The 72,089-nt window shown below is 42.4% G+C and overlaps 2 protein-coding genes across 2 annotated transcripts in view; one reads left to right on the top strand and one right to left on the bottom strand.

Annotated features, from left to right (window-relative positions):
- Window positions 1-1,624, top strand: part of XB5762393.S (provisional ortholog of tripartite motif containing 25 S homeolog) — a 3,191-nt gene extending 1,567 nt beyond the window's left edge. Inside the window, exon 1 of the mRNA XM_018238253.2 lies at window positions 1-1,624. This exon is cut by the window's left edge and continues 1,567 nt beyond it. Within this exon, the coding sequence (XP_018093742.1) occupies window positions 1-798 (798 nt within the window). The 3' untranslated portion in view covers window positions 799-1,624.
- A 15,321-nt stretch (window positions 1,625-16,945) lies between these two features.
- LOC108702649 (neurotensin receptor type 1) lies at window positions 16,946-60,870 on the bottom strand. The gene is made up of 4 exons (XM_018238256.2): window positions 59,390-60,870; window positions 31,266-31,467; window positions 18,777-18,867; window positions 16,946-17,576 (listed from the first exon to the last, which is right to left on the bottom strand). Exons 1-4 carry the CDS (start codon window positions 60,086-60,088, stop codon window positions 17,324-17,326), a joined length of 1,245 nt encoding a protein of 414 aa, XP_018093745.1. The 5' UTR covers window positions 60,089-60,870; the 3' UTR covers window positions 16,946-17,323.
- Between the last annotated feature and the right edge of the window lie 11,219 nt (window positions 60,871-72,089).

The raw sequence follows: 72,089 nt of genomic DNA, 5'->3' as shown, positions 1-72,089 counted from the left end.
GGGGATGCTTCAGATATAGTAAAGAAAGAAATGGTTCCCATATTAGTTACACCCCAGTCGAATGACACTGGGGCAGAAGGCTCAGGGCTTTGTGCCTATTCGACTAAAAAGAGAAAAATACCTCAACTTGTCAACAACAAAAAAGAACAATCTATCTGTCACAAATCTCTGCAATCTTCTGATAGTCTCCCCAAAATGTCACAGTTGACAGGTAACCCAAGGACTTCCGTATCTGATTCTGCCATAGACACAAGGTCAATCTCGGTGTTTGGGCAGAAGCCTACATACCTGGTACTGGATACAAACACTGTTGGAAATGATGTATCTGTATCAGGAGACAGAAAAATGGTGAGCTACTCACGTAGAGCCCAGTGTCGCCCACAAACCAGAATGAGATTTCAAATTCCTCAAGCTTTAAGCACAAGGAGTTTCAAGTCAGGGCGACATTACTGGGAAGTGGAGGGCAGTGAATCAGGAGGCTGGATGGTAGGGGTGGCTTATCCCAGTATAGAGAGGGGAGGTAAACAGTCCACGATTGGCAATAACAAGAAGTCCTGGTGTTTGTACAAGCTGGATGATTTCTATACAGTGATACATGACAGCAAAGGATATCATTTATCTGATGTCCTTTCCTGCAGAAGAATCGGAATCTCACTGGACTATGATGCTGGTAGTGTGTCCTTTTATGAACTGAGTGAACCAGTCAGACACTTACACACCTTCAAAGCCACCTTCACTGAGCCCCTTCATGCTGCATTCTGTGTCTGGATTGGCACTTGGGTGAGAATCATTAATTAAGCTATTTACCCTGCCCAGGAGATAACCCATTCTGAGAGTTGCCTTTAGCCCTGCATTGCAGATATTTGGACATGTACAGGTCTTTTGGGGGAGTCTTCAATTTTTTTGCACAGCTTGACTAGGCAGCAGGAGTTGTCTGGGAATAAGGGTATGTGACCTATGTGCAACAGGATGTTCAATCTGGGGAGGTTGAGGCCTCTGTGTGATTCCAGAAAAAAGATGGGATCTTGTGTCATATTTATGTGGGCAGGTTCCCCTAGCAATAACTGTCCATCCAATGAGCTTGGCTAAATTATAGTTCTGCCCCATTAGAGTTATATTTATTACTTAATACACTACAGAGTCAGACCTAGGTCCTGTCTCTTCTATATCCCTGTAGGGCACACCATCTCCTCTTAGCCATTTAATGCTGCCCCAGCTCCCTTAGGGCTCTTACGCGCGTTTTTACCTGCGCTCCCCTGCGCCTGTGTGAGTACAGCCCCATTTGAAATAATGAAATGCGTCTATTCCTGCGCTCCCCTACGGCTGAACGCCGAAAAACGGAACGCAGGGGAGTGCAGGTAAAAACGCACGTGAGTAAGAGCCCTTACAGTGCAGATTCTTTAAATCAGTAAAGGGTAGCCTCTGTGTACAAATAGATATATACAGAGACCTCTTTGTACATGATAGATGGACTTGATGCGTTAGTGATATCAAAGATCTTAGCTAAATCCATGTAACCGGGATAGTATTATCCACTCTAGGCACAGACATTTTTCATGTTAACATTTTTTGTATGTTATGAGTTAGTGTGAAGAGGAAATTGAATTAAAAAGGTATTACAAAATCCAGGACTGGATCATTATCACCCTAATGACACAGGGTTATTTGAAATCTCAGTGCTCCCAATTTAAAGGGATACTGTCATAGGAAAAATGTTTTTTTCAAAGCACATAAGTCAATAGTGCTGCTCCAGCAGAATTCTGCACTGAAATTCGTTTCTCAAAAGAGCAAACAGATTTTTTTATATTTAATTTTGAAATCTGACATGGGGCTAGACATATTGTCAGTTTCCCAGCTGTCCCCAATCATCTTACTCTGATAAACTTTAGTCACTCCCCTGGCCGGGACAGTTTTCTGCTGATAGGAGCACCAGCCTGGGGTTTCAGGTAAGTATATACAATTTGGTACCACCCAAGTGGGAGAAAACTCACTAGTGAATCACAGATCCCAAAAAGGATGAGCTCCTCTGGCTTTTGCCAGAATCCACAGCATAGACTGCGAGTCTGAGTGTATAACAAAGCTGGAGTTTCCGGGGAAAGCACTTTGCACACTGAGTAAGTGAAAATAACCTTCTTGTGTCCAATCTATAAGAAAAAAAAGCATTTAATTTCCAGATTTCCATGTGCCACCCTCACAGGTGCTGGGGTTTCTGGGACTTGGATATAGGGATGTAACTGTTACAGGTCAAGTGGAAGGTACTGTGAAGGACAGCCATATTTACTTGGGTCGTCCACCTGTTTAGATTTATACTCACACACTCCCAGTCTAAATCTGAGAACCAAGGTAAGAGGTGGTTACAGAAAATAAAATACTGGACTTCCTATATTTATTCCTATTAATAAAATTGGCATCAAACATCATTTTTACCAAACAGGAGGCACCCATACATAGCTGTGATTAAACATTTTATGAGCTGGTGCAGTGTTTTCCTAACAGGAGCACTTAGCCCAGGGAACAAACCTAGCAGGGTGCCTAACATTTTGCCAACCCCACCAAGTTAATAGGGTTTTACTTATCCTTTAAAAGAAATAAGAATAAGGATTCCTGTTTGGTCGCTAGCTATTGTTCTACAGGCACTTTTATTGCATAAGATATGATTATACTATTTCTTATATAGTATTTGTACAGAGAATGTTTCATCTCTCAGATCAGTCAAAGCCATGCTGGTAGTGTTGCCACCCAGCCGGTATTTTACCGGCCTAGCCGGTAAAACACCTAGGAAGGCCGGGGCCGGTATTACAAATTTACTGGCAATGTAGCTGCCGGTAAATTTGTAATAGCCTTAAAAAGACCCCTCGGCCTGCCCCCAATCCCCTGTAAAAACGTAGCTTTTGTGGCCGTCTTGAAGTGTCGGCGCCGTGGCCACGCCCCTTTACACACCCTTTTGACGTCACACCCGCCCCTATGGTTCCCGCCCCCCCACCAGGCCGGTAAAACAATTCTGAAAAGGTGGCAACCCTACATGCTGGTAAACACAGTCCCATTCCCTGACACACACAGTTACATTATCTACTAGTAGGGTTTTGAAATATAAATCAAGGGAGTACTGTTTCCCAGGCCCTCCATCTCCCGGGGTCGGACTGGGCCGGCAGGACACTGGGAATAATACAATTTTTAAGGAAACTTACATATAAAGCAATGAAAAAGTAAAGCAGTATGATAGGGAGTGAAGGGAAGGGGTGGCCTATGCCAGTATAAAGAGGGGTGGGGGGTCTTCCTGGGTTGGGTATAACAAAAAGTTATGGGGTTTGTACAGAAGGTGCAACACAACCTATTCAGTAAGACATGTAAAGGAACTTACTACCCTGGAGGAGAATCAGGATCTTACTAGAGTCTAATAAGACTAGACTGAGACTGCATACCTCCCAACCGACCCGTTTTAGGCGGGACAGTCCCGCTTTTGTCCCCCTGTCCCGGAATGTGGCCTTAAATGTCCCGCTACACTGTGGGCTCTGCCGCTTCCTGGTGCTTTTTTACCGAAGTCTCGCAAGAAGAGACTTTGTCGTGAAGAGCTGTGCACGTCTAGGGTGAATGATATTTGTGTGGATGCCCCCTACTGGGGCGCCCCCTACTGTCAGTGTTATGGTTTCCCCTACATGGGGAGAAAGGCTGCGCATTGTAGTGTGTGAGGGTAACGTGAAGCTGAGCCCTATCTCTGGGGTGTATGTTCTCCCCCCAATATTGGGAGGTAATGGTACAGCCGCCAGTGCACTTGATGTAATGAGGCAAGAGCCAGTTTGCGGAGGTATTTCTACTACGTGTCCCACAGTAAAGTGAAGCATTCTCATTCCCCACTGTATTTGTATGTACCCCCCCATATGGAGAGAAAGTGGTGTGTTCCCCGCAGTATGTGTGTGGGGTGAATTTGGGGAAGTCCATCTCAATAAGGGGTTACGGCTTATTTACAATTTGTAAAATGAACATGGTAATTAGGGGGTGTGGCCACAAAATGGGCGTGGACACAAAATAGCCGCTCTACGAGCATCACGACTTTTTGTCCCTCTTTTGATTTACAAAATGTTGGGAGGTATGAGACTGGACATCTGTCCTTCTCCTTATGAGCTGAGAACTGGGATCAGGGAGGGAGGTAAGTGGCAGTGCAGGGAGTGGGTCTGGGCTGGCGGGGCCTAAAAGAGCCGGGGGCCCAGTCCGTGTTTTTTCTCAGTGTCCCGCCGGCCAAGTCCGACCCTGCTTACACACCTTCACTGTCAAATTCAATGAGCCCCTTCATTCTGCATTCTGTGCATGGCAGGATTATAGCTGGGGTACAAATCATTAGTTAGGGCAATGTTGGAGAGGAAACTGGGAGACAGTGAAAGGGGTTGTTCACCTTCCAAACACGTTTTTCAATTCAGTTGTTTTCAGGTTGTTTTGGTTTCCGTGTTTAACTTTTGACATACTTTCAAACTTTTTTTTGTTCTAAAAAATGGTTTTTTTTCCATTTAATATTGATGTGTCTGGTGTTTGTCTGGCAGCTCAGTGATCCAGGGGCAGATTCTGAATTGTTACAATTTACTACATTAATTGAATGGAGAGTGGGTGGTAGAGTTGGGTAATTTGCTATAGAGCATAAAGGATGCACCAAGGAGGTGATACTTAAAAGAACAGTGAAGTTTAGTAGAAACCTGACATTCTGCATTAGAATGTATGACTGGGACAAAGACTTACTTACATTGTCACTCTGCTCTGTACTTACCTTTGAATATCTGGAGGTTTCATTGCATGTTTATTTTTACTTGCAGTTTGCAGCTTTAGCTCTAGAGGGAACACTGGCTTCATGAATACTCACTTGCAGTCCTATGTGTTTCTTTTCAGAGGGAGGAGAATAGCCCATCAGCAGTTAGCAGGCATAATAAAAACTTATGTATAAGAGTCAGTGCTGCCAGACAGTAGTGGGAAAGAGGCCCCTTAGTGGGGCCGAATGAATTTAGGCTGGGGCCCCCTCCCCCTGGTTGTACGTGTTTAGGCACTCATCACTCCTACCCCTCCCACCCCCCTTGTGGCTAGAACAATGGGCTAGTAAGTCTCGGCGGGAAAAAGGGGGGCGGGAGGAGGGAGCTGAGGGGAGTGCCGTGGGGGTGGTTTAGGGGTTAAAAGGAGAAGCAGAGCAGGAGAGCGGGCATTAACTGTTGTTTTTTGTCTCCCACCCTCCCACCCTAGGAGAAGATGGAAGAGAAATATGGTACTCCAGGGTTCTTGGAACCGATCGCCTTAGAGGGGTCAGGAAGGAATTTTTCATCAGGATGCAAATTGGCTATAGGCTCCTGAGTTTTTTGCCTTCCTCTGGAATGCCATTATCTGTGTAGGTCAAAGATAGTTTTTCCCCTGACGCAGCTGCGGTTCCACATTGGGCGTCAGCACGGCTCCGGAAATGGTGAGATTTACAGTGCAGGCCTACCTTTGGAGAGTCACTAGCGTGGATCAGACTGAGACTGCACGGTCTTGTCTGAGTTCAGCTGAGAGGCTGGGTTAGCGCCACTATTGCACATGATAGGGAGCAAGAGGATGGGTAACCGTAGGTCACAGAGTGCGTTTTGCCCTGAATCTCTGCTCCCTGTAAGTCGGTAAAGGTATGGGCGGAGGCCCAGAGGAAATGATAGGAGCCGCAGCTGTGGGTCAGGGGTGCCTAGTCCTTTTGTGAATTTGTAAATAAAGAACGTGACCTCCACAGATTTTGCCACTATTCACGTGTTTGTGTTTTTATTTAATTGAAATGTTATGATTCAGTTAAGGTAAAGTTAAAAGAAGGGAGTAGGGGGATCCTTAGCCTATAGAATCAAAGGGGTGATTTGTGTAACAAAGGGGTGATTTATGCCAAGGCTAATGCATGTGCTCCCTAATGTTTGGTTGGTAGAAACAAGCTGCCTGCAGAACTTACTTCATTTAATACAGTACATTTTCCTTGCAGTGCTTCCTTCTTGTGGACCCAATCCAGCTTAAAGCAGAAGGAAAGGCTTGCAGCACTTGGGGGTGCCAAATGTTAGGCACCCCAAAGTGATTGTATCAACTTAGCTGAAACCCCGGGCCAGTGCTCCTATCAGCAGAAAACTGCACTGGCACCATGGAACGGTCCACTTCCGTCTTCAAATTTCCCAGGGCAAACACATGCACAGTTGAAAGAAGTAGTCGACTTTTTAGCTAAAGTTAGGCTTTTCGTTGCACAGCCGCATGAAGAAGGAGGAAGAAGATAGCTGATAGGAGCACCGGCCGGGGGTTTCAGGTAAGTCGATATAATCACTTGCGGGTGCCTAATATTTGGCACCCCCAAGTGCTGCAAGCCTTTCCTTCTCCTTTAATTCAGACAGAAGTTATTCAGAATATATATTACTCATCTTTTTATAGGTTTATGTGGTCCTCACAGGGGTCCAAAAACAATTGCCTGAAGTTAAGCATAGCTCTGTGATCTGATGGGCTGGTAAATAGTTGAAGTTGTTCTTTTCCTGCTGATCAACAAACAGCCCAGTAAATTAAAGTGCATTGTTATTGGCCAGAGCAATTTAATGAACCAGTAGACAGTAAAGCAAGATGGAGACAATAGTGCCAGATTGAGACAGTAGAGCAAGATGGAGACAGTAGGTGATACGGAGAAAGTAGGACAAGATGGGGAAAGTTGAACTATATGGCAACAATAAGACACAATGGAGACAATGGGGCAAATGGATAAAGTAGGAGAAGATGGAGACAGAAAGTAGCTCAAGATAAAGACATTATGGTAAATGGAGACAGAAAACACGATGGAGACAGTAGGGCAGATGGAGACAGTAGGATTAGATAGAAATAGTAAGGCAAGATGGAGACACTAGGGCAAGAAGGAGACAGGGCAAGATGGATACAGTTGGACAAGACTTAGACAGTAAGACAGGGTGGAGATAGTATGGTAAGGACATAAGGGCAATATGGAGAAAGTAGGGCAAGACAGAGAAAGAAGGGCAAATTGGGCCAGAAGGGCAAGATGAAGACAGCAGGGTATATGGAGAAAGTAGGAGAAGATGAAGATGGTAGAACAGCATCGACACAGTAGGAAACAGCTGGACAAGGTGGAGACAGTTGGGCAGGATGGGGATTATATGGAGACAGTAAAACAAGTAGGCTATAGTTGAACAAAATGGAGACAATAGGGCAAGATGGAGACAGAAGAACAATATGGAAACAGAAGCAAAAGATGACTACAGCAGAGCAGCTCAACCATTAGCACTTAATGACAGCAGATGCTGCCGTTTAGTAACTGAGCTAAGTAATCAATGATTGGACAGTTCCAGTGTTTAACTAGGGCCAAAGCAGACAGCAGCCGAATGCTATAGAAATTCTGGCTTTGTGTGATGTTACATGTGTGACAAGAGTATGAATGGCCAGAGTGCAACCCTCCAGCTGTTGATGGATTACAACTTCCAGCCATTATACACTGAGGTGCAACAACAACTGTGAGGGTGAAGAGGATGAAGATCCCTGATAGAATTCATAGGAATATCTTCTTGTATCTATGGATACTTCCAGCCGTACAGGCCCGGATTTGGGGAAAGGCCAACTAGGCCCGGGCCTAGGGCAGCAGTATTTCAGGGGGGCGGCATGCTGCCCAACCACACCCACATTGGTACAAAAACACTGGGAATGCGCTGGAGATAAAATCATTTTTTAAATTTCCTATGCGCCAATCCCCATTGATGATGAAAATTTGCATGAATAAAGGAGAGGGGACAGGGGTGACAAACGGCAGTGGGCCTAGGGGCGCCCACTATGTAAATCCGGCCCTGCAGCCGTCTCCCATGTTGGCTTAGCAACCAGATAGACTCAGGACTGATGGTGTTGCACCTGTGACTGTGTGGCAGACAATGTGTTTGTAGGGGGGATAGTAGCGCAGTGCAGCCCTTATATTTCTCAACCTCCATCTCTGCATCAGTAAAAATAAATATGGCGGATTATCTTTCTTTTTTTTATCTAGCTAGGCTCCACCCCCTGGACTTTATTGCTCTGTCCCTGGTGTTACCAGCCACCCCCCTTGGCATCACGTTTAAGGCTGGGCACCCTGTTATGCTTGGGGTCCAGGATCAAGCTTGTTCCCAACTCTAAAAGCAGTTCAGCCCATTAACTATTCTTAGTGGCGCTGGGGATGGCACATGCAGGGTTCAAGGCAGGACAAATGGGAATTTTTGGCACACAGAGATGCAGATAATTAAATGAGACAAAGAAGCAATGGTGAATCCCATGTGCAGATCCAAAAATATGACATGGCCTATAGAGCTCAGCTGTTTGGGGAGAACAATTTGCTTAGAAAGCAATAATAACACATCTTGTGCTATCTAATGGCTTTGCTGTCAGATTCCTGGTGCATTTAGAGTGGGAGGGGTTAATTGCAGCATATTAGAAGGCAGAAGCCCCAAGCAGGTATAGAGAGGAAAGCGATTGTTCTGCCACTTTCACACGGTTCCCTTCACCCAAAGTCAAAGCAATAGACAGTGGCAGGGAGTTGTGGATTCCCAGGGGCAGCGTGAGAACTATAACTCAAATGAACACACAAACACAAAGCATTGGCTTAACCCCTTTCGTCTCGCTTGACTCTTTTATCTATTCATCTGTTTTGCTAAATGAGCAATCATGCAGAACATAGCCAACAATTTTTCCCCAAGAGCTTGCGGTTTCCTTCATGTATTTCTGTTGCCTTGTTTCCTCTGTCTTGAGTACAGCTTCATTTTTCTCCCCTACTTAACTCTATCACAGGCCTCTCCAGCCAACAGTACTCCTGCAAATGGAACCTTTCTGGTAAGGGTAGGACTACATGGACGCTTTTGACGCGATCCGATGCGCTGTGACAAAACGCTGGCTTCAAATCGCTTACGATCTGTCGGATGCAGACGCTGCATCTGCATGCATCAATGCCGCGACACCATCCGACATTTTCATTGCTTACCTTATTTCCGTTGCATGCTATTTGAAGCCGGCGTTTTGTTGCAGCACGTCGGATCGCGTCGAAAACATCCATGTAGTCCTACCCTTAAGGACACCGATTCAATTGGACAGGTTTCAAATTTTTCATTATGAGACAATGAAATTGGTCAGTGGACAGGACGGTCAGATAATAATTGTTAAATGAACATTCACTGCGTGTGGCACATTTGGCTTAAAAGCAAAAGTAAACAAAGGAACATGCAGCCATCAGTTAATATAGGTTCGATCTCGTAGCCAAAGTGACAACGGTACCACAAAATTCTCCTTATATATTGTTATCCATTGATGGATGGACTGTTAATTAAACAATCAGTTTGGGGGGTTGGTGACAAAATCTGCCTGTGTATGTCCAAGCTGCAAGAGTGTAAATGAAAATAATAGGTGCTGAGCTTTTATTTACAAATGATCAGTTAAGGTAAGAACACAAAGGACATTTTAGTCACCTGTATGTACAGTAAATAATACCTCTCCTCCCAGAGGAGAACACCTGCAGGAGGATCATTTATATACACCAGAACTGGGTCAACAGGCAGAACCACTGCCAATAAGGATTAAATACCACCTACAATAATGTAAAAATCTAGGCTGAATTTTCTCTTTAATACACTCTTTCTGCACTTGTTCCATTTCTGTTGATACCATGGGGAGACTCTAGCCACCAGGGGCAAATACAGTTCCCAGTAGGAGCACTTTGTGTTAACATTATGACATTAAAATACCTGGGGCAAAATTGTAAAATCATCACCTTTTCACCCCCCATCCCAGTGGACCCTGTGCAGTGAAGTTTTGGATTAATAGCACCCGGGAAAACTGTACTGCTCCAGGTATTGTATATGCCTGGGCACAATGGAAGTGACAGCTGCAAGGTGACATTGGCGCAGGCCATTAAGCAATATTTATTCTCTGATGAGATTTCAGCAACCGGTCTGGAAATAACTTCATAAAGACATCATATATAATAAATACGTCTCATAAGAGCATGTGATTGGTCTCATTATTACCATGCAGCACATGGAGCGACTATACCACCTCTTATACCAGAAACCTGTGCCCCCATTCTGTATATTAGAATAGTCATTAATATTCATAGAATAATCCCCATCTCATATTATGTGACCTGCTGCTAAATCCCTGCTCATCACACCATACATTCTATTAGTATTTATTAGTTGGTGGCTTCTACCATACTGTTTCAATTACACAGTACAGTTTCATTGCAGTGGGTAACAGAAGCCTCTTGTGGGCACAGAAATGCTGGCAGTCAAGTGGAACACACCAGCAGTGAAAGAGCTACAGATAGAGCACGCCTGCAGTGGAAAAGGTTACAGGTAGAGCACACTAGCAGTAAAAGAGTTACAAGTGAAGTACACCAGCAGCGAAAGAGTTACAAGTAGAGCACACTAGCAGTAAAAGTGTTACAGGTCAAGTACACCAGCAGTGAAAGAGTTATAGGTAGAGCCCACTAGCAGTAAAAGAGTTACAGGTGGAACACACCTGCAGAGAAGGAGTTAGGTGGAACACACTCACAGTGAAAGGGTTACAGGTAGAGCACACACGTTGTGGAAGGGTTACAGGTGGAGCTCATATGCAGTGAAAGAGCACACCAGCAGAGAAAGGGTAGTTTTCTGTGCAATCCTATGCGCTGCAACAAAACACCGGCGTCAAATCTCATGCAACGAAAGTAAGGGAAGTAATGGAAATGTCGGATGAAGTCGCAGCGTCTGCATCCGACAGTCGTGTTGCATCGGATCAACGCTGCGACACCATCTGACGATGCATTCACTTACCTTATTTCTGTCGCATGAGATTTGACGCTGGCGTTTTGTTGATGGCGCAGATCGCGCCGAAAACATCTATGTAGTCCAACCCAAAGAGTTACAGGTGGAGCACATATGCAGTGAAAGAGTACACCAGCAGAGAAAGAGTTACAGGTGGAGCACATATGCAGTGAAAGAGTACACCAGCAGAGAAAGAGTTACAGGTGGAGCACATATGCAGTGAAAGAGTACACCAGCAGAGAAAGAGTTACAGGTGGAGCACATATGCAGTGAAAGAGTACACCAGCAGAGAAAGAGTTACAGGTGGAGCACATATGCAGTGAAAGAGTACACCAGCAGAGAAAGAGTTACAGGTGGAGCACATATGCAGTGAAAGAGTACACCAGCAGAGAAAGAGTTACAGGTGGAGCACATATGCAGTGAAAGAGTACACCAGCAGAGAAAGAGTTACAGGTGGAGCACATATGCAGTGAAAGAGCACACCAGCAGAGAAAGAGTTACAGGTGGAGCACATATGCAGTGAAAGAGTACACCAGCAGAGAAATAGTTACAGGTGGAGCACATATGCAGTGAAAGAGTACACCAGCAGAGAAAGAGTTACAGGTGGAGCACATATGCAGTGAAAGAGTACACCAGCAGAGAAAGAGTTACAGGTGGAGCACATATGCAGTGAAAGAGCACACCAGCAGAGAAAGAGTTACAGGTGGAGCACATATGCAGTGAAAGAGTACACCAGCAGAGAAAGAGTTACAGGTGGAGCACATATGCAGTGAAAGAGCACACCAGCAGAGAAAGAGTTACAGGTGGAGCACATATGCAGTGAAAGAGCACACCAGCAGAGAAAGAGTTACAGGTGGAGCACATATGCAGTGAAAGAGTACACCAGCAGAGAAAGAGTTACAGGTGGAGCACATATGCAGTGAAAGAGCACACCAGCAGAGAAAGAGTTACAGGTGGAGCACATATGCAGCAGACCCAATGCCCCCCCCCCCCACTCACGCTCTGCACTTAAAACATCAGCATTGGAGTGGGTCAAAGGGGGGCAATGAGTGCAATAGTGCTCTCTGCACTAGCAGAGCTGAATTTCGGATGAGAACCCAGAAATTCAGCTCTTAAAGAGGCAGCTTTTTGCCACCCTGCTGCTTGAGGCAATGTTCTCACCTGTACACCTGCAGTGAAAGAGTTACAGGTGGAGAACACTAGCAGTGAAAGAGTTAACAGCTGTAGTACACACTCAGTGAAAGAGTTACAGGTGGAGCACACTAGCAGTGAATGAACATACTAACAGTGAAAGTTACAGGTGGAGCGCACTAGCAGTGAAAGAGCTAACAAGCTTAGCATACACGCAGTGAAATAGTTACAATACACAATAAGCACATTAGCGGTTTCACTGTAATAAGTGCCAGTCTGTTGGATGCAGCAGCTCCGGTGCCCAATGAAGCACAGCGTATAAAGTTGGACATTTAATTAGTGGAACCAGATACATGTTGGTAAGCGGCACAGAAACAAAGTAAAGTTTCAGAAGTAACCGCAGCCACCAGGCAATTAAGTACGAGCAGCTTTGTGTGACTAAATAGCACAGGAACAATAACAAGAGTCTCAACAATTAATGCAGATGCCAATCAGGAACATCAAAATTCTAAACACCAGGCAGAGACATTTTATAAATGGGAAGGTACATCATGCAGCAGATAATACACAGGGCATTTTCCAGCGGGCACTCTCTCTGTACAGAAGAGGATTCTGTATGTTTCCTTCACATAATGAAATATTAAAATACAATCTTTCATATTAATTGAACCATCTCTGCATGATTATACTTGTCATGGCTCAACAGATCAACAGAGAAGAGAGGGGGGGAGAATGGGGGAGACATTTGGAAGGAGAAAAAAGGATGGGGGGGAAGGAACAGAGGGAGAGATGAGAGAAGAATAGGGGATATATTTTAACTAGAAACTAAAGTATGATCCTATTGCATCCTTAAGAAAAAGAATCTGCTCCAGATGGCCTTCCCTAGTGGTTAGGAGACCTGGGGCATCTGTCAGCAAAACTGTATTAATAATAATTGTTAATACTAGAACTGGATCTCTGCGTTTAGAAAGAAAGATCTGAGAATACAGAAATAATCTTCGAACAGGGGTATGGTGCCAGAGGACTTCTGCAACTAGTAGTACCTCTTCCACTTTGGGCTCCTTTTAACGACTGGCATTGGGCACTAGCCCAGCAAACTGTGCCCCTCCTTGGAGGAATGCTGGAAAATGGGTGGCACCAACTTACCTAAAGATGCATCTTCCTCTTCAACATACAGAAGAAAGACACCAACAACACCCAATGACTCTCACTACTGGCAGATGCTGAGGCTTCCAGATGAAAAATTGCCCCATTGGGGGCCTTCTGTGGAATCCAAAGGCAACTGTGGGGACTCCCTATCAGTTGATTTTTCCGGCTCTAACTATGGAGACAATTGCCTAGAATATGACTTGACATACAAGAACTACTTGTAACAGTAGAGTCAATAATCAGAAGAACTCATTAAATTAGAGGAAAAGAAATTCCACATTAAGAAGGTAGGAGTGTTGTTACTGTGTGAGGTGGAAAGTTGCATTGGTAGATACATTAGATAGCTTCAAGGAAGGGTTGGATGCCTTTTTTGCAAGGGAGAAAGTACCAGGCTGCTGATATTTAATACCTGTTGGCTGGCACGTTTTCGCCTGCCATTTTTAAATAGGAAATGGCTTCAGATTTATTTGCTATTTTATCTACGTCTGGCCCGGCGACAAGCTACAGCAATGGATGTTTGTTTTTAACCTCAGCAACTGCAACCGGTTACTATGTTACTGTTTCCCAGGGAGCAACAAGGAACAAAAAGTAACTGTGTGTGTAATTCCGTTTAATACAACATTTCTGTTAGTGGGAAACCTTCCTGTTATGCCCCCTCTGCACCCCAGCTGAATAAAAGTGGGATGTGGCAGTAATTCCGACTCTAGTCTTTTCCCAGCAAAACATTTTTGCCATATAGTCATCTGAGGACCATCCCCTTAAATCTGCCGCCCTTGGCACTGGGCATGGAGTGCCTATATGATAACATGGTAACAGGGTCAGCAATGTACCTAACTCTGTTACCCATAATTCAGTTTTAATGTTCCTTTAAAATCCGTACCCCAGTTGGGCTGACTCAGGAGTGTGCTCTCACTGACAATATTCCTGGTGGAAAACATTGTACACTTGGATTCTGCCAACCATCTGGCATCTTATAATATGAGAATCTGTTCCTCTCCCGTCTTAGACATCATGCGAAATGTAATTAAGTCACAAAGTAGGACACAGCGGTGCCTTAATCATAATTGATACAAATACCAAGTATTAACTTCCATTGAGCAGCTGTTTGGGGAGGTTTATCACATGGGCCTGCTGGTAGAATGACCAAATGGATAATCTGTGGGGCATACTTTTGCTCTTGTAGTGCTATTATATTTCCTAATATTTAACTTTAATTTAATCAGCAGCCTCCCTTCTGCCTTGGTTGTGGATATGGCTGGTAAGAATGCATACAGAATCCTTTTATGAGATTCCTGTATGATATTTCTTTTGCTACCAGCCAAGTTTCCTTGCAACTGCGGGAACCATACAATATATTTAGGGGAGCTCCGCTGCTGGGCAGGAGCCTGAAATGCAGGTAAATGCAGGTAAAGGAGCTCTAACGGAAAGATTCTGTATACATGTTAGACAAGGAGAAAGCTGTAAGTTGTCTATCTGGCAGTAATGTCTGGTACCAGTAGTATCAGGGTTCAGAAACAGATTTCCCACAGTGAGGGAGGAGATTTATTTATTGGGCAACATAAATAGGTACATATATTACTCACACATGTGCGTGTGTGTATAGATACATATATATATATATTATACAATAGGATATATAACGTCTGAACATTCTGAGTTATATACAGAAGAACAACAGATAGATAAAGTGCAAATATTGTCAGCATTCGACAGGGACATTTCCCCTACCCCCACAAATTCCCTAGATTTGCCCTGGTGAAGCCATTTTTCATTTGCAGTGGAAGTATTACCTGTTCCTGACAGATGTTCTAATGAGACCAGGCAGCCATATCTCAGAGCTAGCAGAACATAAAATGGCAGCCAATTTCTGTGTAGCATTCGGCACAAGATAAAGGAGGTTGGGTTGGAAGTCATTTTATCTGCAGATAAAAGTGTGTAGGATGGCAGCTATTTTTTGTGTGTGATGTGGGACAAAATAAATGAGAAGGGGGTGGCAGCCATTTTATGTGTAATGTGGAACAAGATGATTGAGAAGGGGGTGACAGCCATTTTGTGTGTAATGTGGAACAAGATGAATGAGAAGGGGATGGCAGCCATTTTGTGTGTAATGTGGAACAAGATTAATGAGAAGGGGATGGCAGCTATTTTCTGTGTGATGTGGAACAAGAGTACTGAGAAGGGGATGGCAGCCATTTTGTGTATAATGTGGAACAAGATGAATGAGGCAAACAGGCAGAACGCCATTAAGGGTAGGCAGACATGACTTCCGGTTGTCGAAGAAAAGAGCCGGTCTGAAACGGCAATGAACAATCTCACGGGGTGCAGGCAAGCAGATGGCAACCGGGAAACAAATTCATTCAAGGTGGAACCCAAAGTAGGTTAAAACTTCGTCTTTATTAATCCAAATAAAACAATTTGTACACGAGGGCAGGGAGAGTAGCTTGACGCGTTTCGTGACCAATACGTCACTTCATCAGAAGCTTCTGATGAAGTGACGTATTGGTCACGAAACGCGTCAAGCTACTCTCCCTGCCCTCGTGTACAAATTGTTTTATTTGGATTAATAAAGACGAAGTTTTAACCTACTTTGGGTTCCACCTTGAATGAATTTGTTTCCCGGTTGCCATCTGCTTGCCTGCACCCCAACAAGATGAATGAGGTAGGGTTGGAAGCTATTTTGTGTGTAATATGGAACAAGATGAAGGAGACTAGGACAGCAGCCATTTTATCTACAGAATGTGGCATTAGATAAAAGGAGTTGAAGTTGTGACCATTTTATGTGTGTCTGAACTGGATCTTACCAGGAAACATTTTGTCAGTTTAAGAAAAAGGCTCATCTGGGAAATACAGTGACTGAGCTATGGAAATGGAGGAGATTGTGATGACAGCCATTTTGAATTTGATACAGTAGAAATGGCTCAGAGTTCAGCTTCAGAGGTAGAATCAGATAACTGGGAGGGGCATTGTGTTTTACTCAATAGCTTCTCAGTATCACTACACAAAATAATTTAGGAGGGAACACTCACTGTTAGGCTTCAGGAGGTGGTGGTGGGCGGTTTGGGGTAGACACATATGTACTACACATCAGACTCCACTGGTGGTCAGAGTACCTGGATATATTAAAAGAGTGGGCGTCTGACAAACACATATAAACAAGTTTGATGTTCACAACAGTGATCACAGAGTATGCAACACATACAGGGGGCAAATGGAATATACACAGAGCCTTCACACCCAATGACAAATTATGTATTACTTTATATATGCCACAGGGTCAGTTTATTTGCATTTCCATGTATAAATCAAGAGGATTTCCACCTCAACTACTTCTAAACTTACACCAATAGTAGTATTAATACTAAATACAGTGCTATTTATCTGCTCCAGGATTTGACAAGGTGCAAGGTTTTTTTTTGGCACAATACCATAACAGAAATATTAGAATCTGTCCATCTTATCTCAGATGAACAATCCTCCTCATTCCATTCATCTTCCAAAGACCAAACTTCAAGTCACAGGTAATTACTATGGTTTGTGCTAATAACCTCATGGCTTCTTTATGGCACATTTGTCTCAAAGGATTGGCGGAAAGTATACAAATGAGTTATTTCACGGCTGAGCAACCATTGTTAATCAATATCACAATTGTCCAGAGTGAAAGAAGACAGTGTTTCCACTAATCTGTTGTCTGTATCACAAGATATTGGCATATTTATAGACTTTTCGATTTCATCAATGGTGAACTCAACTTCAGAGAAGAGCAATGTTCAAAAGATCAAAATGCCATTGTTCCTTTCTGGAATTTTAAGTAAATTTTTCCTTTTTTTGTTCTTTCCGGTCCTGTCACTAGCTAAACAAATCCATAATAAATAATATTAGCTAGAGTTTCTTATCAACAAGGGTCTGCATGGAATAAACTGGTGCAATATCTGTCTGCTCGAAAAGAAATGATTTCCTGCCAGGAAATCTTAAATAAAAATACCCATAAATATAGATTGACCTGAATTCATCAATGACAGCCTGCTGGGATTAAGACGACAGTGGTTCTTGAACAACAATTATATCCTGCATATATAAAGCAGTAGATACAATATGAACGTTGACTTTGAGAGGAACCCTTGATGGCGAATGGTTGGTATAGTTTGAAGAAAACTGTTGATCACAATCCTTATGGAATAGTAGTTTGGATGTCTCTCTGATGACCTGGATAAAGAGGACTAAGATGTGTAGCTTTGCCTGTTGACTTCCATCCTTATGGAACCTCAATATGGGGTCTCTCTGGTGATCTGGGTGGAGAATGTGTGGTTGGTGCTGGAGATACTGTTGGATTTGCGGGTGAAGGTAGGTCGCTTCTTCTTCCTTCTCCAGGGTGGGCAAAAAAAACCGAGCGTAGAGACGAAGATCTGACGAAAATTGGCGGACACCAGATTGTAGAGGATGGGATTTACAGTGGAGCTGACATAGAACAGCACGTTGGTCATCATGTAGAAGTAATGGTAGAAATCGTGGAGTTCACTGTTGATGAAAAAGAAAAGTCACAACCAAATCACAAAGAAGGGTGAGATCTCAATAGATAACCTGACAAACTCTTGATTGGGAAACCAGACTTATCAGGAAAATGAGTGAGGTTCCTACAATCATACATTCGCTGTGGGTGATTCATTCCACAGTAGCCAATGGTGGCTACAAAGGTGCCTACAAAGGTGCCTGTAAAACTGCACTTGACACAACCAACCAATGGTCTTATTAGGGCACAACTGATGCAATATCACCTTCAACCACAAGATGGTGCTTAATATGTGTTCCACTTGGTACACTTAACACTCTAGCTCAGAAGTTCCAAACCAGTGGCTTGTGAGCAACGTGTTGTACTTTGACCCCCTTGGATGTTGCTGCTTCCCATGGCCTCAAAGCAGGTGCTTATTTTTAAATTATTGGCTTCTAGGCAAGTTATGGTTGTATAAAAACCAGGCATACTACCAAAATGAGCCTTCTGTAAGTTGCCAGTCCACATAGGGCTACCAAATGGCCTTATTTTGTACCCCCAGGAATATTTTTCATACTTGTGTTGCTCCCCAACTCCTTTTACATATAAATGTTACTCACAGGCAAAAAAGTTTGGGGACCCCTGCTCTAGCTGTTTGCACTGCATGTCAACAATGACTGTTTAATAATGAAATTATACTGACAAATTTGTTGATAGACTACATGGTCCCAATTAACCCTGAATTCCCAGTATAGCCCATTTTCACAAGGTGGACAGAATCCAAGGACTGTAATTAATGCAAAACAAGTCTGGATGCCTGGGGGAAGATTTCGCCTTCTGCTTATACTTAAGGGCAGTACATCTGTTCATAGAAGCACGAAAGTGTTCTGCTCAATAATTCACAGGGCAGCTGGGCAGTAGAGAGGCATAAGTGCCGTGTCTCTACTCTCACTTTCAGGGGAATCAGACAGGTCAGGTGCAATGATTTAATTTATTGCACAGTTATTCCCCTTTTTTTTGGGTCTGAATGTGGAAGGAATCCAGACTGATATAATGTTGCAGTGGTATAAGTAGCCAGGGAAAGCCGAGCAAGCAATGATTTCAACATTTTAGTGGAGATTGCAAAAGAAGTTGCCTCTATCCCTTCCTGATATATGTGCAACAGAAAACTGTTCCCCCACACAACAACTTAGAATAGAAGGGCAGAGTTTTTTTCTGCTCATACTTACTCCGTCCACATCTCTTCTGGAACATAACAGAACATCAGGCGGCGCACGTGGTATGGCAACCAGCACACGACAAAGGCGATCACAACCACTCCTGGGAAATGGGGAAAACAGCAGGGCAAAAATAAATGTGGGAAAAGAATAGGGATTTAGGCATCACTAATAAAAGGATGAACTGACAATGATACAAATATGTACTCCAGTATGGAAATCTGTTGCATGTACCCCTCCTACCATCAATAAACAGCAATTAGTGAGGGAGCAGAACTCCCACCAATATCTGACATGTGTAATGAGACGGAAAGTGAACAGGATCATTATTCAGTGCCAGCGACACAAACATTAATATTTACAATACCCCCACCGTGGTGTAACTTTCTGTTGTTGGGCCTGGGGGAAAGTGAAAATTTCTCTGAAAATCAGTTAATGCTGGGCTGGAATCTAATGATCTGGATGTGGGACTGGGATATAGAGAGCAGCCAAGGACCGGCTAGAGAATTCTTATTTATTCATAGGAGTCTGTCCTCTCCTTTTCCCTCATAACCATGTATAATAACAGCTGACGAGGGACTGCAAATCAACTCTTTTTATCGCCGATTTAAATGAGCAAATTGCAAGACAGTTATCAGATTACAGCTGAGCAGATACAGGTCAGGACTTTCCCCTAGGATCCTTGAAACGATTGAGATTTTATTGAGAGGTATTTGCTATGTACTCAATGGCACATCATGTACATGGATGTTGCGGACTGCACTGGTTTCCATGCCACCATGCATGTAAATAATTGAGCTCTTCCTCATGCAGATCATTTTTCACACCAGTTGCTACACTGCCAATTTGCATAGAAATAATCCTTAAATCGTTTTGCAGCCGGCAATGTTAAATTCAATGAGTCAAACTATTCAGATTTATTGACTTCTAGACCTGATTAATCAAAAATGCAAGGGGATCAGATGGGCCAGACCACCTTCAAGTGACATTAAAGCAAACACTAGGATTCATCTGTCCCCTGTGAGTGGCTCTTAATAGCAGGTTAGTGTGTCTGGGAAAGAAATGTTCCATGCAATCAGGGCCTATGCCACCTTAAAGGCAAACTATACCCCCAAAATGAACACTTAAGCAACAGATAGTTTATGTCATATTAAGTGGCATATTAAAGAAACTGGTCTATATATTTGAGTAAATCTTGCCCTTTTACATCTCTTGCCTTGAACCACCATTTTGTGATGGTCTGTGTGCTGCCTCAGAGATCACCTGACCAGAAATACTGCAGCTCTAACTGTAACAGGAAGAAATGTTGAAGCAAAAGACAGAACTCTGTCTGTTAATTGGCTCATGTGACCTAACAAGTATGGTTTGTTGGTATGTTTGTGTGCATAGTGAATCGTACGATCCCCGGGGGCGGCCCTTATTTTTTAAAATGGCAATTTTCTATTCATGATTACCCAATGGCACATTGAGAAAAGTATATTCTTTTTAAAATGGTATGCATGAAGCAGGGTAGAGTTTTGCGCGGGTCCATTTTTTGGGACCTGACCCGTACCCGCAACCTGCAATCGGGACCCGCAACCCGCATTCTTACCCGCTTGGACCCGCAACCCGACCCTACCTGCAAGTACCTTATCCGCAATCCAGACCGCGACCCGCTGACCATCAAGAATCAGGAAGTGCTGTCATTGTAAACCGGAAGTGACATCATCGGAAGTAGACGTGATCAGAAAAAAAAGGAGTAAAACAGGAAGTTCTGTCATTGTAAACCACGTGACCAGAAGAAAGGAGTGAATATCGATATTGAGAAGTCCCGCGGCCCGACCCGCAACCCGCAGAACCGCCGACCTGCGGGTATACCCGCACCTGGAACTTCTAAACGCAACCCGCAGGGTACCGCAAGTTTTTGCGGGTAAGCCGCGGGTACCCACGGGTACCCAACCCGCTGCAGGATTCTAAAGCAAGGTTTTACACATGAGCTGTTTTATGCAATATCTATTTATAGAGACCTACATTGTTTGGGGTTATAGTTTTCCTTTAAGGACTGGCTAAGAATCTTGAGGCTGCTCTAGGCAATTAGGACATGGAAAAGTTGGGTTTAGGGTGTATGACCATGATCCCCGTTAATCTAGTACAACTACTTCCCTCACCAGCCCATAGACAGGGCACGTAATTGATTCTAATCCAATAATCAGGTCATCTTTGTACTTTACAAGGCAGAATATTGGGTAGAATGATGGACACGAGATTGGATAGTGCAGAGGGTCACAGTGAAGTCTGTAGGTGGTAGATAATAAAGATTGTTTGAAGGAATGATAACTCAGTTAGTTTAATTCTCCGTCTCTGTGTTGTGCTTTGAGAGGCAGACATCATTTGGCATGGATCCTATTATCATGTTAACGAGACATGGCGACGCAAGTTAATGAGGAACGTTGAGTGGGCCAAGCTAGTCCGTTAACTTTGCCTGCTTCTGATAAATTGCCCACATTGCCCTCGGCGTCTGCCCAAAAGATCAAAGAGTGATTCCTTGTCCCAGGCCCAAGCAATGGAACTTGATTATTATGTCAGTTTCGCTCAGCTTATTCAGTTTGAGCCCTTAGCCATTAATAACTAGTGCTTCATGAGCCAGGGCCAGCAGCGGGCAGGGAGAGGAGGCCGTGCATTGAAGGAATTCACTGAGATGCCAAGAAGGCGGCAAATTTAACCCACAGATTAATTATACCTGGGGTGTGGATTACATTCTGCTTCCTAGGTACAGGTAACATTATAGCCCCAGCATTTCTAACACAGCAACCACTCTTCAGTTTGCACTGGGTGGGCAATACATTTCCTTTCTGACTTCAAACTGGCAACTGAATCAGTCCCTGGATCAAGCTTTTTATTAAGACTATTATATTCACCAATTGCTTTGTATTTCATTAAAAGACATCCAACCCTTTCCAGAAAGTATCTACTATATTCACCAGTACAACTGCACTACCTCATTTTCACTTCACTTACTGTGATATTGGTGCAACTCACTAACATCCTGTGAAGGGTAAATCTACTTTGTTTACAACCTTTGCCCGTTTTCAAGATGCAAGATTTCAAGATTCAAGAGAGCTCTATTGTCAAACCAATGTTATACTAGCACACAGGTCCAGGCTCATAAGAAGTAAAAACAAATATGCCTAATTGAATACAACTACTGTATGTAAGTGCCATTGTGCATGTAAAGTTCAAATTTTACCAGGATACGGACAACAGAACAAAGACTGGTGCAAGTTTAGTGGGTGCAAAAAGTGCCCAAGGCACACAATAATCCCATATCTCCTTTTCCATCTCCTGCAATCCTCATCCCTCTCTCCACACAATTGGTCCCCCAATCAATAGCACCCCAACTGCTGCTCCTGAGGCACATGACTCTTTTGCTTACCCCTAGTTCCAGCCCTGAGATATGCCATTTCATTGGTGTCATCAGAACCTACCAAATCTCAAAGGGTAAATAAATCCAACTTCCCTCCAGTATGCTCTCTTTCCTGCAGTCAATCCTCTGGAGTTGAGGGGGCAAGTCTGAGCCTTTGATTCTTTGTATCTCATGCTCCTGAAATTGTTCTCCGAGCCATGTTCAGTAGAAATGTGGTGTTACTTTGCAATTATGCCTATTCCAATTGGGGGAGGTAAGTTTCGCAGTGGCTGCTTGCCCCACTGTCTCCATCTTGCCATACTGTTACCATTTTGTTCTCCTTTTCTCCACTCTTCTGTCTCCATCTTACCTACTTTCTCCATCTTATGCTAATGTCTCAGTCATACCCTACTATCTCCATCATTTTCTGCTACTGTCTTTATCTAGAACTACTGTCAGCATCCTACTCTACTGTTGCCATTTAATCCCACTGTGACCATTGTCACTGCCTATTCTGACCACCTTGTCCTACTTTTGGCAGTTTGCTCTTCTGTTGCCCTCTTGCCCTATTGTCTCCATGTTACTTTACTGTCACCATTTGCCCTACTGTCTCAAGCTTGTAGTGTTGTTCCTCTTCCATTACTGATACCATTTTCTTTTCTGTCTTCATCTTGCTCTACTGCAGGTGTCTTGCCTTCTTTCTCCATGTTTTCTTGTGCTGTAGTCTTGCCCTACTATTTCCATTTTGTTTCCTTATCAACATCTTGCCCTATACTCTTAACTTGTCCTTCCTTTTCCATTTTTGCCTGCTGTCCCTTTTGTCTCTATCTTGCAAAACTGTTTCCATCATGCCCTATTGTCTTTGTCTTGCCCTACTGTCAGCATTTTACCCTACTGTCTCCTTCTAGCCCCACTATCTTCATCTTGTACTACTTTCTCCATTTTGCCCTACTGTCTCCATCTAGCCATACTGTCTGAATCTATTTCAACTCTCTATCTTTTCCCTACCGTTTCCATCTTGCTCAACTGACTCCATTTCGCCCTACTGTCTCCATCTAGTTGTACAGTCTTCATCTAGTCGTACAGTCTCTATCTCTTCTTACTCTCTATTATTTTTTTATCGGTCTTCATCTAGTCCTATGGTCTTCATCTAGTCCTACACTCCCCACTCATATGTGTTCCCATTACTGCACAAAGAACTGTATTAAAAGTATTTAGTACACTCATACATTTGAGTACTTGTTTGTATAATGTATTTGAGCACATGGCCTGTTGTTCCTTTTGTAAGACTATAGACATTCCTGGCTGGATTAGTCATGCCTGAATAAAGATTTAAGTTTCCTGTTGAGAATATTGTGTGTTATCTTGTCTTGTTGAAATAAAACACATTCCTATTTGCCTGGGTCCAATACAATATTAACCAGATTCAGCAATGTGTGCAGAGACTAGAACTGAGGAGTGCGAGGAAATGAACCACCAGGCGAGATTGTTTCTTAATTTCCTTTCAATTTATTTTCTAAATCATTAATCATACCAGGGCCCTTGATAGGCAGCTGTCTGCTTTCAATTCTCACTGGGGACTTGCTTATTTTTACTTTCCAATTAATCTAAAGCTAATACTACAGGTGCCGTACATCTTGCTCATACATGCGTGAGTGTTCCACAATATTCATAAATATTTATTACAATTTCTAAACCCTTGGAGGATACAAGGCATTTGAAATAAACCTGGCGTTTAATCCACAGGTCTGAAAGGGACCAGCATTCCTGGGAAACAATGTTGCACACCATCTTCTAAAATGTTGCACACTGTGATCAAAAGACCTGGAGGAGACGTATATGTGGAGAGAGAGAGAGAGAGAGAGAGAGAGAGAGAGAGAGACACCTCAGGGGAAATATTCTTATTAGAATTTACAGGTGTTTTGTGCTCTGATATTGATGCTTTATAAAACAATTAGCTATAACAGCTCAAAGTGCAAAAAGGTGGCATCAAATGTCATGTTTTACCCACAATGCACCATCCTATCCAAAAATTCCAATTGTCTATACTGATTTGCAAAAGGGAGAGAAAAGACATTTTTGAGCACACTTACTATTCACTGGGCAGTGCTATTGGTGCAACCAGGTTCTGCCCTAGGTTTGATTCCAGACAGAGCAGTATCTGCAAGCAGTGTGTATGTTCTTCTTGAGTTTCATCCAACACTGCAAAAACATACGGGCACATACATTGGCCCTAGTGAATGTGATAGGGCCTTTTGATTATTAGCTCCACGGGAACTGATGTGGAATGTGTTGATGCTATATAAATGCATGATAATAGGCTGCTATATTGGAGTGCCGGTGAGTACAATTTGGACCCCAGAGCTGTGCCTCCTGTCAATGAGCCTTATATTGTCTTAGGATGGTGACTGTGCATTGATTCTCTTTTCAGCACTGTGCAGCATGGTGTCTACTTGCTCTCTGCATAACTTGGCCAACTTTTACTTACACCACCATCATCACACTAGGGATTGTAGTAAGAATATAAATGGGAGGTTCCACATGCCTCTCTTATTAGTCACCAACACAATTTCCACAGTGATACTTGCCACACACAATCTTCTGCAAGCACTGACACCAGAACCTGAAGCACTAGAGCCGGGTACATCCAGTTGCCTACCTTCGCTGTCTCCTCCTTGAGTCAGGGATGCCGTAATCTTCAACAGACTTTTAGCACTGGGGTTCACCTAGCATGGATGTATTAGGCCCTATCTACCCTAATCCTTCTCTTCTTGTGTCCCTATCTGGGCAAGATACCACCAGGACACTGTTCCTTCTCTCTCTTCATTGGAGCTCAGCTATTCATCTACACATTTACCGAACTCTAACTATTAAGAAAATTAAAATTTAATATAAGATTCAGCATACTGAAATAAGAAATGTTGTAAATACAAACAATTAAATATTCTGCATCGTTTCTGAAATAATCTTCACTATCCCTCTCTCAGCTTCTGTTTCTCTTCATTCTGTCTTAATTCAGGAGTTGGGTGTCAGATATTCATTGACAGTTACATCCAATATATCTCATAGGGGGGCTTCCTTTCCTAGCAGATGTATTAGAGTTCATTCAAATAACTAATTCCAGTACTAACAAAAAAAAAAACAAAATAACTGCCTTTTGCACAAATTCTACATATAGAGAGACAAAATGTCTGGTGATTTTAATAGAGTGAGCTCTAACACATCTTCTAGGCAAAAGGAGCCCCCCTGTAAGATATATTGGATCTGTCAATGAATATCTGACACCCAACTCCTGCATGAAGCAAGAATAAAGAGAAACAGATGCTGATAGAGGAATAGTGAAGATGAAATTGATTATTTCAGTAGCAAAATAGAATTTTTAATTGATTGTATTTAGAAAGTTTCGTATTTTAGTATGCTGAAGCTTACAGTACATTAAATATTCATTTTCGAGATAGTTCTCCTTTAACCAAGCTACCCTTACACTCTCTATTAATTCTCCTCAGTACCTCTCTAGCATCATATCCTTGATCTTCTTATCAGCCAATGTGGAGGAGGAGTCTTGCCCCAATCTCTCTCTTATATAAACACTCCCTGGAAAGTTCCCCTACCCAACAATGCTACCTGGGTAAGAGTTATATAACATATCTTATCCTACAACTTCCAATAGCAGTGGTTAAATGTCCCCTGCACCCATTTGTTTTTTAGAGACTGTAATGATGAAATTGAGGCAATCGATATACGTAATGTCACGCAAGAAAACCCATAAATTATCTGAGAGGTTTACCAGCCAGGATGAAGTTGAAAAGTGGCTCCATGTCCCATTAAGAAGAAAAATTGGTTCCGTGTCACCTTTCAGTCTCCGCTTGGGGCTGAATATTTGGGTTGTTCCTACAGAAAGCGAAACTGCACCAATGCATTGAGACATCAGAGACTCTAAGCCATATACAATGCACTTCCATATGTGCTCGCTGCACAGAGGTGACTCAGAGACTTGTCTCCATAGAAAGCAAATCCTCTCTGCTCAATCCCTGGGTAGGATTAGCCTCTAGCTTGCAATGGAGATAGTGGAATGGGGAAGCTGGTGTGAAGCTTAATACCGGATAAAAGCACCAGAAGATCTCAAAAGACTAATCTTAATGAACATTCTGCTCAGGAGAAGATAGCAAAACCATAATACCAGCACCAATCCCTTCCCATGATATGGACTAGAATTTTACTTGTCCCCCTGTCAGAGTCTGTCTAACGAACATTGTACTAAACACCCTGCCCTATAAGGGACCAATAAAACTGTTTGGGGCCCATCTGACCAACATCTGGCTGGAAATTGTTCAGATATGTATTGGGGAAAATCCTTTTGGCCAAGAAAATGGTACAGCACAAACCTTACCTTAAGATGAAAATGGTAGAGTAAGATAGAGACAGTATGACTAGATGGAGACAGTATGGCAAATGAATTTAGTGGGATAACAGGGAGACAGCAGGGAAAGGTGTGTAATGTAGGACAAGATAAAGACAGCAGGGCAAGATGGAGACAGTAGGGCAAAATGAAGAAAGTAGGGCAAGATGGAGACAGTAGGCAATATAGAGTCAATAAGGCAAGATGGAGACAGTAGGGCAGGATGGAGACTTTAGAGCAAGATGGAGACAGTAGGACAAGATGAGACAATAGGTGAAGATTTGCAGGGAAGGATAAGAGGGAGACAGCAGGGCACAGTGAGCATAGTGTGAGCAGCAGGCCCATGGGTGCTAGAGCTTAGACTTACATATTTCCCAGTTTACTATTTGTATCATTAATTAATTAGCTCTTTTATAAAAGGAATTAAAATCACTGCAGTACCCTCCAGATCTGGAAGCAGTTTTAGGCAACAGAACAAATGTTCTGGATTCATTGAGTTTAGAGGAAAAAAATTTTAATAAAAATATATTGAGGTTTTCCAGCAAATGTAAAGACAATTTATCTCAGTGCAACAAACTGAACCTAATCCTGACAGATAATGAGAGAAAATCCTTGAGGTTTATGGATATTTATTATTCGCTCAGTGATTTTATTCACCGTCTGAGACCCCCCACCCGTTTGCTCCCTGCACTTTCTTCTTCTCACTCACTGCCGACACAAAGCCTGGTGTTTGTGTAAGTAGGGCTTGGGACAAGAAACAATTTGGAGGCCAGAAAGGATTTAAAGGAAAACTATTGCAGTGTGTAATTTCAATGTTTTTCCTTGCTCTGGGTCACCTGACCTTTAAGAAATGGAGATGATATGAACAAAGTTTAAAGCCTGACAGCCATTTATTTCCCCCTCAATCACTGTGTAAGTGATTTTTCTGCTTGCCAGAGTGAATTTAAGTTATTCATTCACCTACACTTGGTTCCACCTGATCAAACAAATTGCACTTGGGATTTCTGCAGGGACGTGCATTAAGCTAAGATGGAGAATAAAATGAATAAACATCATTAAATGAAGTAAAAATATCACAGGAACAATTTTTATGCAAACACAGCGCTCTGAAAATGTCACTCAGGCCGATGTTACTGACGTCACGGATCCCATATAGTGCCATGCTATAGTTAGACTGCAACTTTAGAAAGCAACTTTAACCCTTCAGCTGCACGACTGTCTATAAAGGTGGTTTGTCTGAGGACAAAACAGATGTCACCGGCCCCTTTACATATATAAAGAAGTCACAGATATGGAAACACTGATTTAACATTTTACGGTTCTTATGTTGTTCTAATCATTATCTTGTTCCCTCTCAATATTTTGTCCCACTTTGCACATCTCGTCTTACTGTCTCTAATTTTCCCTCACGTCACAATCTTTTCCTAATGTCTCTTTTTTTCTTTTTCTACTGTGTCCTTCCTTCACTGTCTTGTACTGTTGTTTCCATTTTACCCTACAGTCACAATCTTGTCCTACTGTCCCTGTCTTAACCTACTGCCAACATCAAGCCCTTCTGTTTCTATCTTTTCTTCTTTCTCCATCTTGTCTTACAGTCGCTATATTGCCCTACTGTCTCTATTTTACCCTACAGTCTCCATTTGTCCTACTGTCTTCCTCTTTCCCTTACTGTCTCTGTATCATCATACTGTTGCCATTGTGTCCAATCATCTCCATCTTGCTCTAATGTTTTCATCTTGTCCTAATGTCTTCACCTTGCTTGACTATCTCCATCTTGTTCTATCACCTTTATCTTGTTCTACCGTGTTAATCTTGTCCTACTGTCTTCATCTTGCTTGCCTATCTCTGTCTTGTCCTACTGTCTCCATCTTGTCCTACTGTCTGCATCTTGCCCTTCTGTCTCTGTATCATTCTTCCATTGCCATCTTGTCCTATCATTTCTATCTTAATGTTTCCATCTTATCCTACTTAATCTTGTCCTAGTGTCTCCATCTTGCCCTTCTGTCTTTGTATCATCCTTAATGTTTTCATCTTGTCCTATCATCTTTATCTTGCTGTACTGTTTTCTTCTTGTCCTACTGTCTTCATCTTGCTTGACTATCTCCATCTTGTCCTATCATCTTTATCTTGCTATGTTCATCTTTTCCTACTGTCATCTCCATCTTGCTTTACTGTCTCCATCTTGCTTTACAGTCTCAATCTTGTTCTCTTGTCTCCCTCTTGCTTATCATTGCCATCTTGCTCTACTGTCTCCAGTTTGTCCTACTTTCATCTTTTCCTAGTGTCTCCATCTTGCCCTACTGTCGCTATATCATCCTACTGTTGATATCTTGTCCTATCATCTTCATCTTGCTCTACTATATCCATCTTGTTCTTCTATCTCCATCTTGTCCTACTGTCATAGTTTCCTAGTGTCTCCATATTGCCCTACTGTCTCTATATCATCCTGCAGTTGATGCCTTGTCCTATCATCTTCTTACCTTGTATTATCATCTTTATCTTGCTTTACTATCTTGTTCTACTGTCTCCATCTTGTCCTGCTGATACCCTGTGTATTCACTCATTTCTAACAGATTACAGTTCAGAAACAAGATATTGAATTATTTTCTGGTTCTGGAAACAATACACGTTTTTTGTTTCTGTTCTTGTTGAGAAAATCAATAGTATTTCCATGCTTGACAGAATCTCTCTTTAAAAGTTATTGCTAAACAAACAAACAAACAAGCATTCTACTATCGTTCATGATAATATGGAGGCTGGAGTAGCTGCTTTGTTGCCCCTTGTTATTAATTTAGCCGATGAAGCAGCAGTGAGGTCCCATGGCTCATTTAAGTTCAAATATGCAGAAAAATTCAGAGCAGAAAATACTTATATATTAATATATTATATTATATATTATTATAAAAATAATTTTTTTTATAATAATATGCATGATAAAATAATAAAGAATATAATAATTAGAGATCACTGTGAATTTTAAAAACTGGGAAAACTTTGAAAGTCTAGAATGCTCATCTACTGTTGCAACTCCCAGCATGCCACATAGAGCAGGGATACAATACTTCCAGCAGTGTTAGGATCCCCAATTCTCTCTCTCTTAAAATTTATTGTGGTTTAAAAAAATAATTATAGTGTGTTTGCTTAGCAGTCAGGCCCACTGACCCTGAGACATAAAACTATTTGGTGTGTTGATGCCTCTAAGACATTGTTATGTTTAAAGTGGATTAATTCATTGTACTGGATAAAAACTGTGTTCCATGCTGCCCCCAAAGGATTAAACATGCCAGCCTCTGAGCTGCAAACACCTTAATGAATTTATAATGCAATTTCTACTGATGCGGATCAAAGCTGACGGCACACCTCGTATGGAGCTATGTAGGGGGCAAGTAGACAAAAATGGTATATAGGAAAGTATACACATTTTTTAAAAAAAACAGAAGTACAACTCAGCTGCAATACTTACTGATACCTGGAAGTTCAACTAATCTGCAGTACTTACTACTATCTAGCTCCACCACAGTACAATCCAGCAGCAGCACTTACTGAGATCTAGCTCTGCTGCACCACAACTCAGCTGTTATTGATATCTAGCTCTGCTGCTTTACAATTCAGCTGCAGCACTGACACTCTACAACTCGGCTGCTGTGCGACTATAGCTCTGATGTTGACTTGTTATAAAGCAAAGCAGACCTGCTGGAAAGTGTCAGGAACAACATTTCTATGAATATAATTGCAAACTCACTTTGAGTAAAATAATCATGTTTATATTATGCAAATATCACTCTCTTATTATTCCAGGTAGGTGACCTATAATCCAGAATGCTCAGGACATAGGGTATTCTGGACAAGGAGTCTTTCTGTTTTTAATATGGATTCATTAGATCTTAGTTGGGATCAAGTACAAAGAACTGTTTCATTATTACAGAGAAAAAGGAAATCATTTAAATTTGAATTGTTATATTAAAATGGAGTCTATGTAAGATATTTAGTCTATTATAAAGAGGGTGAAGACAAAGGCGCTGAGCTTTCAGGTTTGGGGTTGCCTGATGTGTTATAATGGCTCTGGGGACTATTAGCTCTCTCTGCAAGGAAACAGAGAAATGAGACGGAATGAATTTTTCTCTTGTTGTCTGGAGAGAAATGATTTTGTGTTTTTCCTGTGGTCTAGCTGCATTTCCTCCGGAGGAAATAAATCACATCTACCTGTTTATTAATCCGCCACTTTCCTTTATGTTAAACTAAATTATTTACTGCAGTGTATAAAGGAATATCATATTTTGCCTGGGAGAGGGAATTAAACAATGCAGGTATGGGACCTGTTATGCTGAATACTTGGGACCTGGGATTTACAGATAAGGGATCTTTCTGTAGTTTGGATCTCCATACTTTAGGTCTACCAAAAAATGAAATAAACCCAATAGGATTGTTTTTCCCTCCTATAAGGATTAATTATATCTTAGTTGGGCTCAAGTACAATGCATTGTTTTTTAATTTTGAACTATTTAATTAAGATGGAGTGTATGTGAGATGGCCTTGCTGTAAGTTGGAGTTTTCTGGATAACGGATCCCATACCTGTGTTATACTTTGCTTGAGAGAGGGAATACAGGAATATTATACTTTGCATTGGAGATGGAAAGAATAAATGAATATTATACTTTGCCTGGATGTTCCCCAAAACACACAGAGGGAGAGAATAAAGAAAGAAGTATATTTACATACTCAGGACTCGGACACCATGTTTCAGTGACTGAATGCGGCTGGGTTCTATTGACATATTCAGGACCGTCTGCTGGCCCCCGATGGTGCACACTTGGTTTTCCTGGTGGGCTTGCTTCACCATGATGATCAGTTGGTTGGCAATGATGGTGTTCAGCACGGAAATGACCAACATCGGGAAAACAAAAGAGAGGAAGGCATTGACCTGAGACAGAAAAAAAGAGGGGTCTTTTACTATGTCAAAGTGACCCCAAAATTCATCATCAAGAGGCCCAAACAAAGAACACTCTGCTCCACTTGTGTTTCAGCATTAAATGAATATGAAGATATGGGGTCTCAAACATATATGGAGATATGAAGGAGAGTCGCATGATTATGGAGGCATTAAGAGGGAAGCCAACTGCAGGCCCAGATTTGTGGGAAGGTCACAAAGGCCTGGTCCTAGGATGGCACAAAATTAGGGGTTGTATGTCGCCCTGCACATCTGCCTCTGGAGCACTGGACGAGCAGGAGTCCCTAGTGGAGGGGTTGAACTTGATGGACTTTGTCTTTTTTCAACCCAATTTAACTATGTAACTATGTAACTATGTAAAGAACAAAGTAGCGGGTGGGCACGCATGTGCGTATAGGAGACAAGTAGCATTGGGCTGCCAGATGGGTGTTGCTTGGTTGCTGGTTTGCCAGGTGGGTGGGTGGATGGTGTGGGTGCAGCTTGACTAACGGCTCCCAGTTTCGAAATCCAGCTCTGGCCAACTGAGTATGGCAGTGTTGGAGAGGGAAGCCAAGTTTATAAGGATATAAAGGAATCAAATAAACTGAAATGGAGGTATAAAAGTGGGAAGACAACTGAATAAGATGTATGATAGTGGGAACCAACTGAACACAAAGGTACCAGGCTGAGAAGCCAACTGATTATGGAGATTTGGGAAAGCCAATGGATGTAGAAATGGTATGGAGAGGGTAGAATCATGTCACAACTCAATTTGGAATAAACGGGCCTGAAGATTAGCATTAATACAATGCAAACAATGCCTTGTTGTTCCTGCCTACAGACAGTTCACGGTATGTTTTTCCAAAAACGATAATAACAATATGTTTTTAAAGAGCAGGGGAATCCAATGCATCACCCTGTATTCATTTATAAACTACATCTCTCAACATTTCCTGCAGTCATCTTAGCCACACACTGTAAGTTACTGTCTCTGCATTTTGGGGGGTTTGATTCAATGGTAAAATATGTTTAACTTGCACAGCAACAAATCCATCTAATGTCATTTATTAGACCCTTTCTTTGTGCAGGCTACATTTCTCAGAACAGAACAAGGCCGTAATGAGAATTCTATGTTCTGCTCCAACAACAATCTGAGTTATGATTAGTGATGTGGGAACCCGAGCTGTCGCTTCAGCAATTCATTAATTATACCGGACACTTTTCAGGGGTCGTTTTAGAGTCACAGACTTGCAGGTAGCGAAGGAAGGGCCATTTACTGCTAATTGCTGCAGGGCTAATTGGCAAAATGAAATATAATTAGGTGAGATAGAAGCTCATCTTGCTGCCTGTCCTTGGGCTGCACATTCCATTATTCTCTCTACACCTCAGCCAAGGGCTGCAATGTATTCTCTATGCTGAATAATAATAAGGTGAATATTAATATTATTTAGGACTACATTTCTCTTCCTGCTTATCAGTTCATATAGGCACATTACTACTGTGCAGACAGTATTACTGCGTAAGTGGGAGTCACAATACTACTTACTCTGCAGAGGTGAAAAATGAAATAGCACCCAATAAATATTGTATGGTGGTGGGAGCCAAACTGACAGATCTTTGTGGGACCCAGTGTTTTATATAAAGTAAGAATGGTCACCTTATAGCCCTTAAGTTCTTGTTCTATTAAATCTCCTTTTGCTGTAAAGTGGATATATCAACACAGTGTTGGACTGGCCCACCGGGATACCAGGAAAACTCCTGGTGGGCCCAGGTGTCGGGGCCCTTGAGCTGCTAAACATTTGGCCTATTTCATGGCTATTTCCTATTTCTTTGAGAACAAAGAGGTTAAATATATGGAATAATAGATTATAGTATGTAAAGAATAGAGACTAGGAGAATAGAGGTTGAGTGAGGAGAAGAATAATAATAGTACTGAGAGTGGGCCCCTGGTCTATGGTTCTTTGGTGGGCCCCTGGTCTAAGGTTTTAGGGTGGGCCCCTGGTGTCCCAGTCCGACACTGTATCAACAACAGCTAAAGGGCTGCAGTTTGGGCAACACTGAAAATACTGGTACCAATTTTCCCTACTTGCAATAATTCCGTACTATATCCATCTTGTTCTCAGTGTCGGACTGGGATGCCAGGGGGCCACCAGATTCCTTAGACTGTGGGCCCACTTTCCAAACCCTTATTGCTCCTCTACTCAATCAACATTTTTATTCTCCCAGTCTTTTCTATCTGCTTAGTATAGTCTTCCATTATTAAGTCTGTTTTCTCATAAAGAAATAGGGAATGACCATGAAATAGACTAAATGGTTAGAAGCAAGAGGGCCCACTGATGCCTGGGTCCACTGGGAGTTTTCCTGGTATTCCGGTGGGCCAGTCGGACACTGCTTATCCAGCTGTCTTTATCTTGCGCTATATGTTTCATCGTAGCCACTATACCTACTTTTTCTCTTAAATGACAAGTGATGCCCTAAAGACTCCACTACACATGTTGCATACATACAGGGGACAAAATCTGAAATTTTCTGCCTTAACCCCATGCAGCAGCACAATAGCAACCCTCCATCCAGATAACAGGATTACACTTGAAAGGACTGGCACTCTAAATGGACCCCACCCAATCAGAGGTCAGATTATAATAGCCCACCTGTAAAAGGGTAAAGATATGCTACATTTTGTCTCCATGAGCATTACAGCTTGTGGAGACTCAGTACCCCCTGCATATGCAGAGGCACAATAAATTTCAGGTTATTTGTATAATTTAATTAACGTTGTGCCCTGGGATATTTGGTTTCATTCCTTCAGTCTGTGTTGCCAATCTGCATATAGTTTCCCGTGCTGAATGTCAGAACTCCAGTGCCTAGGGCAAGGTAATATGTAAGGTGAAGTGGCAGAATTTAGATTATATTGGGTGCCAGGTTTTTGTGGGTGAAAGCTAATTTAATATGGGTACAAAGCTCCTATGCAATTATGAGATCCATTGGTATAATAACATGCTAAAGGCTGGCACTGATCATTATCAACCAAGGATTTGTTGGCAGTTATTATTTATATTGGGAGAGGGAGCTGAGCTCTATGCCCTCCTACTGATTATGCCCAGTGGCCAGTAATTCATCATGTGATGGTAGGGCAGGAAGGGCATTTGTCTTTGGCCACCAACTGTTTATATTTGTAACTGAATAGTTATTCATCCCCATAATACAAATCAAGAACATCGAAGCAGGTAATACATGCAGAATCCTCCTGCGTGGAACCTGTGGGCATGACAGTTACTCCTCTGTAACTATAACATCAAAGAGCACTGAACATCAGGTGACACATTTCAATGGTAAAATAAGGCTTCTCGGTGCAAGGCAATACAGTCTAGTTGTGCTTTATGACAATAGAAGAAGATGCCTGTATACATTGTCTTATTTTGTGTCAGCTGAAGTATACGACAAAGTTATAAACAGTTTTCCCAATTAACCATGCGTACTGTAGTTTCCTGGGAATGGGGTGGTGGGAATAAGCAAAAGGGTTTGTTAAAGGGTTTGTTTGTTTAAGGTCCTGTTCACTTTGAGGCAACAGAGAAGGGAGGTGTTCAGTTAGGAATGGAGTTGTTAACTAGAATATATGCACATAATGTAACTGTATAATATATAGGCACAGATATACCCCCATCTTTCCTCCAACCACTGTCACAGTGTAACCCCCATATCATATATGCACATAATGTAACTGTATAATATATAAGCACAGATATACCCCCATCTTTCCTCCAACCACTGTCACAGTGTAACCCCCATATCATATATGCACATAATGTAACTGTATAATATATAGGCACAGATATACCCCCATCTTTCCTCCAACCACTGTCACAGTGTAACCCCCATATCATATATGCACATAATGTAACTGTATAATATATAGGCACAGATATACCCCCATCTTTCCCCCAACCACTGTCACAGTGTAACCCCCATATCATATATGCACATAATGTAACTGTATAATATATAGGCACAGATATACCCCCATCTTTCCCCCAACCACTGTCACAGTGTAACCCCCATATCATATATGCACATAATATAACTGTATAATATATAGGCACAGATATACCCCCATCTTTCCTCCAACCACTGTCACAGTGTAACCCCCATATCATATATGCACATAATGTAACTGTATAATATATAGGCACAGATATACCCCCATCTTTCCTCCAACCACTGTCACAGTGTAACCCCCATATCATATATGCACATAATGTAACTGTATAATATATAGACACAGATATACCCCCATCTTTCCTCTAACCACTGTCACAGTGTAACCCCCATATCATATATGCACATAATGTAACTGTATAATATATAGGCACAGATATACCCCCATCTTTCCTCCAACCACTGTCACAGTGTAACCCCCATATCATATATGCACATAATGTAACTGTATAATATATAGGCACAGATATACCCCCATCTTTCCTCCAACCACTGTCACAGTGTAACCCCCATATCATATATGCACATAATGTAACTGTATAATATATAGGCACAGATATACCCCCATCTTTCCCCCAACCACTGTCACAGTGTAACCCCCATATCATATATGCACATAATGTAACTGTATATTATATAGGCACAGATATACCCCCATCTTTCCCCCAACCACTGTCACAGTGTAACCCCCATATCATATATGCACATAATGTAACTGTATAATATATAGGCACAGATATACCCCCATCTTTCCTCCAACCACTGTCACAGTGTAACCCCCATATCATATATGCACATAATGTAACTGTATAATATATAGGCACAGATATACCCCCATCTTTCCCCCAACCACTGTCACAGTGTAACCCCCATATCATATATGCACATAATGTAACTGTATAATATATAGGCACAGATATACCCCCATCTTTCCCCCAACCACTGTCACAGTGTAACCCCCATATCATATATGCACATAATGTAACTGTATAATATATAGGCACAGATATACCCCCATCTTTCCTCCAACCACTGTCACAGTGTAACCCCCATATCATATATGCACATAATGTAACTGTATAATATATAGGCACAGATATATACCATGTAAGTGCCTAAGAGACAAATGGAAACAGAAGGAGACTGCCCCAGAGCCAGTTCTACATCCATGTTCCTGCTTTATAACAAACACACTAAGTGGGTTCATGCTGTGACTGTCGGGGCACATTACACGCTGTATGCTCAGCTCATTGGCTCATGCTGTCAGTAGAACACAAACACCCAGATCTCTCATTCCTGACACCGAACAGAACAGATGTAACACAATCTTGGCACAGAATACCCTGTGGCATTTTAGACAGATGCTTTCTAGTCCACCCAGGGAGCTGGATTTATAGGGATATTAAATTGAAGTATTTTGTACCTGCAAAATCCCATGCCACTATGAATAGTCCAGGCAGCAGTGCAGACCTATATTAATGGGATGGAGTCAGATGACAGCAGTGCAGGGGTGATTATGTGGGTCAGTGTGTGTCCCGGGGTGAAAGCAATCATTTTTGGAGTTATTTAATTTCCAATTTTGGCTTTAAGGCTCGGAAGGTCTGGCTGGAACAAGACATTCTGCACTTGGCTGTTGGGGCTCCACAGGGATGGGGGCATTTCCAGTTGAAGCTTTTGGAATTAGCTATAAGCACATCTCAGATGAAAATCTAATTTTAATAACATTCTCACCGATCATAAGGGCATTCTCTTTATACACTGACAATAAGGTGGCAGAACATCAAGTAAAGAGCTCTCCAGACTCAGACTGTGATTCAGACATGGCTGTAAGAGTCACACAGGAGCCAAAGGAAAATGAAAGGGCTGGAAGGAAGAAAAGTTTCCCTTTAATCTATACAAATTGCTTGTTGTTATATGTCACATATCAGTGAAATTCAGAGCAATAGACTTTCTTTAAGGGGGAGATCTGCAGCTTCCTCGTTGGCCTGGGGACCCCCAGGGGGGCTATTTATTTACTGGAAGTCCAGCCTGTCAGATAATATCGACTGGACTGCCGGTAGGGGCTGCGGGGGTTAAAGTTGCACATAGCAGACATACAGATTTTTATTTTTTGGTCGAATGATAGATTCTAAAATCCAAAAGTCAAACAGTTCATTTTTCTGCCCGATTCAATCTTCCACCCCCTGGTGGGGTTTATGCTGGGTAATCCATCAGTGTCAGGTATAAAATATATACAGGAATGGGACCTATTATCCAGAATGCTCAGGACCTGGGGTTTTCCAAACAACGGATCTTTCTGTAATTTGGATCTTCATACCTAAAGTCTACTAGAAAATCATGTTAACGTTAAATAAACCAAATAAACTATTTTTTTTCCTATAAGGGTCAATTGTGTCTTAGTTTGGATTATGTACCAGGTTCGGTTTTATTATCACCGGGAAAAAGGAAATCATTTAAAAAAATTTGGATTATTTGATTATAATGGAGTCTATGGGAGACGGCCTTTCTGTAATTCAGAGCCTTCTGGATAATGGGTTTCCAATAACGGATTCTATACCTGTACTGTTATTCATAGAATGCACCCCCATGCCCTGAGTCAGTTCCAATGGGAAACAGTACCAATAACAAATATCTAAACCTTCCCATGTATCTGCGTTTAAAGGGCAACTAAAGGAGAGAAACATTGTAATATTTTATTACATTGTAATATTTCAGTATACACATCATACAATGCTAAAAGACCTGGCCTTTGGCATACAGTGTATACGATCCTTACCCTGAGCGTAATGCCTCTCTAGTGGTATTGACACAGACATTGGAACCCCTCAGCTGTAAACAGACAACAAATTCCTCAACTCCCTTTGGATTACATTGGATTAAATTTGCCACATGTCCACGTCTCCCAGTGTCTGTCCCAGACTCTTTACTATGGGCATTTTATTATGGTGGGACCCAGGACAAATACACTTTGTGGAACAATTTAACCAATGGCCCCTCAGATGAAAAAGCTGTAGATTGGCATTTGGCGGGAGTTTCCCCTGCTGTCACCCTTTTGCCCAGCTTTCTCCATCTTGTCATCTTGTTTATTTCTTGCCCTACTGTTTTATCTTTGTCTGTTATATCTTTCTACTGTTTTATCTCCATCTTGCCCTATCGTTTTCGCCTTTATCTATATGTTGTTGCTCTTTGCCCTACTATCACCATATTGTTCTAGTCTCCACCTTTCCCCAATGTCACTAACTTCTCCACTGTCTTCACCTTGCACTCTTGTCACAATCTTGTTCTACTGCCTCCATTTTCTCCTTCTGTTCCCATCTTGTACATCATGTTATATTGTGACCATCTTGTCCTATTGTGTTCATCTTGCCCTACTGTGTCCACCTGGTCCTACTGTCTCCATCTTGTCCTACTCTCTCCATTTTCACTTACTGTTTCCATCTTGTCCTACTGTGTCCATCTGGTCTTACTTTGTCCATCTTGCGTTACAGTCCTCACCTTATCTCCACATTGCCCATCTATTTCTGTTGTGCCCTGTGGTCTCCATCTTGCCCTATCCACCTAATGTTTCCATCTTGCTCCACTGTCTCCATTTTCTCCTACTGTCTCCTTCTTGTCCTACTGACTCCATCTTACTCAACTATCCCATCTTCTCCTACTGTCACCATCTTGCTCTTCTGTCACAATCTTCGCCAACTGTGTCCACCTTATGCTACTGTCTCAATCTTTCCATACTGTTTGCATCTTGCCCTACTGTCTCCAACATGCCCTACAGTCTCCATCATGCCCTATGGATCACCACAAATTGGTTGACCATCAAAGATCACTACAGTGAACTGGTTCTTAAACTATAGATCTAGAGCCTTTTGGGGGGCTTGAAGAAACTTTTAGACACTTAGGGTAAATTGTTTTCTCCAAAATGTTTCTGAGTTTGAAGGTCAGTCAAGATTGGATGTGGGTCAATGGATCAATATTGGATCTATGGCTGATACTCCAATGTTCTTGTATATTGATAAGGCTAAGGAGACTTCAAATTAAAACTTGAACCATGAAGGTCAACATCTACTTTCCTACCTAATATTCTTTAAGTAATCAGACGTCCACAGAAATAGATATCGATTTATTTGTTATATCTGTGCCTTGAAATAAGTAAAATCAAATGAATGGGAGGAGAACAAAGGTTTCAGCTGATTTGGCCATCAACAAGGAACATGGATTCTGTCCAAGGTCATTGACTCCAGAGCAGATACCATGAAATAACTGAGGATTTTAAGTATGTTCCATTATATTTACTTTATTGACTGGCTCCTCATTTAGGAAAACAGCTATGTAAATATTAGAATTTTCCCTTCATTTTATATGTCACTTCCCCCCCAATAGAGTAATGCCTAGCTTATACATCTGGCTTGGTAAATGGTGTTATCAATGGGTTAAAGAGCCTCCTTAAACATATATATACCTCCATCTTTCCTCCAACCATGCACATAATATAACTGTATAATATATAAAGGCACAGATATACCCCCATCTTTCCCCAACCACTGTCACAGTGTAACCCCCATATCATATATGCACATAATATAACTGTATAATATATAGGCACAGATATACCCCCATCTTTCCCCAACCACTGTCACAGTGTAACCCCCATATCATATATGCACATAATGTAACTGTATAATATATAGGCACAGATATACCCCCATCTTTCCCCCAACCACTGTCACAGTGTAACCCCCATATCATATATGCACATAATGTAACTGTATAATATATAGGCACAGATATACCCCCATCTTTCCCCCAACCACTGTCACAGTGTAACCCCCATATCATATATGTACATAATGTAACTGTATAATATATAGGCACAGATATACCCCCATCTTTCCTCCAACCACTGTTACAGTGTAACCCCCATATCATATATGCACATAATGTAACTGTATAATATATAGGCACAGATATACCCCCATCTTTCCCCCAACCACTGTCACAGTGTAACCCCCATATCATATATGTACATAATGTAACTGTATAATATATAGGCACAGATATACCCCCATCTTTCCCCCAACCACTGTCACAGTGTAACCCCCATATCATATATGCACATAATGTAACTGTATAATATATAGGCACAGATATACCCCCATCTTTCCCCCAACCACTGTCACAGTGTAACCCCCATATCATATATGCACATAATGTAACTGTATAATATATAGGCACAGATATACCCCCATCTTTCCCCCAACCACTGTCACAGTGTAACCCCCATATCATATATGTACATAATGTAACTGTATAATATATAGGCACAGATATACCCCCATTTTTCCTCCAACCACTGTCACAGTGTAACCCCCATATCATATATGCACATAATGTAACTGTATAATATATAGGCACAGATATACCCCCATCTTTCCTCCAACCACTGTCATAGTGTAACCCCCATATCATATATGCACATAATGTAACTGTATAATATATAGGCACAGATATACCCCGATCTTTCCCCAACCACTGTCACAGTGTTATCCCCATATCATATATGCACATAATGTAACTGTATAATATATAGGCACAGATATACCCCGATCTTTCCCCAACCACTGTCACAGTGTAACCCCCATATCATATATGCACATAATGTAACTGTATAATATATAGGCACAGATATACCCCCATCTTTCCTCCAACCACTGTCACAGTGTAACCCCCATATCATATATGCACATAATGTAACTGTATAATATATAGGCACAGATATACCCCCATCTTTCCCCCAACCACTGTCACAGTGTAACCCCCATATCATATATGCACATAATGTAACTGTATAATATAGAGCAGGGGTGCCAAAAAGGTAGATCGAGATTTACCAGTAGACCTTTAGCTGGTGATCATAGATCTTAAGACAATGTCAACAAACCACTTATCTAAATCCCCCTTCTATTTCATGCTTGTCATTCAGATATTTATTAGGTTGTGGTACATGAGAAATAGTTTTTGTCAAACATATCAATATACATTTTCTCATGAATCAATATTTAAGTAATATGGAAGAGAATGCTAACAATGTTTTAATGGATGTAGATCATAACATCGCTAAAAGTAAACCTCGCATTAGAGTATGGGCACTCCTGATATAGAAATAAGAGAACACTGGGTATCACTGACTCCCAGTACTGTAATTAATTATCCTGTTGATACAGTTTATCTGCTCTGATCTTGCCCCTTAACAACTTGCACATCTCCTGTATTTGCCCCCCTTTAACCCTGGATCATGGTTGTTGACTCGCAGGCTGATAATTATTTCTGTACATTCTCTGATTTCCTTGTAACTTTTTAATTGTGCTGTTAGTTTTGCAATTATCCTTTCCGAGCAATTACTCGGACTCACGCAAAGGTTACATGTCAGATAGTCTCCATTATCCGTTGCAAGTTTATTTATTTTTTCCATGGGATTATTGTTTTCCTCTGATTTTTGATGACATTTATTAAGGTAATTGTTTCTCAACGCGGCTGGGATGAATTTATTTAACACCTCGCTACACAACACGGAGATGTGCAAGCAGATTAAATTTAATGGCACATGTGGCAACCTGAAACGTATATCCTTATAGTCCTGTCTACTCTCTGTCTTTGACACTCCCAGAATCAAACAAGGAAAGGTCTGAGGAAGATTTAGGTAAATTGCCCCCCCCCTAAAGACAAAGGTCAAGAGCAACTTGTATGTGCGATATCATTTTTAACCACCAGGTGGAACTGTATCATTCCCATTGGCTACAATCAGTTGCCCAGTTCTTAGCTGGCTTCAGGGGATGTAAAAGTGGTTATACATGGATCAATAAAAGCTGTTGACTCAGTCTTTTCTGACCCAGTTGTCAGCTTATTGGCCAGTGTATGTGGCCAGCTGATAGACTTGCCTGACTAATATATGGCTGAAAATCAGGCCACTGGGCAGGTTTGATTCTGCCATTGGATCAAGGACTGCATCAGCATGTATGTGTGGTCCTCATACCAGCAGCTGTATAGCTCCTGTTATGATTGAACGGTTGGCCCAAGGGTCAAATCAGCATATCAGATATCAGAGACAGATTGGTTAGATTAGTCAACTAGGAGCATGGAAGTAGTGCCTTCCCTCTACACCACAATGCCTAATAGAAGAGGATGCTTTAACAGGGTGGTCCAGTTAGAGAGCCAGATGAAGTGATTGTCCTTCCATGGATGAAATCAACTGCCCACTATATGTAAAACAGTTGGACAGCACCAAGCTATAAATTCTTTCAGCGGCACTTTACAAGTCAATGGCCGCACATCTCCGAGGGGCCTGGGATAATGGGAAAGTACAGGAGGCCCAGGCATTGCTTTTCACTGTGATTTACTGCAGATCCACGTGGGTGGGTGAAATTGGCACAATTAGGGGAGAAGCAAAGCAAATATTTATCCACTTGTGACTCACGCTTTCTCTTTTAATAAATGTTGCTAATGAGGGGGAACAGGAACACAAGCCAAAAATGAATATCCTCATTTTCTTATCTCTGGGGTTCTGTTACTTTCCCCCCAGGCCCTGACCCAATTCTACTACTGGCAATATCCACTCACTATCATCCAACCTGTTCCCAAACTGTGGGGCTCAACCCTCTGGGATCCGGAGCAGAAGCTAGTGACTGTATGAGGATGAATCTTACTGAGTGCCCAGAACCTTCCTTCTCTGAATATTTGTATCTATACATATGGGGAGGAGGTGGCACATTATTTTGCTTAGATAGTAAAGTAAAAGAGTATAGGTTATTGCAGGGGTACCCAACTTTTTTTTACCCATGAGGCACATTAGGTTGTAAAAAGAGTTGGGGAGTGTCGGGGCCTCACAGCCCAACTAGTGGAGAAGTCCCGACCAAGGAGGAAGCACTAGTTACAAATCCAATAAATGGTAGCCAATGGGTTAAACGAGGATCGTGGTCAAGATTCAGGCAGAAGATTAAAGAGCAGGCAGCAAAGGATCATAGTCATATACAAAGCAGAGTGTCAAGAGTCCTGGAAATAAAAAATAATAGAGCACCCAGGAACGCCAAGAAATGCAACCTATATACGGGCATTGAACCTGTGTTCCGTTTATTTTGAATTTTCTCATCGGCTCTTACAAGATTAGATCACATGAATGGTGCAGAGGGATGACGTCAATCTTGGGAACAGAGCGATTCTGATGGGGAGCAACAAAAGCATGCTGTGCCAAATTAGGGCTGGGATTGACATTTTTGATATGTGGTAGTTCCTATGTGGACTGGCAGCCTACAGGAGGCTCTGTTTGGCAGCAAACTTGTTTTTTCTTTTTTTTTTATAACATTGGTGTTTTATTAGATTTTCATCACATATATATCATGCAGATACAGTAGGGAGATAGCAGTTACAGTAATAATGTTTGCAGTATTACAATGTACAAAATGAATACAATCAAGTAATCTACAAAATTAGAGCAGACACATGGTAAATTGGCTATACAATATGTGCTAATCTCGACAGGATATCATTCTGTTGGGATAAATTGTAAGGAGTAGGGAGTTACACCGTGGTCGAGTGAGCAAACTTGTTTTTTAAGCAACTAAAACATTGCCTCCAAGCCAGGAATAAAAAAATAAGCACAGGCTTTGAGGCCACTGGGAGCACACAGCATCGGAGTTCACCGCAGCCATCTTCCGGATCTTTGGTAAGCTGAGACGGAGACCGGCGAAGCGGCGCATGCACAGTTAAACAAGTGTACCGGTTTGTGACAACTGCGCATATGCCAAAATGGACGGAAATTGCCGAAGTGCCGGAAGAAGACAAGAAGACCCGGAAGATAGCTGCTGTGAACTCCGATGCTGTGACTCTGCTCTGGGGGGTAAGTAAAAAGTTAGTAGTATTTCCCCAAGGGGGGACGTTAGGCGGGGGGAGTGGGGTCGTGTTTTTGTGGTAAAGGGTTTCTTCCTCCTTTAAGCAGGCTGGCAGTGAAAGAGAAAGTGCCAAGCAGCTATGGGTGCACTAGGAAAGCATTGTGTTTGTAATGCTTTCAGTCTATCCACTGATCTTACTGGCATGGCAATATTTCATGGAGTTTCATACAAAGTCAAGTGAGGGGATACAGGTATTAGCACTGGCCTAGCCACACGCCAGTCATGAATCCAATGAATAAGAGAGCGCCGATAACTGTAGCAAATGGTGTGATCCCAAATTTATTCAATGGTGCTGGAGACACTTAACACAATATCAAACGTTTCGGGACTACATGGCCCTTCACTGAGGAAGGCTCATGTGGTCCAGAAACGTTTGATCTTGCACCTTGTATTAAATCTGGGATCACTCCGTTTGCTTCATTAACAGGTATCAGCTCTCTCTTATTCATTGAATATTTAATGGAGTACTATCTTACTATCATTTCTGGTCTCTTTTACGAGGGGTGTTTGGGGGCCCAGGCACCCTGCAAATCAATTCTGCTGCCTTAGTACATCACTGTCTCCTTAATATGCTGACTATTTATTTTCTGTAGTAATTATATTGGCATATCTGTGTTATGTTTTGGTAACATGGGTGTGGTATGTAGGGATGTTGCCAAAAGTGGGCCAATGTTTGGCAGCATTGCAAGTAGAAGGATAATGGGGTCTGAGATGGGGTCTGGTTATTCATTTCAGGCCAACTTGAGAAGCTCCGAGGGTTGGGTATGAAGCCAGTCCTGATTATAAGGCTAAACCTTCATGTTACAGAAGAGGTGATTTAAGGTCTCCACGTTTGGCTAATACTTGTGAACTTCTGAGGTTGTTGTTTGTTCAGAGTTTCCCCTTGATAAATGATCCCCCTCCTTTATCTCCATGATGCACTATCTTTGCTTCTAACAGGACAAGTTCTGGGCTCTGTTCTTGCTGCTTGGAGACGGACAATTAATCAATAAGATAGATAAGAGCCGGGGGCCATTTATATTGTACAAAGGAATTAAATAAGTTTCATCCATTTGCCAAATTGCCATGAATTCAATGTGGGGAGGGATAAGGGCAGAGATACACGTGGAGTTTCGTGGAGATTTAGTCACCCAGCGACAAATCGACTCTTCGTCGGGCGACTAATCTCCACAAACTGCCTTTCTGCAGGCTAAAATCTAAATCACTGGTGGGATGGCACTCAGATTGCGGAAAACTAAGCGCTCAGAGTGCCACCCAACCGGCAATTTAGGTTCTAGCCGGCGGGAAGGCGTTGTGAGGAGATTAGTCACCCAAAGAAGAGCCGATTTGTCGCTGGGCGACCAATCTCCCCGAATCTACATGTGTCTCTGCTCTAAAGGAATAAGCCAGACTGGGGAGGGGAGGAATATGGCCCGTTGCCTCTGGGCACATACACTAGCTTTGTGCTGCCAGCAAGGAACTCATCAGCAAAAGTGGTTTATCAGCCCTGTTGTTGGATAGAGATTTTACAGATTGTACACAGATACAGTCAGAGAGAGGTGACCTTGCTATGTGGGCAAGGAATGCTGGGATTTTCTTCTCTCTTACAGTTATGGATTGCAAGTAATTAGATTTGGGGGTGCGCCCCTATTAGTATGTGGGAGCAGTGAGTTATGAATTTTTCCATCAATGCTCTCTCCGGACGCGTCTCGTTACATGTATAATGTTGTATAATCACATTGCTCCCAATTGAGCTTATATTGTTTCAGCCACAAGAAAACCAGGTTTCTCTGTAGATTTATTACAGCAGCAATGAGAGTAAAGCTGGGAGTTGTACCCCCTCACCCTGATCCACACTGATAGGCTGTCTCCTTCTATAGTGCACTTTCATTAGTCAAACACTGTTTAATAACACCCTATTATTTGTGGGTGGTCTTGCTTTTCCTCTATCACTCTTCATGTTGAATAAGTCACAGGCCTCGCTGGCCAAACAGTACTGTAAATAAGCCTTTAGATAAAGGGCAATTAAACCTACCCCTGTCTTGTGAGACTATGGCTCTGATACTGGGTTTATATCTAGAATCCCATAAAGAAGCACAGGACCAACCCACCCTCCATCCAAGAGGCCTGTTGGGAGTCCCATAGCCAGAGCCTACAACACTGCTAGAGTACATTATTGCATAGGAGTTAAGTTATACTGGTTCAATTGTACACTGAAGCCTATAACCCTCTTATTACCGGTAAGTTTTTCCCCCATTATCCTGCATTAGCAACCCCCTTCCAGCTACAAAGGGGCTAAGCGATGACACAAATGTCCTGCACTATGTGCCTTGTTCCCATGGTGAGTACCATAGATGGGTTCTCTGTCTTGTGTTTGTGCCATTGAGGCTATTTTTACACACAAGGCTGAATGGAGGTGTCTATGGAAACTGTTCTACACTCTGCATGGAGACAGTTCCACATAGGAGACATTTTATTTTACTTTATTTAGTTGATGATTTTTTTAAATAAAAATCTTGAAAAGGTGGTGGGGATTTGTCATCGATGAAACACTAACAATTTCCCGTATAGCTTGACATACTATTTTTTTTAGAAAAAATAAAACTACTTTATTTAGTTGATGATTTTTTAAATAAAATCTTGAAAAGGTGGTGGGTATTTGTCATTGATGATACACTAACAATTTCCCATATAGCTTGACTTAATATTTTTTTTTTTAGAAAAAATAAAACTGTTGGGAGTATACTACATCTGGCCTTCAAACTGTGTATTTCCCATAATTTGTAGAAGGACTGGTGAACCAAAGATCCCTTTACTTGTTGGTGGTTGAAGGTACCTAAAGTACCTAAACAAATGAAGAGCTGTCCTTAATGTTACGTCTACATATGTTTGTACTATCTCCATGTGTTCTGTTCATTTCCATCTTTTCCTGTTGTCTCTGTAATGCCCTACTGTGTCCATCTTGCAATTCCATCTTCATCTTGTCATATTGTCTCCATCTCGCCATACAGTTTAAATCCTGTCCTTTCCTACTATATCTAACTTGTCCTTTTCTATCATTTCCATCTTGTATTTTCCTACCTTCTCCATCTTGCCCTCCAATCTCTTTCATTTCCTATTGTCTCCATTTTGCCCTACCATTGCCATCTTGTCCAACTGTCTCCATCCTGACCTACTGTCTCCATCTTTTCCTTCTGTCTCTATCTTGTCCTTGTCTCTCCACCTACATCCTACAGGTTTTTATAATGTACTTTTCTTCTATCTCCATCTTGCCCTACCATTGCCATCTCGCCCTACTGTCTCTATCTTGTCCTCCTGTCTCTATCTTGTCCTGTCTCTCCATCTCCAACCTGCAGTTTTGATAATGTACTTTACTTCTATCTCCATCTTGCCCTACCATTGCCATCTTGCCCTACTCTCCCCATCTTGTCCTTCTGTCTCTATATTGTCCTTGTCTCTCCATCTCCATCCTACAGTTTTTATAAGGTACTTTTCTTCTATCTCCATCTTGCCATATCATTGCCATCTCGCCCTACTGTTTCCATCTTGTCCTCCGGTCTCTATCTTGTCCTTGTCTCTCGATCTCCATCCTACAGTTTTGATAGTGTACTTTACTTCTATCTCCATCTTGCCCTACCATTGTCATCTTGCCCTACTGTCTCCATCTTGTCCTCCTGTCTCTACCTTGTCCTTGTCTCTCAATCTCCATCGAACAGTTTTTATAATGTACTTTTCTTCTATCCTTATCTTGCCCTACCATTGCCATCTCGCCCTACTGTCTCCATCTTGTCCTCCTGTCTATATCTTGTCCATGTCTCTTCATCCTACAGTTATTGTAATGTACTTTTCTTCTATCTCCATCTTGCCAAACTGCGACCATGTTGTCCTACAGATATACAGTTTTCATTTTGTCCCACCCTACTGCCTCTGTCTCAGAACATCTCCATCCTGCTCTTTCCAAATTTTTTTAGTTTGCTCTACCATCACCAACTTATCCTGATGTACTAGCTTCAGCTTCAGCTTGTCCTACCCTAGTGTCTTCACCTAATCCTACTGCCTCCATCTTATCTTGCTCTTTCCATCTGTCCCTGGTGTCTAAATTTTGTCCTACTCCACATTTTACATACGTCTGGACCTCCACCAGGATCCCTGCACTCCTGGAACATCAGCAACCACTAGATTGGCTGCCCCAGCTGTAAATGGTCACACGGGTATATAATAATTGGGGCATTTAAACAGTAGCTGCCAAACCCAGTAAAATAGAGAAATCCCAAACCTTGATTTGTTTAGTTGAAACCTCAATAAAAATATCCAAACTGAATATCCAAACTGACTAATTCACTGGTAGATATTTTTCAAGCAGACAAAATCTCCTGGATTCTGGGATTGATTTACACTCCAACAGAATGTTGATCCGGGAGACCATATTCCACTGCTGTTTTGGAGTCAGAAAGAAAATATTTCTGCTGTTGATTGGCATTGATAAGAGCCATGGGGGGTGTTTTTGTGGCGGATGGAGAAAGTGATGTTTGTGTGTCTATTTCATAGCAACAATGATCTGTATCCAGGTAACGATTCCTCCTGGATCTCAGTCCTCCTGTCTGTGCAGGAATAATGCCAAGTATTGATTGCACTTCCCCTTATCTCAGTTTGCCTTGGAGAATTATTTTCTGTTCCAGGGAATTTTTGCTCTGCATTCATGTATTTGTCATTCAGAATTGTCCCATTACCCAAAATGCTCTGAAAGCCAAAACCAGAGAAGTGCAACCTGTTAAAATATTAGAGAAAATTCTTTCAGAAAACAAGGGATTGTAGTGCACACAAAGGATTTTGTGTGTAAACACCACATTTTGAATTTATTGTGACCAGAGCACACAGTTTTTAAATATATGCACACAAGTTTAAAATGTGCTTGCTAAATAATATTTTGACACACATAACCGATAAGGAATTAGAGGGAACACTGCTGGTGTTGTATCTAATACACAACTGTGCCTGCAATTGCCGCGGGCAGGGTCTGTGCCAACCTGCATGAAGATGTTTTGCCTTCTCACTTCGGGCAGGAAAGAAGGAAAGAGGATGAAGGATGAACAGGCCTCATGCATTATACATACGTAAGGGGACGGTGCGATGCCGTAGGGCATGCATCAAACTAACAAGAACCCCCCATTAGTATTCTGCAGGCGATCTCCCATAAACCCAAAATCTGCTGAGTGAACTCATTCTGAAAGTCCCTGAAGCTCTGACCAATAGAAGAAACAATTTGTTCTCTGACAGCTAAATCTCTTACTTATTTACCCCCCACTGGGCAAAATACAGAAAGTGTTAACCCTTAAACTCCTGCAGATCCATCTATCTAAAAAAGTTTTTGAAATATCAATTTTTTTCCAAGCAAACTGCCTACTGAACTAAGCTCCAAGAAATTTGCTCACGCAGAATATAAATGGCAGCCAGCCTGTGATTTCCTATCCTTGTTAACCTTTTCTTTTTAGGGTTACCTGTCAGAGTGGGCACAGCAAATGTGATCCAACAGCTATGAAGCACACACTCCATCCAAAGCACCAGTACTTTCTCCATCACTTCTCCCATTACCCTAAGCCTCTCTGTTCAGCTCTGTTTCCATGATAATTTGTCTGCCGTTCTGGCCTAATGGAAAGTAGTCAAAATCCTGCATCTCATCTCTTCTCCTCTCCCACTTACATTTCCCTAATTAATACTTATGTCTGTGTTCCACTCGGTTCTACTACCCATCTTCTGATTCACAGGTGAAATCCCCATCTTTCCCCCAACCACTGTCACACTGTAACCCCCATATCATATATGCACATAATGTAACTGTATAATATATAGGCACAGATATACCCCATCTTTCCTCCAACCACTGTCACAGTGTAACCCCCATATCATATATGCACATAATGTAACTGTATAATATATAGGCACAGATATACCCCCATCTTTCCTCCAACCACTGTCACAGTGTAACCCCCATATCATATATGCACATAATGTAACTGTATAATATATAGGCACAGATATACCCCCATCTTTCCTCCAACCACTGTCACAGTGTAACCCCCATATCATATATGCACATAATGTAACTGTATAATATATAGGCACAGATATACCCCCATCTTTCCTCCAACCACTGTCACAGTGTAACCCCCATATCATATATGCACATAATGTAACTGTATAATATATAGGCACAGATATACCCCCATCTTTCCTCCAACCACTGTCACAGTGTAACCCCCATATCATATATGCACATAATGTAACTGTATAATATATAGGCACAGATATACCCCCATCTTTCCTCCAACCACTGTCACAGTGTAACCCCCATATCATAAATGCACATAATGTAACTGTATAATATATAGGCACAGATATACCCCCATCTTTCCTCCAACCACTGTCACAGTGTAACCCCCATATCATATATGCACATAATGTAACTGTATAATATATAGGCACAGATATACCCCCATCTTTCCTCCAACCACTGTCACAGTGTAACCCCCATATCATATACTGTATGCACATAATGTAACTGTATAATATATAGGCACAGATATACCCCCATCTTTCCTCCAACCACTGTCACAGTGTAACCCCATATCATATATGCACATAATGTAACTGTATAATATATAGGCACAGATATACCCCCATCTTTCCTCAAACCACTGTCACAGTGTAACCCCCATATCATATATGCACATAATGTAACTGTATAATACATAGACACAGATATACCCCCATCTTTCCCCAACAACTGTCACAGTGTAACCCCCATATCATATATGCACATAATGTAACTGTATAATATATAGCACAGATATAGTCCCATCTTTCCTCCAACCACTGTCACAGTGTAACCCCCATATCATATATGCACATAATGTAACTGTATAATATATAGGCACAGATATAGTCCCATCTTTCCTCCAACCACTGTCACAGTGTAACCCCCATATCATATATCTCCACAGCCCCAGCACCTGAGAGAAAACATATTTCGCTCTGGGAATTACACTAAATAAACGAATTTGGCGACAGGGATACGGACAGAAGAGCTAAATGGGTTGCCTTTATATGGTTACTATATGTATCTGGGTACCTCAGGTGTGGATAGAGCTACATTATATTTATATAATAATCTCATTAAAAGGAGAACCAATATCAGCCTTCAGAGCTGAGAGTGACAGCACAGATACCTCAGCAATCCCATTATGTAAGTGGTAGGGAGATGGATGGAATGTTATCTTTATTAATGAAATAAATAAAAACAGAGATTGTTATAATTTAATTCTTGATGATTGCAGTCAGGTAGAGTAGTTTGAATGGGGCAGAGGGAGCTGATTTAAATAGAATGAAAAAAATAAAAAGTACTGGAGAGATGCCAGAGTAACACAGTGTGTAATTCAATCATTAGCGGCACTAACTACATGTACATTGTAACTCATGGAATATTTCCTTGCCCCTAGGGTTGCCACCTTTTTTTGTAAAAAAAATACCGACCTTCCTATATATTTATCTTTTTTCCTATTCATAACATTGGGATCAGCCATCATTTTTACCGGCCAGGCCACTGGCAAAACTAAGTCAAGCGCACCCCAGAGCACCCTCCTCTCTAACATTAATCCCCCAAGCTCAGTTTTGCTTCCTGCTGCGAGTTTGTGAATCGAATGGAGAAAGTGTGATGGCTTTGAGTAAGGACTATGTGATGTTCAGTACATGCAATAAGCTGTTCCTTGTACTGGGCTGTCGACAGAGCTGTATATAGGTCCAGTGGCACTTTAGAAGGTGGCCTAGAAGAGAAGGAATGCTTTGGCCATGCAGTATACTATACCCTCATACTGTACTGTGGAAGGGAAACATTATAGTGCCTCCTTCCCATACAGTATGTATAAAAACAAATATACAGAGAAAGAATGTTCTGGGCACACAATAAGCTATACCCTCATACTGTACTGTCTAAGGGAAACAATATGGCACCTCCTTCCCATATGTATAAAAACAAATATACAGAGAAAGAATGTTCTGGGCACACAATAAGCTATACCCTCATACTGTACTGTCTAAGGGAAACAATATGGCACCTCCTTCCCATATGTATAAATACAAATATACAGAGAAGGAATGTTCTGGGCACACAATAAGCTATACCCTCATACTGTACTGTCTAAGGGAAACAATATGGCACCTCCTTCCCATATGTATAAATACAAATATACAGAGAAGGAATGTTCTGGGCACACAATAAGCTATACCCTCATACTGTACTGTCTAAGGGAAACAATATGGCACCTCCTTCCCATATGTATAAATACAAATATACAGAGAAGGAATGTTCTGGGCACACACTGTACCATCATACTGGTAAATCTCTTTACCAGACAGTATATACATTTGGTTCAGGAAGATTGGCCAATTTTTACTGTACTACCCAACCCTGTCTGGAAAGGTGGTGGACTGCTGTGATCCTTTGTTTACAGTGTATCAACGATTACTGGTGCATTGCCCCTTCCTATTTATATTTCTGGGTGTTCTGGAACATTCTGTTGTGTGAAAAGCTGAACTTTTTTATCTCATTGGGATCAATAAGAGTTAATGAAATGTGTCTGATGCGTCAGGCACCGCCGAGATAAGAACTGGCATGGCCTTTATCTACCTGAATAATAGGATGCCCGGTAGGACCACCGAATCTATTGTTCTGAAGTCTGGAAATAAGTCTCTTTTATAAACCTGCAATGTTACAGCGAACAACCTGGAATGAACTGCACATACATTTCCCAAGAGGCCACACTGTCAGGGCTGGTGTGACTTTAGTTATTTCCATCAAGCTGCCTGTAGTACATTGTTTCAGTGGTCGGGGGAAAGATGGGGGTATATCTGTGAATATATATTATACAGTTACATTATGTGCATATATGATATGGGGGTTACACTGTGACAGTGGTTGGAGGAAAGATGGGGGTATATCTGTGCCTATATATTATACAGTTACATTATGTGCATATATGATATGGGGGTTACACTGTGACAGTGGTTGGAGGAAAGATGGGGGGTATATCTGTGTCTATATATTATACAGTTACATTATGTGCATATATGATATGGGGGTTACACTGTGACAGTGGTTGGAGGAAAGATGGGGGTATATCTGTGCCTATATATTATACAGTTACATTATGTGCATATATGATATGGGGGTTACACTGTGACAGTGGTTGGGGGAAAGATGGGGGTATATCTGTGCCTATATATTATACAGTTACATTATGTGCATATATGATATGGGGGTTACACTGTGACAGTGGTTGGAGGAAAGATGGGGGTATATCTGTGCCTATATATTATACAGTTACATTATGTGCATATATGATATGGGGGTTACACTGTGACAGTGGTTGGAGGAAAGATGGGGGGTATATCTGTGCCTATATATTATACAGTTACATTATGTGCATATATTATATGGGGGTTACACTGTGACAGTGGTTGGAGGAAAGATGGGGGGTATCTCTGTGCCTATATATTATACAGTTACATTATGTGCATATATGATATGGGGGTTACACTGTGACAGTGGTTGGAGGAAAGATGGGGGTATATCTGTGCCTATATATTATACAGTTACATTATGTGCATATATGATATGGGGGTTACACTGTGACAGTGGTTGGGGGAAAGATGGGGGTATATCTGTGCCTATATATTATACAGTTACATTATGTGCATATATGATATGGGGGTTACACTGTGACAGTGGTTGGGGGAAAGATGGGGGGTATATCTTTGTCAATATATTATATATAGAAATCATGGGGAATCTAGAAGCCAAACTTATTGACATTAGTGTCTCAGGCTGATATAAAAAGCTCTCTGTGACTAATGACACGTGAGACAGACTAATCACCATGCAAATTGTACCCTTGATCATGAATTCAGTAAATAGAAGTAATTAACACAGATATGTCTATTAGTTATGAAACCCCTCTCCTGTGTCCTATTACAAGACACTGTGTTTAACAGGCAACATTGGCAGCTAAAAATTTCTAGTCCAAACCCAGTTAGTGGATGATTTGGGGTGAGTGCTTATTTGTGTCCTGTGTACCCCTGGATCCAGGGCAGCCATCGGGGGGGACAGGGGGGAGAGTTGTAGGGGGCCCCGAGGGTAAGGGGGGCCCGGCCACGCCACACTTACTTGATTAGCCAGGCCCCCATCTTTCTGAGAGCTGCTGACTTCAGGAAGGCATGGACATGTGGGGTCCTAGCCACCAATATTTTTTAATGGGGGGGGCCCTGGGCTCAAAAATTTTTTTATGGAGGGCCCTGAACCACCAATATCTTTTAATTTTTTCTTAACATTTGGGGACCCTAGCAACCAATATTTTTTTTGTTTTTTTTACTGTGTGGTGGGGGCGGACCTGTGGGGTGGGGAGGGCGGACCTGTAGGTGGGGCTTGTGGTGGGCACAGCCCAGGGGGCCCAGGAAATTTTGTGGTATGGGGCCCTGTGATTTCTGATGGCGGTCCTGCCTGGATCTATAGCAGGGTGACTGTTACCCCACTATTTCTATATATTTGTAACTTTGTTATGAGCTAAGGGAGACCAGCCTGAATGTCTGTTAGGGGGAAATTTGGGGTGAGTGCTTATTTGTGCCCTGGGTACCCCAGGAACTATAGCAGGGTGACTGTTACCCCAATGTTTCTATATATCTGTAACCTTGTTATGAGCTAAAAGGACCCAGCCTGAAGACCAATTAGGGAGAAATTTGGGGTGAATTTTATGCTCACTGAGGTGCCTGACTAAATACCATAATGCAAAAGGCTACTTGAACCCTAAATATCTATTGGTTCAGAGCTGAGTTTCTGTCTGTCAGAGTGGGGAAGAGCAACTCCTCGCACTGGGATTTTATCAGTTGCTAAAGCGTCTGCAGATTATGACTTTGACAGGACGGAGAATGTATTAAAGCTTTTCTGATCCATTATATCCGCAGGCAATGGATTACATGACTTAATGCATGAAAGTGTCCCTGGGGATACGAAGATATATAAATGTGTATATGCATATATATTTGCCTCTGTTATCCAAGTGCCCATTGCTACCCCACGCACGTATCCTCTCTGTATATACACAACATTATCGACGCAGTGTCTCTTAACACTTTAGCACTAAATATGAATGTAGTTGTATTCATTGTACATAGGGAATCGTATTGTTCCCTGTCAGTGCTATTAATATGCCACTGGAATGTACAGGGTGTTCATATACACACAAGGGGTTAAGCTAAGTCAAATCCAGTTGCAGACCGTAGCAGCCATTAGTGAAGTGCAGCAATACAGCCCTAAGTTATCTGGGGATGCTGGGATATGTAGTCCATGCACAATGCATAGTCTGTGATTATGAGCAGTGAATAAATATATCACAAGACATACTAAAATACACAGACACACACTAACACAGAGACACACAATGCAGTGAGTCACGTTATAGAAAAAAATAAATCAGCCTAAATTGTTAATTGTGTGTGTGTGAAGGTGCGAAATGACTGTATCAGCAGATTTTACCCTGGGACACGAGGGGTGCAGCACTGGGTGAAGCACTCTAATGGTCTAGGTGAATTTATGAATGAAAAAAATTTGAATTTCAAGTTATTTTTGAGTACCTCGATTAGGGAATACTCCAAATTCGATTTGAATTTGCAAATAATTTGAATTTCAAAATTTATCATGTACTGTCTCTTTAAAAATTCGAATTCGACCATACGCCATATAAAACCTGGCAAATTGCTATTCTAGCCTATGGGGGACCTCCTAGAACCTATTTGGAGTCCCCGGCAGAATACGGACCTATTCGACCAAAAAAAAAACTTTGACTTTATTTCAGTTGGTCTTTTTAAATTCGATTTTCAAAATTCGACCCTTGATAAATATGCCCCCTAATGATACTGGGGCCCTATCAAACAATCTGCATGTTACCCCCAGAATTATGAGAACCGCATAGACTGGAATATTATTCAGATCAACCATCAAGGTAAAGTGAGATCAAATCATACCCCTTGTAGTTGCATTGGAAAAAGACAGACATCCATCAAGGCAAAGTCTACTTGTAAAGCTGATATGGCTTTAAGGAAACTGCTGCAATAACCCCATTTGGTAAAGGGTTACTAGGCACAAGAGCTTACCATTACTTACAATTAAAAATGGAAGAAAAATCTCTAGCAATGCTGCACAAGCTGAGCTCCCTTTATTGAGTGTGATTAATGTTCCCAAATATCTGAGAATTAAATGTCACTCGAAATACCAAGTCCCAGGTGCTGCCTATGTGTTCACTGTCTTTCATATTCTCACTCCTGCTCCCTGAATCTCATTAAGTGCCGCTCACCGCTCCGAATGCAAAACCTCATATTCTTTATGCACAGCCCCCCCAAAAAAATATCTGCCGGACGGAACAGTGACCCCGTGTTTTCCAGGTTGCTACAGGTACCCACATTCTCCCACAGTGCAAAGCGACACCAATGCACCCAAGTAACTTGTCATGTTGGTGCCAAACCAGATTATCAACATAAAAATCCTGATTGTTGTAGGGGAATTGGGGGAAAGCTTTGTGGAACACTCTGGGGCTCCTTAGAATTCAAGCTAAGTCTCACTTATTCACTGCTCTCATGAGAATAGTCAGATGTAAAAATGTAACCAGAATTGATGTATCAAATACTGAACCATTGTTACAGATTAAGGGAATTTGACAGAAACACCATCAAGTCATTGATGACCCCTATGACAAATACAAATGGGCTCCTCCCAGCAGGCCAGTACCCCTTTACTGGATACCATAATATTCTTCCCAAACACAAAGAAAATCACTTTCAGAGTTTTAGTTATTCCCCACCAGTCACGTGTGTTCCCTATGAACCCACAGTGGCATAAGGCATATGGCCAGGTGAGCTTACAATTACTTTGCCAATGTATAGGCAGAACTCATGCTTTTTAACCCTTGCATAAACAAGAGTCTGTTTGCGAGTCATTTTTTGGTATGTTTGGGGGGATACAAGAATATAGGAATATTCAGGGATATCTCTCCGTTTTTCTCTTACGGGGGGGGGGGGGTAGCAGGAGAAATAGGTGGAGGTGTCAGCTCATGATCATTCACAGAATCATACCTCTCCAAACATCTGCATTCAACAGGCTGGGCAAGAAGGGGTTAACTAGGTGAGAAGAAAAATGGGACTTGGCATTTGGGAAACTTCTGCTGAGAAGCAAATCAGGGTTTATGGTTTTGCCCTTGGGATTAAGAAAGTGGCATTAGGGGGCACTTAGGCGGGCAAGGGATTTCACCCACGGCTAGGGTTGCCACCTTTTCTGGAAAAAAAATACCGGCCTTCCTATATATTTATCTTTTTTCCCTAATTATAACATTGGGATCAACCCTTATTTTTACCGGCCAGGTCGGTAAAATGCTGGCCAGGTGGCAACCCTACCCACGGCTAATACCCAACCTTACCCTACTCCTCTGCACAGCAACACAGGCACACACTTACACAAACCTATACACTGACACACTCATGAACGCTGACACAGCAGTGTGATAGTGCTACTTGTATACGCAGCGCTGTACATTATATATTGTTTACGCTGGAGAAGAGATGCTTAAGGGGTGATATGATAACTATGTATAAATATATAAGGGGGTCATATAATAATATATCTAATGATTTATTTACCAGTAGGTTTTTCCAGCTGACACATGGTCCCCCTATCTTGATTAGAAGAAAAGAGGTTCCGCCTAAATATACGGAAGGGGTTTTTTACAGTGAGAGCTGTGAAGATGTGGATTTCTCTCCCTGAATCAGTGGTACAGGCTGATACATTAGATAGGTATAAGAAGGGGTTGGAGGGTGTTTAGCAAGTGAGGGAATACAGGGTTATGGGAGATAGATCATAGTACAAGTCGAGCCAGGGACTAGTCCCATTGCCATTTTGGAGTCAGGAAGGGATTTTTCCCCCTCTGAGGCAAATTGGAGAGACTTCAGATGAGGTTTTTTGCCTTCCTCTGGATCAACTGGCAGTTAGGCAGGTTTAAATAGTTGAACTTGATGGATGTGTGTCTTTTGTTAACCTTATTTACTATGTTACTATGTAATAGCAACAGGAGACAATGAGCCTTATAGTTGATAAACACAATGAAACTCTCTGCAGTTGGGAAGTGACAGCAGAGGGTCCCACAGGAGGAACAGTAAAGAGCAGCAGATAAAAGAACCTTTGCTCTGGGTGCTCCCCACCCCCAAACTGTTGTGCTGCAGCCTGCACAGCCAATTATCATCAATCCCATAAACCAGACAGACACTGGGCTTCATAGGGCCCATTCTAATACAATTCCCAGCATCCTTGGCTAAGCAAATGAAGGGGCACCTGCTTACCGTTAGGGATGTAGCGAACCACCGAGTATGTGTTCGCGAACGCCGTTCGCGAACACCGGCAAAAAATGCGAACAGTTCGCGAACTGTTCGCGAACTTCGAACATCCGAAAATCGTTCGATTCGAACGATCGTAGGATTTTTAATCGTTCGATCGAACGATTTTCGTTCGAATCGAACGAAAATCGTTCGATTTTAGCGATCGAATGGTCGAATGGTCGAACGATTTTGACGCGAACGCCTATTGGCGAACGTCGCGCGAAGTTCGCGAACTTGCGACGGACGCGAACAGCCGATGTTCGCGCGAACAAGTTCGCCGCAGAACAGTTCGCTACATCCCTACTTACCGTTTTCTTACAGGGACTGGAACGCAGATTTTTAAGTTCACCTGAGACCCCTGAACATGAAAAATCTGTCCCAAGCTTTCAGTGATCACAGAAGTGAAGAAAGAATGTCAGCTTATAAGTGCTTTCATTTTCCCACCACTGGAGTTGCCGATAAAGCCTATTTTTTCACATTTCTAGAAATGCAGTACGTTAGCCTCACAACCCAACCCAAAGCTCAGAACTCACCTGGATTACAGTTTTGAAAGTGGACATTTCCACGATTCTGGTACAGATAAGGTTATTGGGATGTTCTGTATCCAACCCATATATTTGCCCCATGGTGAAGATCATAGGGCTGGCCAGAAGCAGGGATGCCAGCCAGATGAAGCTGATGAGTTTCTTAGTCCTGCTTCTGGACATGATGCTTTTGGCCTTGAATGGGTGGCACATGGCCAGGTACCTCTCCACGCTGAGGCTGGCGATGTTCAGAGCTGTGGCATAGGTGCAGGCATCCCTGAGGAAGTAGTAGCCCTTGCACACAATGTTGCCAAATGCCCAGGGGTGGTGGACCCAGATGAAGTTGTAGAGCTCAATGGGCATGCTGAGGATGAGGATGAGCAGGTCGGAGAGGGCAAGGCTGGCCAGGTGGTAGTGCACTGTGCTCTGAAGGTTCTGCAGGGACTTCTTCTTTACCAGGGTGTAGGCAGTGATGGAGTTGCCAGTGCAGCCCACGATGAAGAGGAAGAGGTAGATGATGGTGACCAGGATTTTCGAGTAAATATCAGTGTTGACATCCAGTTCATCCTCTGACATGATCGGCTTGGGCATGAGGTCTGAAAGGTTGGACAAGTTGCTGCCAGAAGCGGTGGGAAGCAGCAAGTCCTGGACATCATGGTAAAGGGGTCCTCCTGCCTGCGGGAGCTGGGGGGTCGCATTAAAGTGCATAGTGATAGATCTTGGGTAGAGTTCAAGGGCTGGGGGTGTCAGGCTGGGAGAGTAAGAGTTGGTCAGTGGTGGTGGGCTGGGGTGCTGGGAGGGCAGGTTACAGGTGCCAGGCTGGGGGTGTTTGGAGACTTGATTAAGGAGCCAGGCTGTTTGGGGCAGCAGGAATACATCTGAGAAGCAGAGAGACTAGTAGGTACCAGGCTGGTGGTGCGGGGAGGGCAAATGGGGCACTACTAGGCTTTTGTGTTCAGAGCTGCCAGGCTACAATAAAGTTAAAGGGTTCCTGGGTGGCAGTTGCAGGAGGGATCGCTGGTGCCAGGCTGGAGGGTACCGGACATGTGAATAGAAGGTGCGAGGCTGGTAGTGGGAATCGCAGGTGCCACTGAAGTGCCAGGTTAATTGGCTGCACAGACGCTAATTCCGCCGGGAAGGCAGCACCGGGAATACCAGGCGGGAAGTAGCAGGATGGCAGGGAGATTGGAGCTGACAGTCAGTCAGGCGGCAGTCGGGACAGTGCGGGGAGTGACAGTCAGATTCAGCACCACGGTAGGAAGGAATGAGGGATATTCTGGGTCTCCTCCCACCCCCCAAAACTGCTGGAATCTCTGCGCTGTGTATGGGAATTGCCTTCACTCCTCTCTCCTCCCCGAGCCTGTTCCTCCATGTGACTCCCATTCACTCGCGCTGCCTCTCATTAACCCCTCATATCCCGCCCCCGTACTCACCTACCCCCTCCCCATACATTACCTGATCTTCTTAATACCCCTCACACACTCTGCTTCTCCCAGCCTTGCCCCATACACCCCCTGAACCTTTTCTACTTCTTTTACCCCTTCCCTTCTGTGTAGCCCTTTTGCCCCACCTGCTTCACACCTGTCCCCTCCCCTCCTCACACCCTGCACTTACCCTGCTTCTTTTATTCATGTCCCCTCTGTACACCCCTCCCCCCTCTAGTTACCCTGCTTCTCTCTCCCCTTCTCTCTCTATATATACAGTTAGATTGTAAGCTCTACAGGACAGGGACATCTTTGCTACAGCGCAGCAGTTAATCTTTCTCTGGGTACTATTCTACATTATAAGATTGCACAGCACCACCCTATAAAATACAATTATACATACACACACCTTTCCCACCTATATGTTCTGTAAACCCCATTACCCTTACCCCCACCTCACTATATTTTGCCACTTTTGCCCCCCCCCACCTGAGCCCTCCCACCTGCACTTCTGCTTATTTCCCTTCTTTCATCTAAAACCAGAAATTAGGAAAATCTATTCCCCTTTGTTCTGCTGCATCATACCCACAGGCAAATCTGTAGGGGGCAAAGCTGGGGCCAGCAATGTAAATAGAAGTTACTACTAAAATTTTAGTCCTCCCCCAAAATGTACTGAATTATATGTCAATGTCCCACTGGACCCCTTTTAGTTGCGGGGACCCTCAGCAGATGCAGGGTTTCCTATAGTTACACCCCTAGCTTGGGTCTAATCCATTTTATATAGCCTTTATACTCTAGTAAAGTGCTCTTCAACTTCTATGGTTCTGAGAGCCCAACATTTTTGGCCTACGTGGTGGAGGGCCGATAATTTAAAACAGTTTACCACTCCCTGTTTTTAAACCACACCCACTTTAAACCACACCCACATTACCACAAGAACGTATAAGACCATATCCACATTAATGGTGGTAGCACACCAAATAAATAAATGGTTGGTGCTCACTGCAGGGATATCACTCATCATTCATGTATGAAATGTAAGTCATATTAAAACATACCCTTAAATCCATATGCTGCCTCCTCCCCTGTGGATAATACAGCACCTCCCCCCCCCCCCCCGAGCACATAATTAACAACAATTTCCAAATACTAACAATCCCCCTTAACAAACCCTACCATGCTCATGTCCCACAGGTAGTGTAGGGCAGGCAGAGTTTGGCACACACAGGGAGCATAGGGCAGGCAAAGTATGGCACACACAGGGAGCATTGGACAATCACAGTATGGCACACACAGGTAGAGTATGGCACACACACAGGGGCGTTTTGGATAATGCCGATTGAGGCGGCGTTCGGAATGCCCTCTCCCATCGTACAATGGGGGCCGCATCGCTAGCGCAGAGGGAAAAATTCCTCTCTCTGAGCTAGAAAAAACTAAAATTCGGCTTACCAGGGGCATCTTTTTAGCGCTTCTGGCAACTGCTGGGGAGCTGTCCTCTGAGGCAAGGTACTCACCTTGCCTCATGACAGAAACGCCCCTGCACACACAGGCAGAGTATGGCACACACATGGGGCATAGGGCAGGCAGAGTATGGCACACACAGGGAGCATGGGGCAGGCAGAGTATGGCACACACAGGCAGAGTATGGCACACACAGGCAGAGTATGGCACACACAGGGAGCATAGGACAGGCAGAGTATGACACACACACTGAGCATAGGGTAGGCAGAATAGAGCAGGAGACGGAAACCAAGACTCTAAAATAAACAGTTTATACTGTATTACATACAGTGACACAGTGCTGGTGCCCCTCCAGAAGTTTGTCCGAGGTGTGAACAGGTGAACAATGTGGGCAGTTTCAGTCTGGGTCTGATGTGTGAACAGTACAGGCTTCAGGGGTGTGAACAATAGAGGTGTTACAGCAGTGAACAATAGAAGTGTTACAGGAGTGAACAATAGAGGTGTTACAAGTATGAACAATACAGGAGTTTAATCTCTGAATTTGAGAAGTAAACAAAAACAATGCAGGGGCCAGTTAATCTCACTACTGATACTTTATAAATTTTACACATGGAAGCAGTATCAGCATACAGATTTTCATGTGGGGTCACACATGGGGGGATTAGGGGCCTCCAGTTGGACAGCACTGCTCAAGTATATGTTCTACTGTCTCTATTTACCCTATGCAGGGCCGCCATTAGAAATCACGGGGCCCCGTACAACAAAATTTTTGGGGCCCCCTGGGCCCCGCCCACACTGACGACCAAGCTCCGCCCCATATCCCGCCCACATCGCAGTTAAAAGACCACACAGACATCAGCGCTAAAAAAGTAACCCCCCCCCCACACAAGTTGTAAAAAGCTATTGATGGTCAGGGCCCCCTTATAAAAAAAATTGGGGCCCCAAAAAAAAAAAAATTAAAATTTTTTTTTTTTTAAAAAACATTGGTGGCAGGGGCCCCCTGTTAAAAAAACTTGGGGCCCCAACAAAAAAAAATGTAAAAAAACTAAAAAATAAACAAACATTGGTGGCAGGGGCCCCCTTCTAAGTTAAAAACAAATTGGGGCCCCAAAAAAAATTTGAAAAAAAATTAATTTTTTTTTGAAAAAAAAAAAAAACATTGGCGGCAGGGGCCCCCTTATAAGTTAAAAACAAATTGGGGCCCCAAAAAAAAATTTGAAAAAAAATTAATTTTTTTTGAAAAAAAAAAAAACATTGGCGGCAGGGGCCCCCTTATAAGTTAAAAACAAATTGGGGCCCCAAAAAAAAAATTTGGAGAAAAAAAAATTTTTTTGAAAAAAAAAAAATGGTGACAGGGGCCCTCTTACAAGTTAAAAACAAATTGGGGCCCCAAAAAAAATTTAAAAAAAAAATAATTTTTTTTTGAAAAAAAAAAAAAACTGGTGGCAGGGGCCCCCTTACAAGTTAAAAAAATTTGGGGCCACCAAAAAGAAAATTAATTTTTTTTTAAAAAAAAAAACCCAAAAAAAAACAATGGTGGCAAGGGGCCCCTTACGAGTTAAAAAAAAATTGGGGCCCCAAAAACAAAAGTTTTAAAAAAAAGATTGGTGGCAGGGGCCTATAGAATATTAAAATAATACATTGGTGGCCAGGGGATTAAAAAAAAAAACACAAACTGGTGTTCAGTAGAATTGAACTCATGGCTTCAGTACTTCAACTTCGCCTCCTTCCGTGACTTCGGGTCTTTTCACCGCTTCAGGACTTCGGCTTCGGCTGTTTTCGTGACTTCGGGTCTTTGCGCTGCTTCAGGACTTCGGCTTCGGCTGTTTTCGTGACTTCGGGTCTTTTCGGCGCTTCGTGACTTCGGGACTTCGGCTTTTTCCGTGACTTCGGGTCTTTTCGTCGCATCGGCTTCGGCTTTTCGGCACTTCCGCATTCGGCACTGAAGAGGCAAGACGTACGGCTCGGGCGCTCGTAAGGGGGGCCCGGATCTTCAAAAAAATCCAGCGCTGCCGGGCCCCCCTTCATGCCCGGGCCCGGTACGCTTGTCCCCCCTGTCCCCCCCTGATGGCGGCCCTGACCCTATGGCTTCCGTTTTCTCACTGCCTGGGGAATTTGTTCACATGCTCTTCCTCACCCATATGTTTTATATGTGGCACTTTTATATCATAATCATAGTTTAATGACACATTATTGTAAATATTTAACATGACAACTGTGACTCCATCAAAATCTACATTTGTCACAATCAATTCTATATTTTATGAACATTCCTGGAAATTTCACCCCCAACTCTTACTGAAGGTCTCGGATTTAGGCTCTGCCATTCTGTATTTAACAGGGGTCTCCAGTCTACAAACCCGGGCCCGGGATTGCAACTAAACCCCTGTAACACGTGGCACATCTTAGGTTAAAGGGCAAATGAGCCATTCACCTGGCTTTAGAAAATGCACTGCAGCCTGCAGCTCTGCTAAGTAGCCCTGCAGGATTTGAATTAAATACTGTATGAGTTTAAAAATGCCCCTCAGATTAAAAGGTTTCCTGTTAAATAGGGTACTGGGGTATGATTGGATATCTGTACCCCCTGGTGGGTGTTAGCCCTTGTACTGTAGAGAATCCTATAGAAAATTCTGACATATGATGACAGATTGCCTTTGCAGGAGACAAGTCAGATCCTTGAATAAGAGGCACAGGAGCTGCACTCCCTCCAACGAGGGCTATGTAAGTCTCCGTGCCTTGATGCTTTCTTTTCTTAATGATTTTTTTACCCATGGGTAAGTCACTGATTCATCCCAGAAAATTCCATTAACAGTGGGATGTGTAATTAAATTATTACAAGGACCCCCGGGAAGGAAGCTTACTGATTCTAAATCACAGCTAGTGAGTTGGCAGTTTGCTTTAATGGAAACAAATCTTATTGTAATAAATAAAAAATAACTGGAGAATGTAATGGTGATTTGTTATCTTTAGGTCTGTAAAGAAACAGTCTATGGAAAGAAAGCTGCCATAGTGTTTTAGGAGAAAATGGTTTGTCTCACCCCCACCCAAATAATTGGACTTTTCCTGGCCAGGTGGAGGAGGCATAGGGCTGTAACATGGTGTGGAAGGGATCCCCATAATTATTTATTAAGAAAGTGATGTTATACCCCTGCTTATATGGCTGGGGTGAGACTGACTATTGCCTCTTGGGTTAGTGGGGTACACAGGTTATTTTTAGGTATAGTAGTTGGTGCAGGTACTTTGGATGAGGGAAAGATGGGGTATATCTGTGCCTATATATTATACAGATATATTATGTGCATATATGATATGGGAGTTATACTGTGACAGTGGTTGGAGGAAAGATGGGGGTATATCTGTGCCTATATATTATACAGTTACATTATGTGCATATATGATATGGGGGTTACACTGTGACAGTGGTTGGGGGAAAGATGGGGGGTATATCTGTGCCTATATATTATACAGTTACATTATGTGCATATATGATATGGGGGTTACACTGTGACAGTGGTTGGAGGAAAGATGGGGGTATATCTGTGTCTATATATTATACAGTTACATTATGTGCATATATGATATGGGGGTTACACTGTGACAGTGGTTGGAGGAAAGATGGGGGTATATCTGTGCCTATATATTATACAGTTACATTATGTGCATATATGATATGGGGGTTACACTGTGACAGTGGTTGGGGGAAAGATGGGGGTATATCTGTGCCTATATATTATACAGTTACATTATGTGCATATATGATATGGGGGTTACACTGTGACAGTGGTTGGAGGAAAGATGGGGGTATATCTGTGTCTATATATTATACAGTTACATTATGTGCATATATGATATGGGGGTTACACTGTGACAGTGGTTGGAGGAAAGATGGGGGTATATCTGTGTCTATATATTATACAGTTACATTATGTGCATATATGATATGGGGGTTACACTGTGACAGTGGTTGGAGGAAAGATGGGGGTATATCTGTGCCTATATATTATACAGTTATATTATGTACATATATGATATGGGGGTTACACTGTGACAGTGGTTGGGGGAAAGATGGGGGTATATCTGTGCCTATATATTATACAGTTACATTATGTGCATATATGATATGGGGGTTACACTGTGACAGTGGTTGGAGGAAAGATGGGGGTATATCTGTGCCTATATATTATACAGTTATATTATGTGCATATATGATATGGGGGTTACACTGTGACAGTGGTTGGGGGAAAGATGGGGGTATATCTGTGCCTATATATTATACAGTTACATTATGTGCATATATATTATACAGTTACATTATGTGCATATATGATATGGGGGTTACACTGTGGTTGGAGGAAAGATGGGGGTATATCTGTGTCTATATATTATACAGTTACATTATGTGCATATATGATGTTTCTCATGGGCAGGAGACATGGTAGTTAAGGTGGGTGGGGTGCCCCACTGTCGGACAGGAGTTCACAGTGTAGGGAATATATTCTTCTTAGTAATATTCCCATGGATACCATTCTGCATTTGCGCATGATTGTCATGGGGAGTGATGAGCAAAACAAACTAAATACAGTTATAATTTACTTCTCTATGACAGATCTACTCCCACACTTGTCCTTGCATGGCACTAAGATTGTGAGCTCTGTGCATCAGGCTGTGCAGGTAGAAGATGTTCTATCATGATGTAGAAGTTTCTTTTAAAGCTTCGGAGTAACTGCTTATATGACCTATTTGCCAGGAAATTACAGTTATTCCTGTTCTGATGAAGCGTCAGTTCTATTGCAGTTCAGTGGGATATTGAGAGATGCACTTGGATAACAGTTGGACAGTGGGGATAGAGAAGGCAGAGACTTGGCAGTAAGGGGAAACGTAACACATTACCCCATATATCACCACTAATCATAGAGCCCCACTGGTGTAAATATCTATCAATTTACAAGAGAGGGGAGATGGGCGATGCTGCTCTGATTTCATTGACTCCCTGGCTAAAACCTTTACATTCCCTGAGCTGCCTCTTGCTTGGCTGTCTCCCTCTATTTGCCTTTCAGCCAGCTGTGCATATCCCAACTTGATACATTTCCCAAATATTAACATTTATGTATCCTCTTCGTGTCATTTCCTGCGAATCTGTGTCACCCCCCACACACTGCTGTCCCCACTCCCACAGCTCCGAGAAATTATTTGCCTTCATTCTGAACCAAAACACTCATCTTCCCTTTCTCTCACTTCTCTTTAACCCTTTTCCAGCCAATCTAATGGCTTCACTTCCGCCCAGTTTCATACTAGGACATTTCTCCTTCCCCAGGCATGGAGAGAAGCTTGTTGTACAGGGGGAAATTTAATAAGAAGTGACCCTTATTGCTCCCGTCTGATGCGGTAACCGAACATTAAAAGGAAACTTTCATCAGAATACATTGGCTGGGGTCAACATGGATTCCCCTCCGACTCCCATTCTTTTCTTCAGAAGCTGCGTATTTCAAAAGCAAAATGCAAAACATTGTGTTCCAGCACTGATACTGATCTGCCATGTCTCCCAGCACCTGAGCAGAAGTAATGATTCTGGGTGCAGGCAGCACAGCACAGCACAAGTTAAACAGTGGATTTTCGGCCTGAAGAAAAACACATCAGTGTTGTGTGGCCCCAGCCACAGTATTTGCTTTTGCCTGAAAACCCATTTATTGTATCCTATAGAGCAGGGCAGAATTGGTGAAAGATGATTTTACACTTGGTACTATGGCTGCATGGATGGAATCCATTCCTAGATACTCACCTGTCTATTTCTCTTTTCTTTATAGTTGACAATAAGATGACAATCTTGCTTTATGGTAGGGATTCTGGGTATATGCTCAAGGCCTCATGTATAGAAAACAGGGCTACATGCAAGCAGGACAGAAAGCTTCCGGGGCATTATACTGTATATAACCAGAAAGCTCTAAATTGTGGAAAGCCCATTTCCCATAAACTCCATTTTATCCAAATAATCCAATGATTTCCTTTTGCCTAATAAAACAGTACCTTGTACTTGACCCAAACTCAGATATAATTAAACATATTGAAGCAGAACTAGCCAATTGGGTTTATTTAATGTTTAAATACTTTTCTAGTCGACTTAAAGGGCATATAAAGGCATACAAATAAAATCCAATTTTTACTTTCTTTAATGAAAAAGAAACCTATCTCCAATATACTTCAATTAAAAAATGTGTACCGTTTTTATAAGAAACCTGACTGTATGCAGTGAAATTCTCCCTTCATTTACTGCCGTGGATAGGAATTGTCAGACTGTCCCTAACTGCTCTGCAGGGAAACAATCATACTTATGAACAGCAGGGGGAGCCAGCCATGCAGAACTCAAGCAGCTTTGTTTGTTTCCCTGTAGAGCAGTCGGCGACTGTGTAGAGATTTGTATTGGATTTTATTTTTGCCTTTACATCCCCTTTACCGTTTCCAACTCCAGCTGCAGGGACAAAGATCATGGAGCCAGATTTAAACAGATAAACTGGGATTCTATTTGGAGGATTTTTTTGCTGCAGCCACTGGTTCTGCAGAGTTGGAGAAAGTTTGTATTAAACAATATAAAAACTATAAAATCCACATTAGATTACATGACAACACAGGACCCAGTGCAGTCTGTATATTCTGATTATTAATCAGTCTTGCTGTATCGGCTTCTGGCAGATATTATTTGACTTGTGCTGTTTTGATTATTTATGACGATCCCTAAGCAGCCCAGACCACACTGAGCATGTGCACAGTCTTGGTCTTGCAAAGATGTGTAACAAAGTTACAAGATGGTGACCCCCTGTGGCCAACTTTGAAAGCATAAATCATTTGTTTGATTAGGCTTGTGGTGCAGTAAGTTCATGTTTATGTTTCGTATACAAAATACAGCATTTCTAGCCTTATTCCATTTTAGACTTCACTTCCCCTTTAAGGTATAAAGATCCAAATCACAGAACAATCTTTTATGCAGAAAGCACCAAGTCACAACAGGTCCCATACCTGTATATATTGTAGATATATTCTCCAGGCCTCGTGTACAGAAAATAGGACTAAGTGCAAACAACAGGCATAAAGTGCCTGAGAAGAGAAATATGATCTATATTTAGGTAAGAATGGAGTAAATTGTGATAGAGTAAGAAACAGAAGGATTCGCTGGTCTCTCAGTAGGAAAAGGTTTTGTGCCGAGGTCACAAATGACTGCAATTATATAGCGAGCAAGAACACCGCCATCAATATTAGGAGCTTGCGGTGAGATTAACCCTTACTCTGCCAAGAGCTGGGGGCCACAGCTACAGAGTAGAGCATGTGCCATTGCTTGGATACCGCTGGGACCTGTTGCCTTTCTCTATTCATCCAGAGAACAGAACAGCGACAGGGAACAGAATGAGATGCACCAGGGAACAATCACTCGCCGTCCTTGAGCGGAACCAGGGAACCTTACATAAGCGCTGCTGTCTACTTCCACTGGATCCTCCATTATTATTATATCATTATTATATTCATTTATAGATGAGCGTCATCTGAGCAGGAGGTGCCATACTGGAAAGATAAGGGGTTCCAATAAACTTGTACTCTAATCGCAAGATGGGAAATTATTTATACACGCTACATACAGGGTCAGTTAGAAAGAGGAGGATCTTAGCAAAACTTAAACTTAAAATATGTGGCTTTTTTCAACCTTGGCTACTTTGTAACTATGGTCCTCCATCATCATCTGCCAGCACTTACACATCTATAGAGCTTTGATTCTCTTTCTGGGCTGCTCTCTTCCCTATGGTCATGAAAGGGGTAGGGTTTTGTCCCATCATGCAGGCTGGTCAGGGATCTTTTATTGCTTCTCTATGGGCTGCGTAAGTCAGGGAAAACATCATAAAGGTATTCAATGATTCAGGACTTCCCTCTAGTGGCCAAGGCCTGAATCTTAGCAATTAGTATGGAAGCTCCTTGAAGGTTAGAGTTAAGTCTTTGCTGATATAATACTGTTATTAGTCCACTACTTACCCGATAGCTGGACATTTACTCTTGTATTCTACAAATTCCTTGGAACGTCAATGTGCGCTTTCCTCCAGAAGGGGGAGCACCTGTCTAACCCCAGTGGCCTGAATTAAAGGAACAGTAACCGTTTTAAACTAATGAAAATATCATGTAGTGTTGCCCTGGTAAAACTGATCTGTTTGCTTCAGAAACACTACTATGGTTCATATAAACAAGCTGCTGTGTAGCAATGGTGGAAATTGAAAAAAGGTTAAATAGCGGATAACAGATAACACCATTATGTTCTACAGAGCTTACCTCCTATCTGTTGTGTAACCTGAGCCTTTTCCGCTTTGAATGGCTGCCCCCATTGCTACACAGCAGCTTATTTATATAAACAATAGTAGTGTTTCTGAAGCAAACACAGCAGTTTTAGGGCAGAGACACACGCTCAGAGCGACAAATCTCCTCTTCTCCGGAGTGACTAATCTCCCCGAACTGCCTCCCGCTGGCTAGAATGTAAATTGCCGGCGGGATGGCAACCGGTGCGCTTCGTTTTCCGAAGTTGCCTCATGAGGAAACTACAGGTGACTTCGGAAAATGAAGCGCTCCGAGTGCCATTCCACCAGCGATTTCGATTCTAGCCTGCGGGAGGCAGTTTTGGGAGATTAGTCGCCCCAAAGAAGAGGCGATTTATCGCCGGGTGACTAAATCTCCCCAGATCTGAGCATGTGTCTCTGCCCTTACCAGTGCAGGGGGACACTGCATTATATTTGTATTACACTTTCATCTATTGATGTTACAGTTTCTTTAAGGAACCACATTTGTCAATTTCACACTGTAATCTTTGGCCCTTGGAACAATCGGCTTAGCCTGATATCGTCTGCCTTAGGTGGGCACATTGGGAAAGATCCACTCGTTTGGTTTCCCCAACGAGGCAAAAATACGCCGGCTTTTGTGCTCATTGCACTAGCGGTGCGGACCCCCTTTGACCTACTCCAACGCTGATGCTTTAAGTGCAGAGCGGGAGGGGGAGCAGCCCCAGGATCACCCCTGCAAGTACCCCAAATAATCACATTTAAATCCTTTACTTCCGTTCAATCCCCCCCATTATAACCAAGCACCTTTCACTTCCTCGCCTGGAAAGACTGCAATTCATGGTGACAATGGAGAAAAATACAAGTCTCCCTGTCATGGGCAATAATAGTGAAAGTCGTTTCAAGTCTGAAAGGATCTCCCAGTGGTATGTGGGGGAGTAATACCAGGGGAAGGGGATAAGATGCTCAGCAGCTCTATATTGTCAGCTGCATGAGTGGAACCACACTAAAGAGACTCAGAAACACAGAGAGGATTTAAAGCAGCGCAGAGCAGTGTCTTCTGACCCCCGGAAAAGATTTTAGTAGCTGAACTGTAATAATCTGTCCTGAGTGCAGTCAGCTGGAGAAGAAGCTTTTATTTGGAGTGACAGATGTGCAAACACAATCAGGGGTTTCTCTTCTAATAACCCATAACTCACACACCCTTTAACTTTCCTCACAAATGACAAGACTATTGGAAATTGCATTAATGGCTCGACTTAGCTCATATGAATACTGTTATCCCTGAATTTCCCTTATTAGGGCAGACAGGGGCGCTCCACCAATGAGGCGAGTTGAGACACTCGCCTCAGGTGGCAGCGCCCCCCTGGTTACCAGGGGCGGCAAAAATGCCGCTCCTGGTAACTAAGAGCCGAATTTCCGGTTTTCAACCCGGAAATTTGGGTCTTCTAGTGCAGAGAGCGCAATTGTGCTCTCTGCACTAGCGTCATGCAGCGCCCGACCCCCTCCTGCGCAGAAAAT

Source organism: Xenopus laevis, chromosome 9_10S, assembly GCF_017654675.1.
Source record: "Xenopus laevis strain J_2021 chromosome 9_10S, Xenopus_laevis_v10.1, whole genome shotgun sequence".
NCBI classification, from domain to species: Eukaryota; Metazoa; Chordata; class Amphibia; order Anura; family Pipidae; genus Xenopus; species Xenopus laevis.
The sequence above is the reverse complement of the archived record's forward strand: the minus strand, read 5'-3'. Positions and strand labels throughout refer to the sequence as shown.

What these genes read in the sequence shown, in the direction of transcription:
- LOC108702649 (XM_018238256.2), bottom strand. Translation starts at nt 60,088, where the DNA reads ATGCACTTTAATGCGACCCCCCAGCTCCCGCAGGCAGGAGGACCCCTT. An exon ending in CTTTCAAAACTGTAATCCAG is followed by an intron (nt 31,468 to 59,389) that starts GTGAGTTCTGAG and finishes TTTCTGTCTCAG; the next exon opens with GTCAATGCCTTCCTCTCTTT. An exon ending in CCAGAAGAGATGTGGACGGA is followed by an intron (nt 17,577 to 18,776) that starts GTAAGTATGAGC and finishes TTTCATCAACAG; the next exon opens with TGAACTCCACGATTTCTACC.